General features: G+C 43.8%; 2 protein-coding genes across 8 annotated transcripts; both read left to right on the forward strand.

Annotated features, from left to right (window-relative positions):
* The first annotated feature begins 16,209 nt into the window (after nt 1-16,209).
* LOC144103902 (uncharacterized) lies at nt 16,210-50,030 on the forward strand. 7 transcript variants are annotated; one of them, XM_077636616.1, is made up of 6 exons: nt 16,210-16,436; nt 26,093-26,184; nt 40,198-40,276; nt 41,057-41,114; nt 41,922-42,097; nt 47,738-50,030. In XM_077636616.1, the coding sequence occupies exons 1-5, from the start codon at nt 16,422-16,424 to the stop codon at nt 41,996-41,998; spliced, it is 321 nt and encodes a 106-aa protein (XP_077492742.1). In that variant the 5' UTR covers nt 16,210-16,421; the 3' UTR covers nt 41,999-42,097; nt 47,738-50,030. The 7 variants fall into 7 exon arrangements, 3 of the variants coding, with proteins under 3 accessions (XP_077492742.1, XP_077492743.1, XP_077492744.1); XM_077636617.1 differs by having other exon boundaries at nt 26,108-26,184; XR_013308361.1 differs by lacking the exon at nt 47,738-50,030 and adding an exon at nt 20,664-20,794 and having other exon boundaries at nt 40,198-41,247; nt 41,922-42,093.
* A 15,185-nt stretch (nt 50,031-65,215) lies between these two features.
* Nucleotides 65,216-67,896, forward strand: LOC144103890 (uncharacterized). The gene has a single exon (XM_077636595.1). The coding sequence runs from the start codon at nt 65,446-65,448 to the stop codon at nt 67,894-67,896; it is 2,451 nt and encodes an 816-aa protein (XP_077492721.1). The 5' UTR covers nt 65,216-65,445.
* The last annotated feature ends 4,193 nt before the right edge of the window (nt 67,897-72,089 follow it).

Genomic DNA, 72,089 nt, shown 5'->3' on the forward strand with positions numbered 1-72,089 from the left:
CTGTCTACCACACCTCCAGCCTCACAAACCATGAAAAGACCACCTATGCTGCACCTGCCCACACATCTACACACCTGTCTTCATTTTTGTGCACACTGCGAAAGAATGGAATGACTTGCCCAGGCACGTTGTGCTCCATAGTGACCCTTGAGTATTCAAATCAATCATCAATTAAAGCAATGTTAGGCTCTGTAACCTGCTCTTTCATGTAATAGCCCTTCAAAGGGCCTTTGAGGTATTAAAAAAAAATAAATTGCAATCTAAAGGATTTTTGAAGTAAACCATAAGATACACCAAGTAAAACCTAGTTATAAAAGAATGGAAGTCATGGTCACACCAAAAATGATTAAGTCATTTTGTGTATATATAGAAAACAAAAGGTTTAAAGATCACAGTAAGTGCTGAAGTAAAATGAGACCGACTTTATTTTCACTGACAGGGATGTTATTTTGATCACGCAGAGAGAGGGAGAGTGTAAGGATTAAAACTTCAGTGCAGGACTTAGGTCATATGATTACTTAGTCATCACAAAGAAATAGAAGTTGAAATAAGCTGCTTATTATTCATTTTTCATGCTGAAAGTTCTTGACGTTTGTTGTTATTAAAGTTACTCAATCAACCAAGAAAACGAAAGCATATATTGAATCGCATTAAAGGTGAAGCATGGAGGAATATACTATCAGATGAACCTGTGATCACTACAAAAAGGATGCAGACAGCACAATAAGTGTCAGAAGCTCCTCTAGATTAACTTAAATGCCAGATTATAGCACAAATAAATCATAAATCAATAATATGTTTAGAAGATTGCTTGCAAAGTTTCAAATTGAATTAATAATTGAGCAGAACAAAATAAAACGTGCAGCACTTGTTCTGCGTATATGCTGATGAAAAGGCATGAATGCCTGACAATGTACATACAAGCGCTCTCTCCTATTGAAGTCATCCATTGAAGTATTTTTGTCACTTTTGCATACTGTATATGTGCATTTATATATATGGTCTTATTCTTGCAAAAAAAAGAGATGTCAACATTTGAGGGAAAAGTGCCACCACAAATCATGTTTTACGTTCATGTGCAAAACTGAACAAAATGACGAAAAAATTTTCACTGTTTTATTCTGAATGTCTTTTGTTTATGGTTTTAGTATTAGAATTCTGGACTAGCACTGCAGATGCAAAGCAATAAACTTACGTGAACTCAACTGCAGCTCAATTAACTGCTTTTTAAGAAGTCAAATTCCCTCTTCAGGGAAGCAGTGTGCTCTAGTTCGAGATGGTATCGTAGTTTCCAGTACTTCACCTCCTCCACTGCATTTTTCAATTCATGTGAAGACACAACAGACTCATCCTGCGATTCACTACTGTCGTCTAGAATTTTCTGCCTGCACTTTTTGCTGGCCTAAACATAAAAAGATTCCCAACATGCAGCGCAGATGTTTGAACTATACACAGCACATCCAAGAAATAGAAAGGGTCAAATTTTGCTAATCTTTCATAGCATTTTTGACAAATCCCCAATAAATAGGTTTTCTTCATAGTGCAACACAGTCACTGCCAAGTATGGTTACTTGTAAGGAACACATCCATTTAATCCTGAAATTATTATGATGCTTGCAACTGACACTAGTAAATAAGTTTGCTAGCATACTCATCAACCCATCAGTTGCACCAAAAAGCTGGAACACACATGCAACTTGAAAAGGGACTGCAGTTAGTGCAACACTTTGTCTAATGTCTACTGCGGAGTAAAAAAGCCAGGCATCTAAAATCATAACAACAATTCGCCTATTGCAGGATATGTAAAGCAATATGTGGTTAATTTACAATGGTGACTGCCACTGGTGAAATATTACGTTTCTGCCAATTGAAATAACGTGCACCAGGTACTGCATGTTCCCAAGCCTGTTATTCTGTTTGGCCTCCTATGGGCATATTGATGCTTCACCTTTGAGACAAGGATGGGCAGGTTGTTAAAACTAGTAACCTCTACTAATGGAGTGGCACTACAAACTGCCACACGGCTTCGGCTGCACAGCAGCCTTTTGTCTATAGGCAGGGTTAAAGAGCTATGCATTGTTACTGATTGGAAAAATGCAGGCAAAATAGACAAAAACAGTATTACAACCCTTGGCAAGCCAGAAGCAGCCAGGGGTCATTTTTCTGGCTACACATAATTATGTGGAAAAGAAGTAATTGAATTTAGAAGGTTGAAGGTTTGTAATGCTGTAATCCCATCAGAAAGGTGCAGCAGACGTGTCAGGATAAATAGCACACCTGCTATCTTGGCTGACAGAACATATGCTAGAGCCAAGAGGATCAGTTGCTCTTCAGAACCCATCTTGTAACCACGCGAAAAAAGACAAGCAACGTGGAAGAAACCAACAGGACAGAGCGCTTCAACTGGTTTATTACAATGGTTCATCACATTTATACAATCATCGCGATCACACTGTAACCTGACAAACGATCATCACGTAACACTGGTGCTGAGGCATGTACGGGACATCTTGCTATCGAGACATAAAAACTTCTTATAAGACAAGTTTATCGAGATTTTGCGGATGCACAAGCCGGATTCCCTCTTAATACAGTAGGCCTCATACACTTCTTTACTTAGTTTAGATGCTAACTTATTCAATATTGTGGTATCGCAGAACCGAGGCGTACAACCACGGCAGTGGCAACAATGGACGGCCTCATGCTCTCCCCCCGCCAATGTGCCTAATTTGGCACGGTGATCCTGAAGTCTAACATCCAGTTTGTCCAATGTAGCTTTTGCCACAGGACAAGGGTATTCGGCAAATGGCCCTTCTTTTGCACGGGACAAATCTGCCTGCGTGCTTGATAATACATTTTCTTGTGCCATCCCTGCACCTTATTGCACAGGCCGGCCAGTTTTTTGGGGTGCGGTAAAGACCACCAGCACAGCATAATTCAGAGCCACTTTTTTCAAGCGATACGAGATCTGGTGGTAATATGGGATGGCAATGGGTCTCTTGCGTTGTGCTCCTTCCCTGCAGCGGTGCTCAGGAATGCCCCGAGCTTCACTGGCAAGGGCCTCTTGCACAAAGGTGATTAACATTCAAGGAAAACCAGCACGCCATTTCGCCCAGTTTTTCGCGCGGCTTCAAGATGCATTCTACTACTAGTCACCAACTAGCCCCCTCTCTCTATTTTTCTTCAGAACCATCTGGAGAAAAGTGTTTTTACATCTTGTCCAATATACATACCGTGTTGACCCTCTGTTACCTTGAAAGCACATCAAGAGTGCACGCATGCTCTTGCAGTCAAGAGAAGCTGTTCAAAATCAACGAGCAGGTCCGTCCTTGCATACATTTTTCTTTTAGTGGCCAGGAGTTCTTTTGCGACTTAGTAAACCAATATGAATGGTTCTAGTATGATGCAACGTGTTTGTTACATTCATGTGAGCACTATTTTAGATTTTGCATTCATCATCATCATTATCAGCCTGACTACACCCACTGAAGTGCATAGGCCTCATCCATGTCTCTCCAATTAACCCTGTCCTTTGCCAGCTGCATCCACCCTATGCCTGCAAACTTCTTAATTTCATCCGCCCACCTAACCTTCTGCCACACCTGCTATGCTTGTCTTCTTTTGGAATCCACACCGTTACCCCTAACGACCAGCAGTTATCTTGCCTTGGCATTACATGGCCTGCCGAAGCCCAATTCTTCCCCTTGATTTCGATTAGGATGTTAATAATCCGCGTTTACTGGGAGTTTGAACTTTACAATACAATCTGCCTGAAAAGTTACTTTGCTATATATACAGGCTGCCTGAAATTGGAAATAGAATTAAACAAAGTGGCTGGAAATGAGAGGTGCAATCAACGGCCACTGAATATACATGGCACGCTAAGAGCCCCAGCTCTCTCACAATGATGTTCGAGAAACATTTTCGCTCTGTGTGCAACATGTGTTCAACGAGCAGCACTGGCTTATTTTTCTCCTGCTTTAAACCAAGCTTGTTGCACGAATTGGTCCAGATCTGAAGTGAACATGCTGGCATGAATATATTTCCAGCACACATACACTTGGGCTTAGATTTTAGGCGTCTTAAACGGGGAAGAGGCAAGTGCTGCCATGCCTGAGTTTGCTATGCTTTCAAACTTTTTTCTCCTTTTAGTTGACCTTAGGGCATTTATGAAAGATTTTGTTTATTTCAAAGCCAGTTCATTACTGCAAAGTGAGCTGTATCAGAGTCCCTGTTGACTTCATCTCTTCACCGAATTTCCGTCAGGCTTGGAACCATTCTACTTTTGCTGATTTCTACTGCTGCCCATTTATGTTTGCCATTCATTTTAGTCTGTCATCAGCAGTGTATGCTTTACATGCACATTTACTTGCACAGTCTGTTAATCTCAACTGTGGGCTGTGTTTTGATGGAGGTGAAATGCACATGGATTCTGTGGGCTGGGCAAAATAAATGTCCATTGAAGATCTCCAGACAGTCGAAACTTTTCTAGAGTCCTCCACTTCAGCCCCTCTCTCTGCCTGGTGTCACTCTGGGAGGCTAAAGCTAACATGCCAGTATCGAGCAACTGCTTGGGTTTCGAAGAGCAATGCCGTGCCCTTTCATACAACTTTTCAGATTCTTTTTTTACTGGTTTGGTGGATTGCTAGCAGCTGCTTTGATATTTTGTCTGCCCATTTCGTTGCCAGTTTCCTTGATGCACCTTCTTGATCATTTGAGTATTCTCACTTTGACACCGGTGTGGCATATATTCTCTCATTATTTATTAGTCACCTATTACTTATAGTGTGTTCATAGCTGGAGCACAGATGCAAGAGCTGCTGAGCATGCTGCAGTGTAAGAAATTAAAGATAAAAAATCTTTGTTTGTATTGTATCTCTTTGAGGAGCATAAAGTGAGTGTTTCATGTGTAATTAGTTTCTTTGTTTAAGTCTATCACTAGTCGTTTGACATATTTTGAGCAGCTGCTTTCAGATGGATGTTAATTGTAATGAGTCTTTCTTTTGACTTGCATGAAATTTGTGTGCCTGTTGATATATTGCAATAAAAGATATTGCATACCTCTAAGCAGAATTTGTTATGCTCTAATTCAAATGTGATTCACACTACAGAGAAGGCAGGCAGCTGGGATTTAGTCATCAAGAAGGTGCTGTAGAAGCTTAACGCAATTCATATACACCATTTCATTAATTTGAGGACATGACTGCTGCCTTGGAAATCTACAATTAAGGCAAAGTAATGTACAGCCTTGTCCAGCCATGGTTATGTTTCAGAAAATACAATTCTACACTGTCCTATTTGTAAAAAAAAGTAATTCTTGCAAGGAACAGGTTCTAAAATGCTCAAACACTAATTGTGCTTTTAAAAATACATTTTGTTTCTCTTGAAGAAGATGACTAATTACTAGCAGGTCCTTGCCTCACAGTTGCTTCTACATGTCCACTGGTGAGGAGAAGAGAGAGTGGGGGGTTTGTGCAATATTCATAGAAGCACCAAAATAGCTATTGCATATGCATGCACTACACACGTCTGGCAGCTATAAGTGAATTTATAATTGACTGCATTATAAGTACCTGGAAATTCAAACGTTTCTTTAGCTGCTAAAATATCTTTGTTTGTCTTGCTGGAAATCATAGTTTAGCAAATTGAAATATATATTCATCCATTGGCCAACTCAAGCCAGGTTGTATTTCGTGATGTTGGAAGAAGGCATTCTACATCTCGAAATTGCTTTTTCGAGCTGTTTCCTGTTCCAGTTGAAATGCTTACAGCAGGAGCAGTGAAATGTCCATCTGGAAACTGCTTGTTTTAGCGGTTTCCCAATTCAGCTGGAAAGCTTGCAGCTGGAGCAGTGGTGATGGTCCAGCTGGAAATGTCTTTTTCCAGCTGGAAGGCTTCCAGCTGGAACAGTCATTAGCCCAGCTGAAAAAAAGGACATTCCAGCTTGTCATTACCTGTTCCAGCTAGGGCTGGCCTCATTGCTTTTTACATTGTGGCAACTGATAGTATACGGTAAGGCATTTTATAACCCGTCTAAATTCAGCCTGTACTTAATCCCTGGTCTTACCATCTCTCATTGAAATTTAAATTTTCGTTTGCTTAGCGTAGTTATCAGGAAGCCTTGACCCTTTCTTGTCAACGCGCATTTCATATTTACATTCACGAGTCATTCACTCATCACTGTGCTGGTGCTTTGTTTTTCTTAGCTCCACAAAAAACATTTTATACGTTGATCGCATATCCATAGAACCATCCTCTAGAGCCTATACCGTGGAGCTTGTATAATTCCATTCTGCTGTTGTGTTTGTTATTAATAACCTTCCTTAATTCTATGCCCATTTTAATTTCTACACTGATTCTCTATCTCTGCTTTCTGCCCTGTCTTCAGTTACTTCATTTACCCCCAACAATAATTTCCATTTGGAAAGATCTCTATCGTTTCCTTCTCTTGCCCCATTTCTTTTATTTGATATCTGGGGTACCCTAGAATTTTTGCAAATGAGGTAGCCGGCCAGGCTGCTGGTAATGATGGGCAATATAGCGATTCACATACTTCTACCCTTTCACACCATTGCGTGCGTTACCCTTTACACCATTCTTCACTTCTTTTAAGGTGAACTTATTGGCAAAAGAATAATGGCGGCAAAGAATTATTTAACTGAATCCTTAATACACTCAATATTCCTTCCATCCATCTAACTAGGAACCCTCTAATTACTTTACTCACAGGGCATGGTAGATTCTCTTTCTACTTTCAAAAAGTTCGGCTATCTCCACCTTAAACTTGTTCATATGTGGTATGTTGAGCAAAGATGTCAGTCATTATTTACTTCCTATATTGTTCCCTTACTATTCCTTTTCTTTCCCATTTGAAGCCTCTCTACTCATCTTACATTACACTATCTACTCACCCCTCTCTTCTGAATAACCCTGCTGCTGGTGCTGTTCTGATTGAAATAATTCACCTCATGAGCAGCTCAAATCCTACACATTCCCGATGCATTCCTTCATAACTCTCATTTCTCCTGCACAAGCTCTGCACAGAGAAACGGTCTTTGTTCCATTGCTGGGCATGGATGCCTCTTTATCGCTATGTCCTGACACTGTGTTTGCACCAACTGTGCCTGTTTCTGGCTGTAAAATGCCAACTCCTGCTGAATTTTGGGAAACCAGCTGCAAATCCAACTGGAAAATTTGATTTCCAGCTGGAATGCCTGCTTCCATTTTCATCTGGAATGAGAAGGCTTACTTGTGGAAGGGGCTCCGTAAGCAAAGGGGGATGGTGTGTCACTGACAGTGCAGGCAGCAGCGTGAACATCCCACCTATTGCATGGTACATTGCAGACCGTGCACCTCTGACATGCATAGCTGAAGGCATGCCAATGATAGGAGGGCCCTTGTTGCTAGACTAAAATATAGCCTAGACCCATAATTATGGTTTCTGAGCTTTGCTACTATAGTCTGCGGCGACACCACTTTTAGACCCTTACTCGCTTGTCACTGATAAAGTTTGTTTTATATCCAGATACAACTTAAGTCTGCAGTGCAGCTCTGCCCACATTCAAGACCACCGTACAGAATTCTTACACGACAAAAAAGTAGTTCGTAGTTAATGTTTTTGTCGTTATCAAAACAAGAAACTGATCACCAGAAAAAAATAAGCTCTAGAATCTTGATACCAGGCTCATTAAAAAGTTAGATTAAAAAGCCGATTTCATTTACTGCTAATAGTTTGGCCATCAGAGTAGTACAATGTGCTGTGGATCATGGCTCAGTGTCAGCAACTGCTCTTTTTAAGGTGATTGCCTTTAATGACTCATACTTGCGTCCGTCCGCCACATATTAGTTCACGTGACCTTGTGATGTCACGTGATCTCTCTGCCATGCTCGCACCAGCTGTTCTTCTCCTCTGTCATAAAATTAAGTGTGGAGTACTACTCACCAAGATCTCCGTACTCAGGAGGCTGCCCTTCAATCTGCCTTGGATGTTACCTCTAATTACGCATCGTCCAACGGACTTCAGCTATCCGTGCATACAACAACATACACGTTGGTTGCGAACCGCAGGGGATGCCGTAAACTTGCTGCAAGTCCAATCCGTCTTTGATTATCAGGCACTCCACTACAGGAAAGTCCGAGTGTAAAAATCCTTAGCTTAATAGAATCAGCGACTGCATGGCTTTCTGAATTGCAAAAAGGCAAGCTATTCAGACTTTGGGTTTGGTTAGAAGAATTGCTCCTAAAACGGGTGGCGCAGGCTCGTTCGTTGCATGGCAATTGGTGAGGGCAATTCTGCAGCCACGTATTGTTTATCAAGCCCAATTTCAAAATCTTACAAGAGCCCAATGCATAGCATCACCTTGAAGCCGTCAACCTAGAGGCTATGAGGACATCACACCGGTCATAGCTTTACAAGAGAATGCGCAGCTCAATACCATTGATGAGCTGGTGAACCAGCGCCGTGATGCACAAAGCCTTAAGGCATACAGTCTATCGCACTCCACGCATGCACTGTGGACTTAATTATGCAACGTCACACTCCATTCTTCTGCCGCCAACGCCAGTTCTTCCCCCACTGGAAGTTTGTACAGCTCAGTGACAATAGCCAACAGATAATCGCCGACCAACATCTGTTAATTCGGCATCGTTGCTTCGCCAGAAATTTGAAGAACAAGATGCTAGCCTGCGTGAAGGATCCATTATTGTCTACGTAGACGCAAGCATACATGCCTGCGCAGCAACAACAGAAATATACTGCCCGTGCAGACCTACCCTAAATCAAACCTCTAGGTTTCAGCTTACGGAACTCCCTTCGTCCTCTTGTACTGAGCTTGTTGCAGTTCAAGAAGCACTCTGCTCTGTGGCCGCCATAACTATTTTCCCTGCGGCCCGCGTTGACATCCGCACTGATGCCCTTTAAGTTGTCCGGTTCCTGCGACATGTTAGCCGCTGTCCAAAGATATAAGTCAGGACATCCACCGGCTCGCGGCACGCATCCTGCAGGCAGTACGTATTGAGTGGGTCCCACAGGCCTAGATCTGCTGACCTCCAGCCACGCAGGCAGACTTAGCGACCCGCCTTGCGAATCCAGACTCATAACTGCCTCGGCTCCTTCATTTGGACAACTTTATCCTCCTTTCATCAAGAAAAGAACCGCAGTAACCCTCCCCCACGGTCTTACCCGTGCAGAGGAGGTTGCTCTTAGGAGGATACGGGTCGGGGTTGCCCTCACACCTGCCGTCACTTGGAAATGGCCTCAGTACCGAGATAAGTTTCCTCGGCCAGGGTGTGCAATATGAAAGACGAGGACATTGAAGCCGACATTCATCACTTGCTGTGAGACTGCCCAGCTCTCAAGCCTACAAGGATCCGGCACCTGAAGGTAGCGGGTCTTTCACCAAGCAACCCTGCTTCATACATTGCCTGGACGCGGGGACCGTACCGTCGTTCTCTACTGGACTTTACCAATTCAGCTAGCCTTTTTTTCATTCATTTAATCACTACTACATCTTTCATCACACCTTCACCATCATTGATACGCCCTGAGAAAATAAATTTTGCTTCAAAAAGTCCGGCAAATTCAAATAAGTGCAATGAATCGCAAACGGCTTTCGCCCTCCCGCTGTTAAGAGAAATCTAAGTGCCTCAAACGAATTTTTAAGTTGTATCCTACAACTAGAGTGAAAAGCTCTACTCCACCCATGCTGAATCTGAAGGTCAACTGGCTCTTATTGGACATCTAAAAGGAGGTGCTCCTCGTGGCTATACCATCGTGCCATGTGACTCGCCGACACCGCAGCAGCGCGCTTGGCAGTCACGTTCGCCACTTTGCTGGCTGCGGCTCGGCCGCTCCCCCTCGCCAGTGTTGGCATGTTATGTGTCACGTGATTTTCTCTTGCGCTTAGCGGAAGCTCGACCTTACACTTGTGGCACATGATGCATTACGGCCGGGATTTCCTCTCGCTAATACAATTGCAGTGCTTTCTGACAGATCTTTCGCTGTGTATATCCTATCTGAGTTGAGCCACAGTTGCTTCATACTGGCATTCTCACAGTTTTCATGCCAGGGTGTGTTTCCCTATTTTACGTCCACTTTGTTCTTTCAGCATGCCAAAACAGCATGCCAATCACTTGCTGTTTGATGTTTGGGACATGGAGTGTCCTCACAACCTGTCACCGCATTTTTGGCAGTTATTTTATTGAAAAAGGGAGGCGAGAGGGAAAGACAGCCTTTGATGTGGCGACCATAGTGTTGTTCTGGAATTTCTTCTGGTCTACTGAAATACGGGATAGGAAGGTTTTACTGCCCATCACGCTATTAATTAGTGGCCACTTAAGTGTCAGTTCGTGGATTTCAATTTTTCACTTATTGAGCATGATCACGTACATTACAGGTTGCATACTGTTATATGTTTCCTAATCAAGAAGTATAAATTGCTGCGCACGTTGCTTTGTTTTTTTTGCATGGTGCTGAGTTAGTCTGACTTTGTTTTCTTGAGTTGCGATGTCCATACATAGTTGATTCATTTCTGAAATTTTTTTTACTAAACAGATATGCAATATTTATGCAGATATATATATTCAAAGGAATTTTTTCTTGATGTTCATATTCAATCTGTAGTTTAAAATTTCACTATTTACACACCCCAATAATATATGACTATATGTCATGAAGACCCACTGCAAGTACATTTCTTTCTTATTTGATAACCTGATGACACTGCATAAGGGAGCCGGAAGTAAAAGCTTCTTCTGTTCAATTTTAAGAAGCTACAGTTGACAAGCACTAAAGAATATTACAAAGACAAATTGTGTGTTTTCCAGACATTTCTTCAAATTTCTGGGTCATACTACAAAAGGTTCTTATCCTGAATGAAGCGAAACGTACTAGTGGATGGCCATAAGTTTGGTTAGCTGAGGAGGTTATGTAGTTTGCCGGGATTGTGTGGCTCATGCTGACAAACCACAAGGTTGACTGGAGGTCAGCGGGAGAGGCCTTCGCTGTGCTGTGCATGTAGTTAGAATCATGAAAAGGAAGCAAAAATGTTCATAAATCCTTATACTAGTCACTATGCTTCCATGAAGTCACACTGAGGCCGAATCATTATTGTTCGCCTTACACAATGCAGCAGAGTGGCCCTAAACACTGCTATTTTATTCGGAGACCTTTGACCATACAAAATGCGCAGGCTAAGAGCACACCTTCTGATGCACTTAATTTATCCTTTGAGTCTTTCCGCCATGTCCAAAAAACACAAGAAAAGGGCAACATAAATAACAGCCCCAAATGGACAGTTAAAACAGCTGAAGTAAACGGACAATAAAGCAGCCAGTCTGCATCCACTGGGGCTCCAGGAAGACCTGAACGCTGGTTTAATTTTCAATGTACGTACATCTTCTAACGCACGGCTAACTCAACGAGCCTCCTGATGAGGAAGGCTCTACTTAAAGGACACGAAAACTATAAGCATGGGCGTGGTGCATAAATCTAAGCAACAATGAATGAGAAAAGCAGAACGTTGAGAATTGGGCTATGAATGCAGACTAATAGTATTATGCTGCTGTCAGCTTGTGCCTGCAAAGAAATCATAAAAGAACAAAGGATGAAAAGAAGGAACTCAAAATGCTTCCCACCATCAAGCCAACAATATTTGTGTTTCAAGAAGAGCATCCATCCTGTGAACGTTGCTTTCAAAACTGTAATGGCATCAAACAGAGAAAAGGCAGTTATTAGGGCTACACGGGAAACCCCCAGTTCATCTTCAACAGATGTGAGAAAGACTTGATGCGGCAGCCGAAAAAATTGCAGCAGTCTGCTAGATTTTATTTTCTGGCAAGCTAACAAAGATTACCGCATAAGTTTAGTAGACCGTAGGCAGAGTTTCCTGTGTTTACGGCTGGTAATTGTTTCCCCCCCCCCCCTGTTCTGTGCTATCTTCTGAACGTATCCTATTTTAAATTAAAAAGAGAACAAGAACTGCAGGGCAGCAGCAAGTTTTCATTATAAAACAATGATCATTGCGATGAAAAATGCTCACTAATTGGAATGTGTCTTTGATGAATTAGTGTAATGCATCAGAGCCAAAATATATGTTGTAACAAACTTCTACTGATCACATATGTAACTGATGTCAGTATCCACAGAGACTTCTGTATTTATTTATATGCTGGATTGAAAAAAATTCCTTCATGCAAGCTACTGACCTAATCATATACAAACATCTCCAACAAGGCAGCAATTAGTGTGGTCTATGTTCTTTGAGATATTAATAAACATTAGTAATTGTCTGCATTTTCTGAAATTAATAAGAAACTGCTGTTCGCTGTGAGTATAGTTTTTGAAGATGAGAGCCATCCATCTCATCCGACAGGCTGCTTCACCTGCTGGTGAGGAAGCGACCGAAAGTGTGGCTTGGTAAGTTGGTCATCAGTTTTGAAGGTTACTGTAACATTTGAACATGTTTTAGTTAGTGGAGTGGTGGCTCTCCCTTTGGCTTTAATTTTAGCAAAAAAACGAAATGGCATCTCAGAGAATCTGCACAACTCGCCCACCTGCCAAGCCAGCCCAGTGGTAGCTTCTCCAACTGTTCTGGCTGCTCACACAACCTTTCTGGAAACTGTATGTGCAAGTGGCACGTACCTCACAGTAACACATCTTCAGAAGAAATAAACAACGGTCGAACATATATTACAAGAATATTTCATCATCATCATCAGCCTGACCACTCCCACGGCAGGAAGAAAGACCTCTCCCATATTTGAGACTCTAATTAACCCTATCCTGTGCCAGCTGTCACCACGGTATCTTGGCAAAATTCTTAATGTCATCGTACACCTGTCCTTTTCCTGCCCATGCTACGCTTCCCTTCACTTGGAGTCCAGTCTGTTACCCTTAAAGGCCATTGGTTATCTTGCTTTTCCATTACATGTCTTGCCCAGTCTTATTCCTTCCTCTTGATTTCGACCAGGAAGAAGGGCAGCAATGGCATAGAGGCAGAGCATCGGCCTCACATGCAAAAGGACCAAGGTTAGAATCCCAGTGTCGTGAAATTCTCCACAGTGTTTAAAAAATTACAGAAAAAACTCTACATGTCGATAGAATTGCATAACCAGGTCTCATGTGCGGCCTGCGTGACTAGAACCGAGAGTGCACTTACTCACCAGAACAGAATAGTAAGCCTGGTGCTGTACTTGACCGCAACCTAGCTCCTATATTGAAAACTTAACTGTTGCAAGAATATTTAGGAAGCAAAAAATATGAGGAATACTCTGCATTTTATGCCGATACTTCAAAATTAGCAAGCTACATTGGAAGTGCTGTGGCACTTAACAATGAAAAAGGGCCGCAAATCGGCTTCTATCGCACAAGGCGGATTTAGGGTTGCTTGCTGGTGGAACTTATCTTTGATCCGTCAAGGCAACTGTAGTCAAGACCCTTTTCTCAAGCATCTCACCCCAGAATAGCCGAGCACCAGGCCAAGGGAAACCTTGTACCCATTAAAAAACCGCGATAGGTCCCCAGCAGCACTCTGGTCAATCTCCAGCACCTCCCGTATACGAGGCGGAGGCTCTACCACAAGGCCAATTTCCGAGTGACGTTGGAATCAGAGGCAGTGAGGAAGGTGATCCATGTGCTGCACAAGCTCAGCACAAATAAATCAAGAGTGAACGTTTTCTGCAAATGCTACTCTACAAATTAAGCTCTATACTCTATAAGCTTTCAACCACCATCGTTGAAGTTTTTAGCCTTTGCAGCAGCTGTACGGCCCGAACAAGTGTGCGTGCACTCTGTGAGACTCTAATCGAAATAATCTTTCCAATACACTAAAGCAACACAAAACTGTTCTGCTATAGTTAATCTTCTCTGCTTATTCTTATCATGAAGTGTCCCTGAATTAAAACGCAATGCTCATCTCACAAATTTAACTGACAGGTCACACTGAAATACTATGTCTGTACTGCAAATGCTATTATCATGCTCTGCATGAGTATATTATCATCCCTGCCTACAGCACCTTGAGCCGCATGATCCATGAAAAGACTGCACATATCCTCCGCCTGCCCCCACATGTGCACATCTGTCTTCATTTTTTGTGTGCACTGCGAAAGACTGGAATGACTTGCACAGCCACGTCTTGCTCCACATACTGGCCCCATCACTATTGAAATCATCAAATGAAATTAATGTACATTAGGCTGTGTAACCCATTCCCTCAAACATTGAAGTAAATCATAAGATACATCTAGCTATAACCTATTATAACTGAGCGGAAGTCATATAGTAACTCCAAACACGAATCATTGAAGTCATATATATATATATATATTTGGATCCCATCAGCGGCATGGTTGTTTTTTCTGCTGCATTATAAGTAACTCTCTTTAAGCGATAGATTAATCTAAGTATTATTATCCCACAGATAAGCACAACCCATCAAAAAATTAAACAGTCCCCTATGCAGCTTGGTTTCAGTGACTATTGGCTCCCTTCATATATATATATATATATATATATATATATATATATATATATATATATATATATATATATAGAGAGAGAGAGAGAGATAGGTTTAAACATCCTTCAAGTGAGAACTGAGGTAAAAGAGATGCCTTTGATCTAGCAGAAGGAGAGGGAGTGAGGAAAAGAACTGTAATTAACGCAGGATTTAGGTCATATGATTAATTGGGCATCAAACAGAAATAGAAGTAGAAACAATTTACTTCTTAAGTTTTCAGGTTGAAAGCTCTTGCTGTTTGTTGTTATTAAAGTTACTCAAGTAAGAAAACTGTGTAAAACATATATTGAATCCCATTAAAAGTGAAACATGGAGGAATGGAGGTGTGTTCACTATAAAAATGATGCAGATCTTCTTGAGCAGCTTTGGCACTTAATTATTGTGTCCTAGGACACAATAATTGGGCATTTCAATCTTCTTGAGCAGCTTTGGCACTTAATTATTGTGTCCTAGGACACAATAATTAAGTGCCAAAGCTGCTCAAGAAGATTGAAATGCCCAATTTACAAAATCTTTCATAAATAAATAACAAGTTCAGAGCAGTGCTTGCAAAGTTCCAATTCAGATGTTTATTGAGCAGAGTAAAATAAAAGGTACTGCACTTGTCTCTATGTATGTTATTGTTGAAAAGGCATGGATTCAATCTGAAGTGGCCTTGGTGGCGAGGTTTCTTTCTTTGGCGTGGGTGCCCGATTTGTAAATGCGAGGACATCGAAGCCGACATTCACCAGTTGCTGTGTTGGGATCAGGCACCTCAAGGTAGTGGGCCTTTAACCGAGCAACCCTGTTTCATATACAATAGGCCTGTATGAGGTGGTAAGAGGGATCTGGAAAGGGGTGATGGTCCCTAGCCTGACCTTCGGTAATGCGGTCCTGTGTATGAGGCTAGATGTTCAAGCAAGGCTGGAAATTAGGCAACGTGGAGTAGGGAGGTTAGCTTTGGGAGCACATGGCAATACACCAAATCAGGGGGTACAGGGTGATATGGGATGGACGTCTGTCGAGAGCAGAGAGGCTAGCAGTAAGATAGCATTTGAGGAACGATTGAGAAAGATGGAGGAAAAGCGGTGGGCTAGGAAAGTTTTCAGATACCTGTATATAAAGAATGTTGACACGAAATGGAGAAAGCGAACTAGAAAATTGACAAGCAAATATCTGGACAGCAGTAATGGGGCAATTAAATCAGCAATTATCGGTTAAGAAAAAGGTTAAAGAAACAGAGAGAGCTCTGTGGAAAACAGGGATGCTGACGAAATCGGCACTGGGAACATACCGGACCTTTAAACAGGAAATTGCCAAAGAAAATATCCATGATAATTGTAGGGGAAGCTGTTTGTTATTTGAGGCCAGGACTGGAGTTTTGCGGACTAAGACGTATAGAGTCAGGTACCACAAGATAGACACGTTGTGCATTGCGTGTGGAGAGGAGGAGGAAACGGCTGAACACTTGATACTTGCCTGTAAAAGGCTTCCCCTTACAGCGGAAAGCAGCGGGGCTGATTTACACAAGGCATTGGGGTTTAAGGATAGTGAAGGGAAAGTAGATTTTAAGTGGGTAGAAGTAACCAAGCGAAGGTTATACGATTGGTGGCTAAAAGCAAGACAGGAGTAAAATTTCACAAGACATGGCTAGGTGGCTTGAGCCACCGCCTGATTTAAAGGGTTCAGCCGTATTCATCCATCCATCTGTCCATGCACTGACGCGAGCCCGGCAAAGCCAGCTGCGGCACGCTGAATGAAATGGGTTGTAAACGAAGTTTGGCGTGCTATTGTTTGTGATTACTGTCCTTTTCGTGCTCCGCTGCGCCTGTCGTATGTTTTTTTATTTGCTTTCGATGCTAACGAACCATAAAATGGCCTTGCTCATACACATCGCTGCAGTGCCGACGAACCTTGCACGCAATGAGCATCATTTTGGTAAGTCCAGCAAGACGACTGGTAGTTTTGCGGAAGAAAAAGCTTGTGGGTGTTTAAAATGATTGATTTCTCGAATTTCAGCATACTTGAATGTCTTGGTGGGAAGTTCGGTACCTGCGCTAGAAGATGCCGGACCGCAGCACGCTTAAACACGAACGCTCGAGCGCGTCTTCGATTGAGATTAGCGCCGCTGGGTCTGTGACAATACTAGGCCGTTGGCAGGGCACGAGCTGCCTCCAACCTCCGCAAACGCACCGTGCAGCATCGTCTCGAACTCTGTGCCCATCGCTCAGGGGCCGTAATAACGGTTCAGGACGCGCAATCGAGCGTTCGTGTTCAGAGTGCTGTCGACGGTACTTGCCGTTCGCGTTTCCTCCGCAATTCGCTGTTCGAAATAGGCGGGAACGATTTATTTTGGAAGGTTAAATTGCACGCAACTTAGCGTCCTGCAGATGAGCTTGTTTGCGCAGAACTTATGCCAGAAATTCTCTTACTTGAATCTAGCATGGCCATGATGCACGAGGCTTTGACTAACAGTTCTCGGATCATCGAAACCAACGTCGGCATTACACACGCAACCGGCATTGGACGCAACATTTTGAGCTCCCATTGCAAGTGCGCGTATCGGCATCCTAATCTTTTATGCTTGATCAGCGTATGCTAGCAGTTTGCCGACTAAATGGAAATGTATGTTTTAAACGTGTCTGCTGCTTCTTTTCATTGTGAAGTGGAATGCTAATTCACTAGAAAGGAAGCTTTGTCGTTTTGCACAAATGGGAAACTTTGCTTGAATGGTGCACTGTCCAGCGAAAGGAAGCCGTAATGATTCGTTAACTGAAGGCATCGCATACTTGTTAGCATGATCTTTGAAACTGCAGTGCACTAATGTAGGTGTATTAGCTGTTGGTTTTTCCTTGTGTATTTTTTTTCACTGATGAACTGAGCAGTGGCACTGTGATGCCTCCTATGTTCCAAGTGTTTTGGGAAATCAGTCAACAGGCTTACTGAAGAAGTCTGCATAGGGCCTTCCCTTGTTCTTGCTCAAATCTAAAGGCAGTAGATTTCATTTAATTTATGCTTAATTCACTCAATTGGTCCAGAATATTGTGAGCAGCCATCTGGCTTTCCAGTGCTGATCCCTCTGCCTGTTAAGATCGCCATGTTGCTGGACTAGAACATGGAGAAAGCTTGTTTGTCCATCTAATCCACCGATAGCTGCCTGCCCTGTGGAATCTTTGCGTGGTTCAACATGATGGGCTCTGTGATGTCGTGTATGAGTCATCTTGTAGATCATAGGTGCATCGAGCGGATTTTATGTAGCCCAGCTTTGTGCACTTCAATGCATTTTTCTTTCATGTTTCTCAGAAAGGGCAGTGTTAATTCTGTTCTGACATCTTTTGTGCAGTTCACTCATGCATTTTTGCATTGTTCAAATGATAAACGTTGAAAAACCCTGAAGGACCTTCAAGATTCACCCAGAGCATTCAACCTTGGATGCAGCATGTGCATGCAGTCAGTAAAAGTACCGTTGTTTTTGTGTGGACAAAGTTACCTTCGGTCTTTTGCTTGTTGAGTTCTACTGTTCAGAACATATGAGTTGCGGTTAGGAAAGGCTGCATTTTGGCACAGGTTTTTAAAGAAATAGTGTTAAAGCTCTCTTTCTGCAGAAAATTCGGCAGGGTCAGCGGCATCATAAGCAAGAAAATCCTGGAGGTCACGTGACTTTTTCATTGAGAGCAAACTGACCACTGTGGCAGGTGGCAATTAAATGAATGAGTGGGAAGAACAACTTGGGTCGCACAAGCCCCACCAGTGGCAGCACCTGCCATCGTCTGGCAGTGGCGCATCGCTTAACCGCTGCACTTTTATGCCAGGAGAGGTATCAGAGTCCCATTGATCTATAAATGTAAAGCCAAGAATGACCAATTCCACATATATGGGGATTGACCCATTAACCCTATTGCATCATACCCTTAAGCGTCTTAAGTGCCCCCTTCAATTTTTTTTAATGCATTTTTGCGGTTTGATGTGCCCGGTTATTACTGTCCACCATGCTAAACATCGTCGTCCTGTGTGCAAAACACGAAAGCACCTGCACTTCTGTACGTTACTTATCGCTAAAAAGCTGTCTAACAACAAAAAACGTCTGCTTTGCTCTGCCAAAATGTAATTCTGTATACTTGTGCAAGACATTTAAGTGCTCTGATTCTTAATATAAAACTGCACTGAAAAAACTTAGGAATCATTTTCAGTCACACTCTTCCATTGATGCTACTTACTAACACTTGACAATTTGGGTACATTGTTAACAAACTGGACAACTCTACAATTAACCAAAAAACATCAAGTGGCCAGGTAATTGCCAGTGAAATATGCATGGATGTTCTTAATGTTAAAGGGTGCTTTTACAAACAATTTAGATATCACATATCCTCATTATTCATCCATATTTTTTTTAATGAACCCTAATGCTGTAGATCCTACCGCAATTAAAGAAGTAATTGAACAGCTCAAGATGTCATCTTGAGGTAGTTAGGGCAACATCGTCTAAACCTCTAAAAAATGTGACAGTTCATGGTGGTAATATTCTTTCTAAGCTACTTGAGCAATCTCTTGAATTTTGTTCTGTCCCCACTGATTGGAAGGTGGTCAAGGTAGTTCTATTGAACAGGTATGGAGACATTCTTCTACTGACTACCAACCCATTTCATTTATGAGCATCCTCTGTAAGATCATGGAACATGAAATCTGCTCTCACCTTGCAAGTTCCTTAGTCAACCAGCTCACTACTTCAGACAATTCACCGGTTTTGTGGTGTCCGCCAACACTGGTAATACTATATCGCAAAAGGCATATTTTTACCCCAAAAAGCCTATATTTTAAAATTTCTGAAAGTGTTCGCTGAAACACCCGGTATAGCCTTCATTGATCACGTGAAAGCATGCAACTCAGCTGGAAACCTCAGCAGTCATGCATGCATTGCGGAATCAGGGTGTAGAAGAGTCTCATGGGAAAATACTGGAAGATATATATAGCAACTGCCAAGCTACCATAGTCCTCCGTAAAGTCAGCAATAAAATTCAAATAAAGAAGGGCGTCAGACAGGGAAATTGATCTCGCCATTGCTATTCACAGCCTGTTTACAGGAGGTATTCAGAGGCCTACACTAGGAATATTTGGGAATAAGAGTTCTTGAACAATACCTTAGTAATCTGCAATTCGCTAACAACATTGCCTGGCCAATTAAGTCACTCATGGGATGACCTGCATAGCATGATCAATGACTTGGACAGGCAGAGCAGAACGGTTGGTCTAAAAGTTAATATGTGGAAAACCAAAGTAATGTGTGGAACAGTCTGAAAGGAACAGCAGTTTGCAGTCTCTGAAGGGAACAGCAGTTTGCAATTGGTAGTGAGGTGCTGGAAGTGGTAAGGGAATATTTGTACATAGGGCAGGCAGCGACTGCAAATCCAGATTACGGGAGAGAAATAACTAGAAGTATGAGACTGGGGTGAAGCGCATTTGGCTGTTTCTCTCAGGTCATGAATGGCAGCTTACCAATATCACTGAAGAGGAAAGTGCCTTACCGGTACTTGCCAATGGGGCTGAAACGCGGAGGCTTATGAAAAGGGTTCAAATTAAATTGAGGACAATGCAGTGCGCTATGGAAAGAAAATATGCTGGGTATAATGTTAAGAGACCGGAAGCGGGCAGAGTGGGCCAGGGAACAAATGCGGGCTAACGTCATCCTAGTTGACATCAAGAAGCATAAATGGGCTTGGGCAGTTCACGTAATATGAAGAAAAGATTAACCGATGGGAGTTGAGGGTAACACACTGGATGCCAAGAGAAGGTAAACCAGGCTAGCAGGGGGTGGCAGAGGGTTAGGTGTGTGGATGAGGTTGAGAAGTTTTTTGGGATAAGGTGGCCGCAGCTGGCAAAGGACAGGGATAATTGGAGAGATAAGGGAGAGGCCTTTGTCCTGCAGTGGGCATAATCGGGCTGCTGCTGCTGCTCTGCTGATGATGAAAAATACGTGTAAAAAACTGGAGGCACAGAAAGTTGTGGTTACATCTTCAATCGATTCTCAGTGGGTGGTTTAATTTATTCCTTGATGACTTTCAATCCTCTTTCAATGCTCGTTATTAATCCAGGATGAGGCTTTGAAAAGTGCCTTAGAGACTCAAGCCACGAAACCCTGGAACTGACCCGGTGTCTTATTTGCAGCACTGTATCGCATGATATGCACATTGACAGAATCCTGCGACAAGGCTGGCACACGTTTACGATGACCAACGAGACGTTGAAAACGAAATAGAGAGATAGAAAAGAAGGGGTACCCATGAGGAAAAGGAAAGGTAAGGATGTTAACCAGAATGATGTTCTGGTTGGCTAGCCTGCACACGTGAGAAGGGATGAGGAGATTGAAAAGAGGAATGGAGAAGGGATGCAAAGGTATTGTCACAGCGCATATACCCTTTGTCGAAATGTACAGGCCATTGATTTGCCGCATGGGCACTTGGCTTTGCACCATGACTTTGAAGACTGGTGGAGGAACCTTCATTCTCACTACTATACATAACTCAGGAGGAAAAAAAAATCTAGTTGTGGAGTGAATAGTCAAAAGCAAGCTTATTTGTACTTGAATTTCAGCTCAAGAATAGTACCTATTTTTTGACAGCTTGATTTTCAGAAAAAAGTAGTAGCAACAGAGTTTCTGTGCAAAAAGAGAGGAGTACATGCTTTCACAACTAATGGTTACAGAGCTGCTTGGGCTGCACACTAATGTGAGAAAGTATTATTAAGGCAGAAGAACACAGCTGAACTGCTAAAATTTCCTTGCTTGTTATGCATATGAACATACCTTAAAATCTGGAAACAGTTCAATCCACTTCAGGCTCAAAGTCGCATGGCACCCTTTCTTTTTGGTGCCTTGGAAATTCAGCCTCTTTTTTTTCAAAGGTCTCCTGCAACCAGTCAGTTGCAGTAGCTGGAGCCTAAATATAAGAATAAGTTACTGAAATCAGTATTGGATACCCAACGGCCTTTGTCAAAATTATACAGCTCAAGGCCTCTGAGCCCTGCAGCGCAGCTCCTCTTGTACACTCAGGAACCGTAATCTCACGGAAGCAGGAGGAACTTAAAACCTTGACCCTCCCAAGCTTACGACTGTCAGATGTGCTTAGGAGCCGCGCTACCAGGCTTGGAAGCAAACCTCTGGGGCTGTATATTTTTTGGAAAAGACTGTACAGTACATGCACCTAGAGCAGACCAGTGCTACAAATCATGCAAAAGTATAAATTTTACTGAAAGTAGAGATATTGTGTGTCCTTGACTGTTTCAACACTGTTGTGAGCTGCCAATTGATTAACAGCAATAAGAAATCAGACTTAGAAATTAGCTTGAATGGTACGGCCATGACTGACAGAAAAGTGATTAGAGGTTTGTGATTGGTCTCCACCCTGCGATGAACTGAGATTGGCTGTTCCAAATGATGACCAACAAAACACACTTTAGAAAGCACTGGTTCATTCTCCATACTCTCACAATTGTCGCATGTAGGCAAAATGATTCAGATAATTAACAATAAAACATAGCTGCATGCAACCTGCATTTGATAGATGTCACTGTGCTGGCTCCTTTTAAACATTTTTTCATCAGTTACATGGCTGCACCCTTCTGCATGCAGCCATATTAATTACCAAAGGGCTATGGCAGAAGTGCATCTGCTTGGTGGATATTTTAGAAAGGGCAGCTTACTGTAATATGGCATGCATGGCACAGTCCAAAATCTACATGCACTCAATCAAATTTTAAACAGTGGAAAGTATTTGTTTTATTATCTTATAGACCAGGCCCCTTTGGCATATTACATAAGGGGAATTAAATTTTGTATATTAGGATCAATGGAGCTCAATGATGATATCAAAAGCAGCCTGGAGATTACAGAGCTTCATACTTGATATTTTTAATATGTGTTGTTTTGTGTTGCAGTTTTTATATATATGATGCAAGGGCGGTTTCCCCCTAAGGAAATGCATGCAGTATGAACAGATGTGTTGGACATTATTTGACAGGCAATGGTTCTGATGCGCGGGCCACAATCGAGCCCTTCTTTGCTTTCCCTGCTCGATGCCTACGCTTTCTCAATAGCCCGTACCTCCTGCTTTCCATCCGTCACCGCCCTGCCTAGCTTTGCCGCAAGCATATCATGGGGAAAAAGATCGGTTTTTGGGGAAAGAAAATGGCGCAGTGATTGTCTCACTTATCTTGGCGGACACCTGAACCACGCCCTAAGGGAAGGGATAAAGTAGGGACTGACAGAAGAAAGAGGTGCTGTAGTGGAGGGCTCCAGAATAATTTCCACCACTCCTGGGGATCTTTAACGTACACCGACATCGCACAGCACACGGGCGCCTTTGCGTTTCACCTCCATTGAAACGCGGCTGTCACGGTCGGGTTCGAACCCGGGAACTCCGGATCAGTAGCCGAGCGTCCGGCCTAACCACTGAGCCACCGTAGCCCACGAGGCAATTGTTTAAGGTTTGGCTTCTCCTGGCGGCTTAAAAGCCTAGTGGCAAAGGTTGCCTTACCTACATTCTAACAGCTAACATTTACAGACAGCTAACAAAGATAGCACGAAATGCATTTTGAAGTATTCTTTAATATTTCCTTCAGAATACTGCAGATTCTTTGTTCTCAGTTCGCGGAATTGAAAATTTTTCGCCGCAGAAAGTAATCGCATAATGGGACCAGTCCAGCCTCTCTTATGTCCTTATACATGTGAAATAAAAATAAGTGGCACATATGTATGTTTCACAAGGCAGCAGTGGGGGCCAGTTGGTTGTACATGTTTGATATCAAAAATATATGTGACCAACTGGCCCTCATAACGCGCGAAGCGAAGGAGCGCACGGATGTGACAACTGCTGATGAGTTTGCTTGAATACACTGAACTGAACATGCATGGAAAGCATGTACCCCTTTCTCTGTAATCGCAGTTTTTAGTGCTGTGTATATACACCGTTTTGTCACGACAACTACTTGTGTAGAGCATTGATTTGATACAAAAAATATCCCACTGAGTGTAAATATAGGAGTATATATATTCGGTCTGACGTACGTATACAAGACTGCTGTTTTGCGATGGAGCCACATTAACAAGTTCTTGGAGCACGTTGGCCTCCTCAAATTTTTCAGCGCCGTTTTTTTTTCTTTTTTTGCCCTGTGAAGCTTCCCTTGTAGCAATACTATATAGCATGTCTTAGATAGAATAATGTAGTATATCGCATATTTTCATGCGCCACAGCATATCCTTGTACTCCGGTTATGTGGCTTTGCCGCAAAGCAGAACTGGCATGCGGCGAATGAGCACATCAGGACGAAGACGCACCATCAGTGAACCACTTCATGCACTGCGAGTATATTTCTAACATGCTAGTACAATAATATAATACAGGCATTACCCAAATATATCAAATTTCAAATCTCTTTTTCAGTCATCGCCAGCAAGGGTTTCATACAACATTTTCATGCAAGGCACTGCTTCTTTGTATTACACAAGGTCTGCATTTCATTCTTGACCAGGGTTCTTGGCAGAGTGCACATTCTTCAATTTCTCAAAAATTATTGACAGAGTTTCGCAACAATTACTTCTTTTCAAATTCAGTAATCTCAATCTCGAACGTGATGATATTTTGTGGCTCTAGTCTTTCCTTACTTATCGTTCTCAATTTGTGACTACAAATAAAACTACCTCTCATTCCTCGCCAGTGGGCTTGGGCATTTCTCAGGGTTCGGTTCTTGGGCCCTTACTTTTTCTTGGTTATTTAAATGATTTTCCAATTAAATTTGCTTTTCCTTTATGTCTTTCTTCTCTTAACTGTGTTATTTACCCTGACATTAGCAGTGACTGTTACGATTCTTTTTAGTGTGGTATTAACCATGTTTGGAAGGCTGTAACACATGCGACTTGAAAATTTTTTATTAAAAAATTAGCCTGGGTTTAACTCTGCTTCACGATCTGTGACGTGCGAAACCACGATGACGTAAATTGTGATGCCACAATCGATAACGTAGCAATAAGATGCCTGAAATCTTAAAGCTATGCAAAGCTTTTCTAGGGGTGGCCTGCACCAAATTTTTGGTAATGACCCGGGTCAAATTTGGAGGTTGCCATCGTGTCAGGCATGCTCAATTATGGTTGGACATCTCTTTTGGTCCGAATTGGCCAAGGTCAAATTTCGACAGTGGCTCTTTTGTTATTTATTAGTGGCTCTTTTTACAGAGGAAGGAAAAGGTGTTTCTAGCCACGGCATCTGCCATTGAAACCTGAAGCTCCTGAGCTGTGGCTAGCATTGGCCTGCCACATTTTGGCAGTGGCTTGGGCCAAATTTGGAGGTTGCCATTGTGTCAGGCATGCCCAATTTGGTTGGTCAGATTGGAGTTGGCCCAGGTCAAATTTTGGAAATGACCTGGGGCAAATTTGGAGGGCGCCATCTTGTTGGACATGCTCAATTATGATTGGACCTCTATATTGGTCTGAGTCGTCCAGTTAAGTCAAATTTTGGTGGTCACCTAGGCCAAATTTTGGCAATAGTACGGATCAGATTTGGAGGTTGTCATCATTTCGGGCACATCCATTTTTGGTTGGACATCTATTTTGGTCCGGATGGTCAAATTTTAGGAGTGCCCTAGGCAAAATTTTGGCAATGGCCAGGGCAAAATTTGGATGTCGTCATTGTGTCGGGAATACCCACGTATGGTTGGTCATGTTGGCCAAGGTCAAATTTCTGTGGTGGCAAGCCAAATTTTAGAAATGGCCCAGGGGAAATTTGCAGGTTGCCATTTTGCTGGGCACACTCAGTTATGATTGGACATCAGATTTGGTCCAGATTGGCCAAGGTAAAATTTTGGCGGTGGCCCAGCCCAAGTTCTTGGTGCTTGGCATCATAGTTGCTATGGCAACGAGCGATGCACAAGCAAGACGAGCAAGCAAGATTTTTGCTCAGCTCTGATGCGAGTGTTTGCACAGTAATAATAGTGAACACGTGTTTGAACACGTGTGTTTCTCCACATGGCACCATAACAGCCACTTACGAACTTAATAATACCCCCCTGGAACTGTCTTTTTACATATATTTCGGTGTGCATATAACTTCTCGCCTCTCTTTTTATTGCTAACAATGCCAACCATATGTTAGGATACCTGCGTAGAAATTTCGACCTCTTCTCTAATTCAGTAAATTTACTTCTTTATTATAAAGCTCTTGTTCGATTTAAATGGAATATGCAGCATCAGTTTGTGGCAGGTCAATAGAATCTGAATTTGCTTCTGTACAAAATGAAGTGTTCCTATTTATGCTTTCCAGTTATCGCTGTAGCTCTAGTGTTACCACTATGAAGACTACCTATCGTTGTCACTGCTTTCACACTGGAGAAAAATTTTTTCGTTTTGTCTATTTCACAAGGTCTGCCTACATGTACATTGCTAACTAGCCCTACTCATTTCAGGCTGCATCGATTATCTCCTCAACATAGGTGTTCTTTCAAGTCATACTTGACTTTTTTAAAATTTATTTGACTCCAATCAGTGAAAACTAATTGAAAACAGAAAATTTCATGTTTTGTTTGGATTTATTTTCACCATCTGACAGTTGTGCCTTTGCCAGGTGGCACGGTCTAGGTGGCACGGTCATCAACGCTCTGGACTTATAAGGACTTATAAGGAGGTCTGCTTCTCACGCAGGTCAGTGTCTTGTGTGCACTTTTTCCGTAGCTATAGTCCTGTCATCACTGCTGCCAAGTTTGACGTGTGGGTGTGTGCTTGTTGAGTGCTACCTCACTAGATAAGAATCTGGCAAAATTTAAAGAGGAAATAAAAGCAGATGTCATGAAGTTTAAAGACGAGCTCCGCCAGGAGCTTAAGTTACTACGTGAGGCATCCGAGTGAGACCTTCGCACTGAACTGCACGAGATACAAAATGAACAAAGAAATATCAAAGCATAGAATTTGCAGATTCCACAACTGAAGAACTAAAAATCAAGTTAGAGGCTGAAGTTGCAAAAAACACTGCCCTGCAAAACGAAAGCCAAGCACTTCGTGCAAAGTGCGATCTTGGAAGTAAGGCAGAGGAATACAAGAATAGAATTGTGAGCCTAGAGCAATACTTGAGAAACTTAAACATTGAAATCCAAGGCATCAAAAGAAAAGAAGATGAACATGTTCTAGACATCGTATCCAGAATAGGCACTGCCATCGAATTCCCAATCACGCCTGCTGATATTGAAGTCTGCCATCAAGTACCAACCTGCAACCCAGACAAGTCAAACATAATAGTGCAATTTAAATCACATGCAAAACATGACGTGGCACTCAAGAAAGCAAAGAAGGTTAGGTTCACCTACGCAGACATAGGTTTTAGCGGCAATGACCCAGACAATGGCTCAGCACCTGTGTATGTCGATGAACATTTTTGTCCTGTGCTTAACCAGCTGCTTGTTCTGGCCAGAAAGAGGAAAACAGAACATAAATGGAAATCAGTGTGGCCATTCAATGGCAAAGTATTTGCGAAGCAGACAGAAACCTCGAAGATAATACAGATTGCCGGAGAACACGACCTTCCAAAATACTTTTAAAAAGCGCAGTAGCGGTTCAGTATAGACTATCGAGCGTTTGCTCTACCACAATCCGTTTTTCCTCCCTTTCTGTCGAGCACATCTATCCTACATTTCAACACCCGGTCGGCAATAAACAAAGATGACACTATCAGTAGCCTTTTAAACCAGTTTAGCTTTAAATTTAATACAATTATGTTGACTGAAACATGGTACTACAAGGGCTGCAATACCCTTAACCTGTATGGGTACAAAGGTTTCTTTCCTAACCGTACAGATCGAAGAGGTGGTGGTACTGCAATCTATACTGATGCACCTAAAAATTGATATTTTGCCTGAATATACCAAAGTGACTTGACTGTGAAATGTTGGTGTTACAAAGCAAGGATGAAATCCTATCGGTTGTGTGCCGCCCTCCCAGTGGCAACTTGTCATGCTTTCTGGAGTTATTGGAAGAATTTTTGGAGTATGTCTCTGAAACCAAAATGCAACTAACGTGTTCTAGAGATTTTAACGTTGATATCTTAGAAAACAGCAACACAGCTTTCGATTTCACTACTAGATTATCCTCAACTGGTTTTAGCAACATTTCTACAGCCACTCATGTCGCTTGTCAAGTACATCGGCACTAGATCTAATTATCACCAACATTGAAACAACCATCCACCATGCCGGCACAATTGCATGTGATGTAAGCGACCACTGCCCTGTATTTATGTTTTTGTTCCAAGTACACAAACAGCAGTAATGTGACAGTTCGCGATTCTTTGTCATTTCAGTGTATTACACCTGATGCAATGGAATTGTTTAAAAATGAAATAAGTACTTGTGACTGGTCTTTTATTTTTAAAAAAACATGCACGGTTGAGGCATATTCTGCTTTTATTGAAACATTTGTGTGCTTATACGGACAATATTTTCCTTTTAAAACAGGCACACGCTCAAAGAAAATAAAAAAGCCCTTAATCACGCGATGCCACATGAGAATGATAACGCATAAAAACCGCTTGTACCATTCCTTCCTGTGCACGCGTGACCCAGAGGCTTTTCAGGAATTCAAAAAGACGCGAAATAAACTTAACGCCGAGATCAAGCGAGCAAAGCATGCGTATTATCACCTATTTGCAGATATATCTAGAAATCAGCCCAACTTAGCTTGGAAAGTAGTGAACAAAGTACTGGGCCGCAGCAGCTTCAACTCAGCCCCAGATAGGATTCTTGTTGACAACAAAGAACTCACCTGCAAGTCGCTCGCACATTACTTCAATAAGCATTTGTCAGCATTGGCGCAACAGCACACCTCTTGACACAGGATGAAAATATAATGTGCAGCCCCGTAAGCAGTCTTTTTATGGAACCCACTGACGAAACCAAAGTGTCCAGAACATTCAGAAGCCTAAATAACAATGTTGCTTTAGATTGTGATAGTCTACAAATCAAGCCAGTAAAATATGTACCGGAATTCCTTCTTCCAGTATTGGTGCACATGTTTAACTTAATTTTTGAATCTGGCATCTTTCCCACTGAAATGAAATGGTCTAGAGTTTCGGTCATTTTTAAAGGTGGTGATAAACATTGCGGCTAATTACAGGCCAATAAGTATCCTTCCCGTCTTTTCTAAAGGGCTGGAAAAGCTTATGTTCACGCGTGTCATGAAATATTTTGCAATAAAAAATGTTTTCAGCGATGACATACATGGTGTCAGAGCAGGGAAGTCAACCGAAACTGCTCTCCTAACTCTGAAAGAAACTGTTGGATAACATTGATAGAAAATTTGTTACCCTTGGCCTTTTCGTAGACTTCACGGAAGCTTTTGACTCCTTAAGCCATAGCATCCTTAAAACAAAACTGTCTTGGTACGGTGTCCAAGGCACACCCCTGGAATTAATTAGATCCTATTTAAGCATCAGAACACAAATGGTAAGCTTGGGTAACCATCGATCAAACTTTCTACTAGTCACTAACGGTGTTCCGCAAGGAAGCCTACTTGGATCGCTCTTGTTTAATGTCTTTGTCAATGATATTTTACGCATTGACAAATCAATTAAATTCATCATATACGCCGACGACTGTACAATACTTATGCCCAGTCCAGATGCAAATGTGCTGAGAGAGCAGTGACAAAACTTTCTTATAAAGTTGTCCTCATGGTCAAAGTTAAATGGACTGAAAGCCAACCCAACAAAGACGAAAGGAATGATTTTCAGAGCGAAAAATAAAGTACATCAATTAAACCATCCAGTCACCTATGAAGGCCTGAATATAGAAATAGTTAAGTCACACAAAATATTAGGAGTTATATTAAACAGTAATCTTAACTGGGACTTGCATGTTGTAGACATATGCAAGAAAATCTCCAAGACAGTTGGCACTGTCTCACATTGCCGGACAATCCTTCCAATTCAAATCAAGCTTCAACTATATCATGCATTATTTGTCTCACACATGCCATCTTGCTTGGGGAACCACTAATGCACAAAATCTTTGTCCTGCAAAAACGAATCCTCCGTTATTTTCTAAACCATGGATACCTCTTTCACGCCAGTCCCTTGTTCACGACCTATAATATCATCCCCGTGCCGTGTTTGTACGACTTTCATATTTTACGCTCATTTTATCTTTCGCGAGGCTTCTTTCATAACTTCTTAGTTGCCACCGCATTATTAAATCGTCGCGAAAGTATCGTTTCAACAAGAAACTCAGAAATTTGGTTCGTCTCGCACTTCCACACTAATTATAAAAACCAGTCACTAAAACATAATCTTCCATCACTACTAAACAGGTACAGTTATTATACTAAGCCCATGCTAAACCAGTTGAGGAAACAATTTCTTAACATATCAGAATAAAAATCGCATGAACAAAGCTGTGATTACTAGTCGTACACAACATATCCTTCGAATTAGTTGTGCTTTTCTCATAACCTAGTGCACTTGTTTGCTGTACTTTGTGCCAATTTTTTTTTAGATTACATATGGGCTGTGGTGTTTTAATTATTGTATAACTGGCAAGTATCTGCCATTTCAAGTAGTTTCCGGCCGTTTTCTATGAGAAATATGTTATGATACGCCTCAGGGCTTCATGTTTTGATTGCAATGTTTGATTACATGATTTATTTAGTGGAGCTACAATGTTTTGTATACTACATATCTTACTTTTTGAGCGCTTCTGTAACGCATGTGTGAACACGTCGGTTTCGTTGTTCTGCTCTATTTATTTCGAGGTGTTTACATTGTAATGTTTTCAGGTTCACCACGCCCTACCTTGTAATGTTCACCTGGGCCTTGTCAAGCTGCCTCGAGCAGCTTTTAGCCCAGGTGCTCCAACCAGTAAATATCTGGTGAAAATAAAACGATTTGATTTGATTTGTTCTTGCAGTTTTATTTTTATTTTTTGTTGCCTCTATCCTGGTAATAGATATATTTTTTTGCTGCACTGTATAGTATTCATTGTATGTTATCACACTCCCTTCTGTAGTGTCTTTAGGCCCTGAGGGTGAATATATAAATCATGTAAATTATGGTGGCACACAAGTTCCTGTTTTGGTAAGCTTTCACCAGCATTATACTTGATCTTTGGTTTTAGGTGAGGTGCAATCTAATTATCGGGCTGTGCCAGCATTGTTACTTCTACATGTTGTAAAGAGCTCGTATCCAAGGTTCGCATGACTTGGCTTGTGAACAGGGGTTATGTGGTGTCTGTTTTCAGCTAATGTATTCTATTTTAGCAGGACCATGGTATTGCTTTAAGAGTGGTGTCACGTTTATTGTCTTAGCAGTATTTTTTATCGCCACCAGCAGACAGCCCAATCTCGCTTTTTTTCACCGTTCGGGGCGAGTTGTCTGGCGTATGAGTGTGTAACAATACCGGGTGGTTGGTGAAGATTTGCGATCATGTGTGGCCAGTTCTTCACCATGTAGGCATTCCCGTGAAGATGTGTGCCGGTCATCAGAAATATTCCCAGTTGCGCTTAAATAAACTCTGACTGGCAGATTCTGTAATTTCAGTCCCGATAGCTGCTTAGAATACTGCTGTTTTAAATTTTTTGTGGGCAGTCTTCCCCACTTAGGAATTTGAGTTCTATGCCAGCCTGTTTGCACGTCATTAACGTTGGTCTCGCTACCTGTCGCAACGTGATGGCAAATCTCCCAAGTACATATGTACGCATTGTCAAGCTTTAAGAAACCATATACCATATTTTGCTGGAGAAAGAAAAGAAGAGCTTGGTCTTTTAAAAAAAATAGGCTGCTCTGAAGATCAGGATCTTCACTGTAATCTCTTTGACTTGATAAAAATTGAAGGGGTCCTAATCAACTAAAATTGGTTAATGCACTTTGTAGTTGTCGGAGCTAAGGCCCAGCTCCGACAGCATTGAGGTTCGAATTGTTTATTTGCGCTGCTCGCGCTGCGATGGCCTAGCCCAACTTCCTCTTTCTTGTCTGGCGCCGTGTGCCATGGCCTGCGAGCCGAGCACGGTGCGAGGGTCACTACAGGGCTCCCCCCCGTAGAGCGAAACCACAGGATTCGTCCAGAACATGTGCTTGGAGAAAGCTGCGCACAATTGTGGCACAGTCGAAGCGAGAGCGAGTGTAGGGCTGACAGGCAGAGTGGCAATGTAGGCTGGTTTGAGGCAGTCAGCAGCCAAGGCATCCTCATGGCCATTGACGTCTAACGTGAATGTCTTCTGCGCACGATGGAGGACACGGAACGGTCCATCATAGGCTGTCGTGAGGGGTGGACGGACGTGGCCATGGCGGATGACCAGACGGCAGGAGGCCAGGTCCTGGCTGACGAACACGGACTGAAGGTGACGGGCTGCAGGGGTGACGGGAGTAACGTGGCGGAATGTTTTGCATAGGTCTCGGATGTAGGTGGAAGTGTAATGGATTAAAGGAGGGGAGGAAGGAGAGAATTCTCCAGGGAGACGCAGGGGAACGCTGTAGACTAGCTCAGCAGATGAGCGGCCGAGGTCAGCCTTCAGTGCCAAGCGAATGCCCAAGAGGTCGAAGGGAAGGTGGTCTGACCAGCGTTCGCTTGGCTGATAAGGGGTAAGGGCAGCCTTCAGTTGTCGGTGGAGAAATTCCACCATGCCATTGGCCGAGGGATGGTAGGCGGTCGTATGGATGTGGCGACCACCCAGAATATTGGCAAGAGAAGTAAACAGGGCAAAAGAAGTAAACGATTGAAACTGGCGGCTGCGGTCGGTGGTGATGACAGACGGGCAGCCGAAATGAGAGACCCAGCCGGCCATGAAGGCTGAAGCAATGGTCTTGGCTGTAGTGTCTAGTGTCAGGAATAAGCAATGCCTCGAGCCAGCGGGTGAGATGGTCTGCACAGGTGAGCAGATGAGAGGCCCCCACGTGATAACGGGAGTGGTCCCACAATGTCTATGTGAACGTCGGAAAATCGTGCGTCAGGCAGCCGAAAAGGAGAGGCAGGCATGACGGTATACCGGTGAACTTTGACGCGCTGGCACTGAAGGCAGGTTTGTGCCCAATGGTGGACGTCGGCATTGATGCTGGCCAGAGAAAATGAGATGTGACCAGCTTCTGCATAGCATGAATACCAGCGTGGCTCAGGCAGTGCAGTTTTTCAAAAGTGGAACGACAGAAAGCCAAAGGTACATAGGGGCATGAGACGCCAGTGGATGTCTCGCACGTAATGAACTGGGAGGAAAACGGCAGTTGACATTTGGCGAAGGACAGGGACGTGGATGAGGAGCGAAGACATCACAGCTCTGGATCGTTGCGATGTGCAGCCGTTAGCTCTTTCATGTCCACTTTGTGATTCAGACGTCATGGCACAACAAGGGAATGTGCAGCATTCCCCGGGTCATGGACGTGATGGAGATCCACTGTGAACTTGGAGATAAAACGCAGTTGGCGGATCTCGCATGCAGTGTAGGTGCTGTGGTTCCTTTGGAAGGCGAACGTCAAGGGCTTGTGGTCCGTGATGATGTAAATGTCCCGGCCCTCCAGGAAGTGGCGAAAGTGCTTGATAGCGAGGTACACAGCGAGCAATTCTCGACCGAAGGTGCTGTATTTAGTCTCAAGTGACTTGAGCTTCTGGGAGAAAAAACCGAGAGGCTGCCAACTAGAGACGTGCTGCTCGAGAACTGTGCCGACGGCAATGCTCGAGGCGTTAGTGACGAGGTGCAGTACAGCATCAGGAACTAGATGTATGAGCAAAGTGGCATCTGCAAGCACCTTGACAGCAGCAAATGCAGCGGCAGCATCCTTGGTCTACTCAAGAGGCGCAGAAGAATCTTTTTTGTAGCCAAAAGATCCGTCAGAGGCGCACTTCGGGAGAAAGCGGCGATGAAAGTTCAGGAAGCCCAAAAATTCTTAGCTTTTTGAGTGAAGTGGAGGCGGGATAATTTTGAATGGCTTTGACTTTGCTGTCAAGAGGCCGCATGCCCTGTGGAGTGACAAGGTGGCCAAGGAACTCTATTGTAGCTACGCCAAGGAGGCACTTGTTCAGGTTGATGACGAGCCCATTTTCATCCAGTCGGTGGAAGACGGCAGGCAGATGAGCTTTATGCTCAGTACCGGATGAACTTGCTACGAGGAGCCCAAGCAACCACAGATATCCACTGGACGGCCGACGGAGGTCCACTTCGGATGTTCCGGACGTCCGCTGAACATCCGCAAACAGCCGGTGGACGTCCGTCAGAAGTCCGATGGGAGTCCAAAGGTATACTTGTCTCGCCGTCGGACGTCCGTTTGAGGACGTCCGTTGACGGATATTTCTCAGATATTTGCATATATGGTGCATGCGTTTTTTTTTTCACTCCCGCGAGACAACAAAATGGAAAACAGTTCAAAGTACAGCAGGTATATTTTATTGCCATTGATGTACATAAGCACAGGAATGGCTTATATTCGTACAATATCTGACTTCAGGTATGACGAGCTTGGAAAGCACATCCAAATCTTCCCACCTGCAGAATTTCTGAAAAGACAAAGCAACAAACATCAGTCTTGTCAAACTCGTGCAAAAATGCAGTATTCTAAGGAAACATCAACCAATTAACAGAAGTGTTTACAGAGCACTCCTATTACCTATCAAATGTCAAGCAAGCATTTTACATCAAAATTTATAGCCTTTAAATGAATGTGGAAAGAATAAGTATACTGACTATAAAATTTAGGTGTGTAGTATAACTTTTATATCATGCATGTTTTCTTACTGATACTGCTATCACTAGACAATGACACCGTTTTACCAGACACTTTTACCAAAGGAAGCTGAATGGCACTTCATGTACTGAATGTCAACTTTTTCAAATCCAGTTTGACAGAAGTGCAAATGCACTTATGTATCCAGCAAGTCTCGGAGCACAGCCAGTACCAACAATGCTATCTTCATGTCGCCGCGGAAAAACAGATCACACAGGAAATAGTGAAATAGCACTCATATTTTTAACACATAAAGCATGACATGAAAAGTAGTATATGAATGAGGTGTAAAAAACTCATACTGATTATGTGAAAACATTTTGAGCAAAAAGTGCACCTAAATCAGATTATAGCGATGGTAGAAAGTGAACTGGCACAGTATATCACACATTTTGCGCAGAAAGAATGTGATGTTCGTGGCTAACCCCAGTCTCTTACGAACAAATGCTATATGATCCTGCTGCATTGCCAAAAAGTAATTTTCAAGCAGTGTACTACTCACCTTCATAGGCAGCCACCTATGGCATTCACACGCTTACCCAGTGCATAGAAATAGCTAAGGCGGAAAACAGACCTCTGTATTTAGCCTTCCTCAATATAAGCGGTGCATATGACAACGTGAACAGGGAACTCCTGTGGAACATATTAAAAGATGAAGGTATCGGTTATGAGATAATTGATTTTTTACAGGAAATATAGCGAGAAAATATAAAGTTGAAATAACATGGGAAGGAATTAGGAGTACAACTGTCGAGGTACACAAAGGATTAAGGCAAGGTTGTCCTCTATCACCGCTGCTGTTCATGCTTTATATGATAAGTATGGAAAGAAGGCTACAAGGAAGCAGTCTAGGTTATAATCTGTCCTACAGATTAGGCGGAAAGGTTGTTGAGCAACGAATACCGGGTTTAATGTATGCCGACGATATTGTACTGTTAGCGGATAGCCAAGAAGGTTTCGTTTGTGGTTTATGGGGGTTTAACGTCCCAAAGCGACTCAGGCTATGAGAGACACCGTAGTGAAGGGCTCCGGGAATGAAGCCTTCTTTCATCCAAAGTCGGTGCAGTACGGTATTCCAGCGTTCCAGAAGAGCTTCAGGCGCTTCCTGCATCTTTCGAATTGCTCAAGTGCCACACCACTTTTGTCCGCAGACAAAACAAAACCACGCTTTGGTAATAACAAAGATCTAAAGCAGCACCATGCTACACAACAAAATGACAATGGCGCAACGGCGCTGCAATGTTGGCTGTTGGATTGGATTGGACTGACCGCAAACTGACATACATGATGACGATGACAGGAGTATTTGGCGGGAGTTTTGAATTTACGAATGCTTTCAATTGCACGTTTAACGAACAAAGTGGACATGATGTCGCACAATTTTGATAATTTGTAGAGGTATTATAAACTTAGAATTAGTAACTGAGATGCTTCAAAATTGTGCAACACCTGCTTCCACCCTTAAATTATTTTGGGTCATTGGCGGCCCTTGCACTACAGAAAGGATTGTGGAATTGGTCAAATTTACAAACGTATTCCCGTCAAACCCTGTATCTGATGCAAAAAATTTAATGGAAGCAGATATGCAGTTTGAATTAATGCAATTTCGAGCCAACTTGCCCATAAAATTCACAAAATTTATTTCCTGGATAAGCCTTTCTTGATAAAAAGAATACAAAATATACATACACGAAAGGCGAAAATTTTCTGTGCAAAAAGTAAAAAACGTCCATACTCATGTCCTGGGAAAATACTCAGCCGTACAAACCTCGGACGTACGCTTAGTCTTTCATGCGGATATACAAAACCAGACACTGTTCGTACGTCCGATGAACGTACGGTCAAGTATATCCGAAACTCGATTCTGTTCGTACATCCGACGGATGTCCAATCATGCACAGGACTTTCGGATCTAGTTCGGACGTCCACTGGATATCTGGTTGCTTGGGAGATCATCAATGTAAGTGAACACGAAGTCGAGGCCTCGCGTAACCTCGTTGATAGCTCGCTGAAAAGTCTGCAACGTTGCGCAAGCCAAAAGGCATCCGCATGTACTCAAAGAGGCCGAACGGTGTGGTAATGGCCATCTTCGGAATATCAGCGGGCTCTCAGGAATTCGATAAGCCTTCACTAAGTCAGTTTTAGAGAAGACCGTGCACCCAGCCAGATTTGATGTGAAGTGTTGTATATGAGGAAGTGGATAGCGGTCTGGTAAAGTGTGAGCGTTGAGGGCGCGGTAATCTCCACATGGTCTCCAGTCGCCTGGATCTTTCTTTGGCACCATGTGAAGTGGCAATGCCCAGTTGCTGGAGGAAGGGCATACTATGCTAAGTTCAAGCATGTGTTGGAACACACGGCGAGCGATAGCAACGCGTTCTCCTGACAAACGGCGAGGGTGAGCAAACACCGGAGGTCCTGAAGTCACGATGTGGTGAGTGATCGAGCGCTTCACCGGTGACTCTGGTATGCGGCTTTGTGAGGTTGGGAAAATCAGCCAGAACCTTCGCATACGGCGGAACAAGGACGAGAGCGCAAAGCCCCATCGCCGCAGTAGTGGAGAGTATACCATTGACGAAGAGGTGCATGGTGAGGTCTATGAGGTGATGAGCTTGCAGGACGACGGCTAGGTTGAAGAAACTGACGAAGTCCGCGGTGAGAACAGCTTGCAAGACATCAGCGATAATGAAATTCCAGTGAAACGTGCGGTTCAATCCGAGGTGGGTTCCCGAGAGAAGTTTTGAGTGACCGGGGCTCAAACTTCACATCGGAACTAATGATGGAGGTTAACCGCCTTTTGTCAGTAAGGCAGTTACTGGCGACGCTTTACGATCCCATGTGTAATGGGCTTGTAGAGTGGTTCAACGGCACCCTCAAAAATATGATCAAGAAAATGTGCCAGGAGAGACCTACTGATTGAGATAGATATCTCCCAGCTCTTTTGTTCGCTTGCCGCGAAGTACTGCAAACAAGTCTTGATTTCTTGCCCTTCGAGATGTTGTATGAGAGAACAGTTAGAGGTCCACTTACAGAACTCAAGGAGCTGTGGGCTTATAAGGAGATTGCATCAGATCTCAAGACAACATACACATACGTTCTTGAGTTGCGGGACAAGTTGGAAGAAACATGTAGGCTTGCACATCAAGGCCTGGAAAGGGCGCGCGAATGCTATAAGGGCTACTATGACAAGAAAGCCACTCACAGGAATCTGAATCCGGGCGACAAGGTTCTTATCTTCCTACCCACGCATCATAATAAGTTACTGATGCAGTGGAAGGGCCCTTACCTTGTGACTCAGAAGAAAAATGATGTGGATTATGAGTTATCGATAAATAACACCAAGAAGGTTTTTCATGCAAACATGTTGGAAAAGTGCGAAGAAAGAGTTCCCGTGCAGTCCACCCCCAAGGTAGCATGCTCGGTAGTAGCCGAGGAGATAGATGTTGTCAAGGTGCCCACGTGCAGTGGGAAGAAAACTCTAGGATGGGATAAGGTGCTAATAAGCCCCAATTTGAATGAAAACCGAAGATCACAGATAAAGGCCCTACTCCAAAGCAAAAGGGATGTGTTTTCGGATGTGCCAAGGAAAACGGATGTCATATGTTACAAATTAGAGCTCTCTACAGATAGAGCCAACTGAGCAGCTCTAGGTATCTCTGGGATGTATCATGCTGTTGCTGTTCTAATATATCTCTAAGATTTATCTTGTTGCTGTTGTTGGTGTTATGTGATTATACAAGGGAGTGTGTTGCGGACACCAACATGTTTATTAAGGACTCTGTACAGACAACGGCAGTGGTGTGTTAGTGTTCTGAAAACACCATTTGGTGTGCTATGTTAGTGGTGCGCTCTTGGTGTGTGCTGGACATCTGCGGTGTGTTGTGTGCTGGGTCCAGAATCGCCACAGAAGTTAGTCGGTTGGCTGGATGGCTTGAAGATGAGTATGACGTGAGCAGTTTTTCATGGAAAAACTTGAGAGGGGGTCCTTGTCATAGATAATAAGGCCAAAATGTAATTATGAAGGAAAGAGGGTGAAGAAGACATCGTGGGTTAACCGAAGAATAAAGAAGATGAAGCATTCAGTGAGGTGGAGAGAGATGATTGGTGGAGAAGAGAAGAAGACAAGGCTTACGTGGACTTACGCTAAGGCTATAAAAAGGCGAGGGAGAGCGAGGCACGGGAGGAACAGCAGAGAAGCGGAGGCTCCGGTGGGTCAGGGACACATCGGCTGGAAGGAAGCGACGCCGGCTACTGCTCTGGTGAGCTCGCATTCTACGGCTTCGCATCATGGACTTCCTGCCGTGCCTGAGCCTGTTACGGGGACTCAACGGAGGACGCTACCACCTGCTACAGCCAGGGGTGTCTCCAGTGCTGTTGCCACCCATCCGGGTGGTGCCCCCAACGCAAACAACACCGGCATCACCTCCACGGGTGCTTGGACCGGGAGCTTGTACGACGCCAGCCCAAGCACGTAGAACGCCACCTCGATGCCGGCTACTGCATCCATACAACGCCGCAGCCACACCGAACCAACCGTGAGCACAAACGCCCACCACTAATAGTAGAACGCTAGTAGTAGATGCTGGTTGCAGTGTTCCTGGGTCGTGTGTATTTATACTCTGTGTTTTGTGTTAATTTTGTTAGTTTTGTGTTCTAGTGTGTGTGTCACGTAGGGGGCATTAAATGTGCATCTGTGTGTGTACACCTGCCGCCTAGTCCATTCTTTCGGTCCGAATGTTCTCCGGTGAGATCCGTGACAGCTGGTGATACGTCACAGCTGGAATTGCACCTTAACCTGCAAGAGCCAGGCGCGGGGACTATTAGGCCAAAATGGCGGCTGGCTGACTAGCTGGAACACGGCAATTGAAGCACCAAGAGGCTGAGCGTTCTGTGGCGTGTCGCCGCCAGTAGGCAGGGCGGAAGAGCCAGTGGAATCCATGTAGGAGGATGAGGTTGCGTGTTCGAAGCTGGGTCACCAAATCTGTCGTAGTTAAGGCATGCAAGAACCAGCTCCAACAGCGTTGAGGTTCGAACTGTTTATTTGAGCTGCTCGCGCTGCGCCAGCATAATCCAACTTCCTCTTTCTTGTCTGGCGCCGCATGCCATGGCCTGCAAGCCGAGCTTGACGCGAGGGGTGCTACATAGTTACTGGTTTTAAAACTAATTTTGCAATGGTAGGTACAAATGAGGTTAACCTGGCTGCTTTTCACGATATTTAACTATTTGAGGAAGAATTCTCAAATGTCTTCAAAAGCATTTTTGTCTGCCATTCATAAAAGACAAGGACGGGAAGAAGGACAGATACCACGTATGTCAGACCGGTCACCAACGAGCGCTTTAGTATGCGTTATATGCCAACACTGAATTTCAAGGACCCAATTTTTTTTTGGCACGGTGCAAAGTTTACTATCTAATGTGCTGGTTTCCGCAATGGTTTTGTTGGAAACAATGTAGAAAATTTTTACCACGAATTGTTAAGTCGGAGCATGGGCCGGTTTTTATGCACAGTGGCGATTGCATTTCGGCAATAGTGCTGTGACAAAAAATAGACACTACTTAAATTATCTTAATAGTGTCTATTTTAGTTTCCACACCCAAAACTGTTATGGCACAGTGATGTACCCCTTGTCGACAAAAGTTGTAGTAGACCATGATTGCCGCTTCAGCCATGAAATTCAAAACACTGTATTGCCATCTAGTTACAAAAGATAAAAGCACATGCTCGACAATGCAAAGGGAGCATTGCTTTTAGTTGAAGGGCACACTGGAGAGTGTACAAACTATAATAAAACATGAACACTCGAAAAAAAACGTGCAATAAAAACAAATAAACAGATAAGCGGTATATTACTGAGATGTGGTCACTTGATAGGCTACATTGGTAATGTCAGCTACTGCATTAAACTTTGGTTTGTGTAATTCAGGCTTTTCCTTATGCATATTCTGGTTTTCTGTGTGTTATTTTGCAGGCAAATAAGGTCTTCTTGTTGCTGGAGGAACAACCTATATGGACAACTGCTGCCAAACTATGCAGATATCCTCATGCCTATATCCTTTTGAACCGTGTATCTCGTGCTCTTAATTTCTGATGACTGTATCCTAAATTGGGCACATCACAATCCTCCTGAGTAATTTCTGATAAGAACACAAAGGGTCTTGATTTGGCAAGCACCTCTATATGGGCTGCTAACCATTTTGGCACCTACATTTATGACTTTTTGTTGCATTTCAGTCCAGTTCATTGATTTCGCTTTTGACTTTGTCGAGCTACATGGATTGAGAGTTTTTTGCTGCCAAGATCATCTGCTGTGCCACAATAAATAGGGCTCTCAGGCATAAAGGGCTGAGAAAAGCAAATTGTTTCCATATTCCCCTGAATAGTCGGTGAATTGCGTTTCCTGGGAGAATTGTGGCCCAATCATCTTGGGCGCGGGCAAAGGACTGTGATTTATTCTCACGTACATATATATTTTATGATCCTAATCACAGACCCAATGAAGGAGTGAGTTCACTGCACCATTCGATGTAAGCAGGGGCATGAAATGCATGAAAAGGCACTGGTTGCAGTATCTGCCGCGCCATTTTGGGTCCGCACTGCCAGCTTATGGAACTATTAATAGAGCTACTACAACAGGCTTTCAAGCATAGAAATTTTACCTGTCACCTGCATCTCATTTCACATTGTGATAAAATTTATCCCTTCTCCTGTAAGGAAATCATTCTCTTGTACCCATTGCACATCCCTATCTTATAAGCACTGCTGCTCCATGAATAACCACTGTTACCCAAGGCTCTTGAACTTAACCAATTGTCTCTTGAAACCAACACTGGGATGCCAATTTGTTTGTTGAATCTACAGAACTCATAAGCACATCCGCTATTGACAGTTGAGTTTTTTTTCCTTACTTTTTCTAAAAAAGTTTTTGCTCTGCTTTGCAGATCAGTGTGAGTGTGTTGGCCACGAAATACAAGCTCCCAAGAATGGACCTTTCAAACTGCTTCCAGCCCTTACTTTCTAGGTGTCTTACTGTTTAAATGCTGTAAATTCACATACCCTGTTGTATCTAAAAATGCATGCATATTAAGGTATAAACATAAAGACATGCCTTTCAAATACTCAAGTTCCTGCTGCATAGTACGTGCTGAATGCACAAGGCAAATATACAATGTTATTGTGTGTTTCGAGAAACCTGCTCATGCTACGGGGCTGTGTTTCAATTTGCAGGCATGAGGACGAGTATTATGAGAACAAAGAGTACCTACATGCCTAAGGAAGAACCTTAGAAAGCAACCTATTACTGCGAAATTATGCAGGACCTTACCTTCACTCATTTAAATGTGCAAAGTTAGCTGCATAAGAATCCATCTGGTTGTGTTAGAACTATCCAGGCTAGCTATGCTATAAATATCAGAATCGACATTGCAATTTTGCTGTTAGAAAATGTCAGTTTCACAGGTTCATTCTGATATTTTAATACAGGATGCCATTTGCACTTCTTTTTTTTCCTGTGCAGATCCTTTCACATTTTATCCCTGCAGAAGTAAGAAAATGACAGAATGTGCAGTCAGATGTGGTTTTTGTGAATTCTCATTTATGCTCTGAGCGTTGTCATTTATACAGAAGCGCGCAGTCACCGCTGCTTGTGGGATTTTTTTTTGTTGTGACTCTCTTTTGTTCTCTGTTATTTTGCAGGCCATTATTTAAGAACCAATGCATACAAGGTTCCACTGGAAGAAACCTTAAATACCACATCTGGCAACTTACCATGACTCCATTGCTTCATGCTCACAACCTAGAAAATTACATGTGCAGTGATCTCAGTTCAATACAGCTGCTGGCTATGATGACATTTCATGTGGACCGATAAAGTATGTCGCTGATTTAATATCTATTCCTTTGGCTCATATCATGAATTGCATGTTCGAGATCGGTGTGTTTCCAGATCGCTTCAAGATAGCACATGTACATCCGATTTTTAAGGGTGGGAACAGCTATGCTTTGACTAACTACCGACCAATTTCAGTCCTGCCGATCCTGTCCAAGCTTTTTGAACATGCCATAAACATCAGGATACAAAACTTTTTCGATAAATATTATGTAATCAGTAATATGCAGTATGGATTTCAAAAAAACAAATCTACAGAATCAGCCCTGCTTAACATAAAAAATGAGATAACAAATTTTGAACAAAGACAATATATGCTTGGACTATTTCTAGATCTGCGTAAAGCATTTGATTCTGTGTGTCACGATGTCCTCCTAGTTAAACTGAATAGGTATGGGATCCACGGAATACCACTAGAATTAATAAAAAGCTATCTGTCAAACCACTATCAATATGTCAGTTTTAACAAATATTCATCTTCAGTTCTGCCAGTTAAAAAAGGTGTTCCACAGGGATCTATTCTGTCGAACCACTATCAATATGTCAGTTTTAACAAATATTCATCTTCAGTTCTGCCAGTTAAAAAAGGCATTCCACAGGGATCTATTCTCGGGCCTTTGCTGTTCAAAACATACGTAAATGATTTATGCTCTATTCCTAATACCCCAATCATGTATGCAGATGACGCAAACGTATTTTTCTCTAGCCATTCACTCCCGGATATCGAACATGCTGTCAATAACTATTTGTTCCACCTGTCTACTTGGTTAAACACACATAAATTATGCTTGAACATTGAGAAACCGAAATACATATTATTTGCACCGCTAAACAAGCCCAGGAAATCTCCCATAGAAATTTTGTTTGATGGAAATGAAATAGCTCGAGTCAAGGCCCAAAAATTTTTAGGCATGTGGTTTGAAGAAAGCTTATCGTGGAATTCTCATGTTAATTGCCTCATAGCTGACCTAAGTACAACAATTGGCTGCCTCTTTAAGATTTGTCCACTCACCCCTCAATGGTTACAAACTGTACTTTATTACTCTTTTACTCCAAGCTCTCCTACTGTGCTTTAGTCTGGGGTACCACTACAAGTCACAGTTACAAAAGATTAATTAGCCTGCAAAAAAGGTGTTAAGAATATTTGAGCAATATCACGGCCCACAGGAACTACTGCAGACAAGGCCGCTTTTCCTGAAATGCAAAATGCTAAAGGCCAATCAAATTTATTATTTCAAATTGTTTCAGTACATAAAAAAGCGAAGCTTTACAGTGTACAAAAATCCAATGCAGCTCCAGCATACAGACTCCGTAAAGAAACTTTACGGCCGCCAAAAATAAGAACGAATTATGGATGACAACATATTGAATACCAAACAGCTAACCTTCTAAGTAAAATACAAGAATTAACAGATCTGAGTGCTAATGTCTCCAAAAACACACTTAGAGCTCTGCTGCTGGAAAATAACTTGGAACTCACATAATCTGTCATGTTTCTATTCCTAATTGCTATTGTTTTAGGAGTGCATTATCATTTTGTATCTTGCTGTTGTTTTGTTTTTATGATGTTGCAATTTTGTTGTTTCAAAGCTTGCAACAACCATGTTCAGAATTTTGATATATTTGCAATCTTTGTACCAAGTATTTTGTGTCGGCATGTACGAATTATTGTTTGTTGTATACTGTTATTTCTTTCGTTACATGATATCTTTACCTTTTTTTTCCCCTTCTTATTTCCCCCAGAAGATTTTGGTATGAAACTTTTTTAAAGCTATGTTTAACATTTGTGTCAAACTGTATGCGGGGCAAGAGCCATGGTCAGGCGTTTCGCCTTTTGCTCTTGCTCCTCTTTCTGCATCAGAAATAAATAAATAAATCAAATCAAATCATGTGTACAAAGTGGGATCAAAATGGCTTTGATGTAGTTTGATCTGAATGAGAAGGGAAAAGGGCACTGTCCTCAAAGCAGAAATTTTGTTTGATTGAACTTGTTTTGTCAGCAATATAAATCTTTCCACAGGAATGACAGCAAGTTTTGGAAAAGAGAGGGAATGGTGGATGACTGCATAGTTGTGCCTTCAGCGGTTGCTGATGCTTAAGGGGCACCAAGTTCTTTTTTCTTTGTGGCTGAGGAGTATTTGAGCAGAAATTGTTGTACATTGGGTGAACAGTTTTCATTGAGCTCTCAGTGAGGTTCCCATTCCAGTTGTGGTACATACAGAACACCTGACATGCACAGCCATCAAGCAGAGCTTCCGCCTTGTGCATTTTTGTGATGTGCACTTAGTATTAGCATTAGAAATGCATTAATTGGTCGCTAAAAATTAAGTGTTAGGAACGTAGGCCTGGCGCGCAATCGTCAGCTGGCATTCCGGCTATCCAAGGCAAGCCAGCCGCTCCATAAAAAAAGTGGAAAGGGGAGGCGATGAGGTTTAATGGTTTGGTTTTATAGGGTTTAACACCCCAAAGCGACTCGGGCTATATGGGACGCTTTATTGAAGGGCTGCGGAAATTTCTACCACCTGGAGTTCTTTAACATGCTCCGACATTGCACAGTATACGCTCTTCTAGCCATGGGGCATTACAGATGGCAACGGGTGAAATTGGCGCATGTTTCAGGGCAGTTATAACATTCAGGAGATGTTGCGTAGTGTTGGAAGAAAGTCTGTGACGGTGTCAGAGTCAATTTTAATTGAATTTTTTGACTTGTAGAATAGAAAAAGTAGGCAGCTGGAAATCAGCCTTGTGCTTTAGCAGTGTGCAAATTGATTCTTTCACTTATACCATGTTATTTTGTATTTTTCACCGAAAGCAGAATTATGAAGGATGAAAATTGCATGCTTTGAAATAATTACCTTTTTGGTACATCAGTGTTTGACACATCAATTCTTGATTCTTGTGCTGTACAGCCTTGAATGGGCAAATTCTTGCTTACGTTATTTAATGTGACTCCATTACTTCGCACTCTTGCTTTATCTGCAAGTTAGGGCTTTGTGAAAAAAGTAGCTCTGCAAGTATTGTGCTCTATGTATTGTATGGGGAATTATACATGGTATGTTATTTGTTGCTGTTCACAGGTTTATGAGAATTTTCTTTCCATTGCTAAAGAGTGCTCTGGTATTGCTCTTGGTTGCTCATAAACAACACCTTCTTCATGCGCATAGCATTACTGACTGTGTCAGAACAGTATTCGTTCCTTTGTGCATTCAGCCCACACTGACATCTTCCATTGTTTTGAGCCGTTTTTAATAGGTGGCAGTATTTATCTGATGGGATGTACTGCGACAGTTTTTTTAGGTTTCTTATACTCAGTGCTGTTCTGCACCTCTATATTTCATTATGTATGAACTTCAGTTCATAGTGGTGGCATCCCTGTGGGCATTGAAACTCTTTTGGCTGTCCTGTGGACAACCCCAGGACGTCGAAGGCTGTTTCATTGCCCATCGGGATAAACTTTTAATGAACTTTGTGCTGGAATTTTTGCATATAATATGAAGCTGTTTGAAAAAAATTGCTTTCCCAATGTTTCTGTAGAACTCTATGCTTTATTGATGCTGCACACTGTTGCACAAGGCAGGTCCAGTTTTACCAGACTCACCTGCAGAGTCATTTTTTGGTTTTGTCCGACTGGGTCCCTCTCTCAAATCAGGTCTTTATGAATTATAAAATGCCTTTAAAAGAAATGTATTGCTGCAATTCTGCTTTTAATAATGCATCAAATGGTGACAAGTTGCACTTATATTCACTGTATCTTGCCACATTCACTCTCTGCAATGGAGGCCTACTCATATGAGCTTCTGCATCATATGGGGATGTGCAAGTTAGAATCCCAGTCCCACTGAGCACTCACTAGTGATACAATGTAGTCTTTCCCCCTGGCTTATACTGGATGTAATGCTTGGAAATGAGTCTTTCACCCCACTATATGTAAATGAAAGTGCTTGTGCCATGGTGCCCTTTTGGCCAAAGCTGCCCTTGCGCTATTAATATTTATTGTCATCATCAACTTCCAGTCATTGCTGTCTGACGAGCTCTCCTAGTCAGCATGTTCCCAGATATTGGGTTCCTTGGTGCCGTCCATGGTTTTAAAAAAACCTGTCACCTTAAACCCTTCCAAGCAGCACAGTTTTACAGATTACCATCAAGTAGTGCATTGTAAAACTTGGTCATCAGAGTTTCTTCTTTTCTGTTCCCCAGATTTCTTATCCCAGAATTATAGATTAGGGCATACACGAGTAAATGCGGTATACTATAACTATACTCGATACATGGTAGTGTGCTTTTTCAGATGTGCTTCTACTGACTTGGTAATATCACTTTTGGAGACACTGCAGAGGAAGTATTTTGTTAGGGCAAATGGGCAAAATTCCTGGGCAGCTGTATTCAGGGCTTTTCTACCAGTAGCCATGTAGCCATTATCTAAAATATTTTCCCATGTACAGTGCAAAGAGTATAAGATGTTCAATAAAGAAAAGGAATGCTGTGCCAGTGTGTTTTGCCATTAAGCATAAATTACACTCTTGAGTTTTGAGCCTGCACAGGCAGACTTGTACTGCCCTTCCTATGATGCCAGTAATTGTGCAAGTGAACAGGTCAGTGACGTGGCCGTTGACTTGAATCTATTATGTCCGAATTTGTAGCCAATCGTCAGTTTTTTGTGAGCGTAAGTGTAGTTCTCTGCACATAGAATTAGAAGTCAGGAATGTTTGCTTTGGAACTCACTTTTCTTTAAGCTCGCCCTCTTGAATTTGCACAACCTGGCACAGCTGTAGAACGAGATTGTATTGCATATTCATAGTCTCATGCACGTAACAGGAAATGAGCTGTGGCTTGTGTAGACTTGTGTCTCAGTGGATATAATCTGGCTTTCACGTGCAGGCTTGAGCACCAGGGACCACAAACGTGGTGAACTTCGTGGGCAGAACTCGGCAGCTAGAATCTAGTTTTTCTCCATTAGTGCTTTCATGAATGTTGTCTTTCAACTACTATGAGCAGCGTGAAGGACATGAAAGCTGTTGTTCAATGAACTGTGGTGAATGACAATGATATGTGCCTTTGATATTCTGGAAAATATTTTGTATGGTATGCAGACTCCTGACTGAACTATCACCACTGTGAGTTCTCTTCTTTGATGCAAAAATTTTACAGGAGTCAAGGCACTGTCAGACTTTTCGCCTTTGGTCTTTTTCTCCCCTTAGGCTCTGCCTAAGGACCAAATAAAGCAAAAACCATGGGGACATGCTAAACATAGCTGACTGCCACTGGTTTAGTTATTAAGCTCACCTGGGTGGACTTCAGACAGTGTCTCTTGTGATGCCAGTAATGCAAGTGCAAGGGTAAAAGGAAATTACTCTGCAGGAATTAAAATGGGTGCCCTATTTTGTTGGTAGTGATGATTTTATGGCAGCCTAAATGTTCTCGCCAACGGCGTGTAGAATTCATTGTAGGCACGTCTTGCTACTGGCCTGAATTCTTAAGGCCAATCTACTGAATAAAACTTGGTAAACATCCACAGCTTTTGATCAGTGTGTCCTCCACATTCATCTCGTATCCCTAGCTCTGAATGAAGTGTGAACTTTTGGCTCTCGTATTTTACTGAAAGTATTCTACCCTTAAAATGCAGGTTCAGTTGTCATGCGGAGAGGACGCTGTGCATCTAACCAAGATTCTTCCCATCAAATGCACCCTCTCAGCCGCTGCGTGGAACCTACTACTGGCATGGGTAACCACCTGAACAAACCCACAAGAAAGAACCTACATGAATGCACCCACTGCAAGAAGGGATTCAAATGCAGATCTAAACTAGTGAGGCATATCAGAGTCCATACCAACGACCACCCATATCATTGTTACCAGTGTGGTAGCAGCTTTACACAAAAAAGTAACCTGGTAGCACACCTGCGCATCCACACCGGTGAACGTCCTTATCAATGTGACTACTGTGGTCGCAGCTTTTCAGGGAGGAATAGCCTGGTGGCACACATCCGGGCCCACACAGGTGAAAGGCCATATAATTGCCAGCTGTGCCCCATGGCCTTTCCAGATAGTTCAGGCCTTACGAGGCATTTGAGAATCCATAAGGCTGAAAAGCCCTTTCAATGTGACTTGTGCAAAAAGGCATTCAGTACGAAGCAATATTTGAAGCATCACAACGAGAGGATGCACAAGGAATAGCAGTGGTCCATGATGCACCTTATCAATATGTTTTGCTAGCTTCTGTTCTGTGTTCATGCTAACGAGATTTTAGCTGAATACCCCATAAAAGATGTTGGTAGCTAACCTTTGTGTTTTGCTGCATTTCTAATTTTGTGTTCATTTTGACAGACTTGTCAGATAACATTTGTTGTGCCTTTAGACAACACACAAAGTCACTGTCTTTCCTGAACATTGAGTGCAAGCCTGCTAAGCTCGTAAACATGCATGAGAGTATATAAAATCATGGCATACGTGGATGGCATCACTACCTGTTGAAAAGAGACCTTGAAAAATTAATACCCAATATGGCTGGTGCTATTGTCAGCCTGGCTCATTGAAGAGATTTGCTGGAGTCAAAGGGTGCACAACACTTCATTTTAATCTTGCAGTCTGAGTGAGGTATATTAAGTGATGTTCATTTTAAATTTGCTAATTAATATCACTGCCTCTATAATTGGCAGCACAGGAAAATCTCCGGTAAAAATCATTGTGTGTTTATTCCAGCAGTGTTAGTAGCAGGAGCGAGTGGGGACAAATAGGTGTCCAGCCTCAAAATGATCCGTCTTGTTTTAGTGTGCAGGTTTCATGTGTTCTGTGTTTGTAGCGAAAACTAACAAAAAATTTCACCAACATCTGCCTCAATATTCTTTAGAGCACTGTCTCTGCTGGATATAAATGGCATATGTGTAGACTATTAGATCCACGCCATTTTGAATATCTTTTGGTTGTCATAAAATCATCTGTTTGTGATCATTTCAGTTTGAGCCGACTACTCTGTTGTATTGGTGTTACTGAAAAAAGGCATCTATTCATGTAAGGTGTGCATGGTAATAAGCTGCCATGGTCTTTGGGTATTGAAATAAAAAATACTCTTCGTACTGCAAATGACAAATATTGTGATCTTGTAGGGTATTGTAATGCTCCTAATTTAGGTTAGTGTTGTGAAATTGCCTAGTGCACAAGAGCATTTGCTTCATTTGCCATTACAAAGTGTTGAATGTATTCTGGCTGTTTGTAAAATTCACTTGCTCGGCATGTTGTCGAGTATAACTCAAAAGCAGTTCATTTCTTTGGTCAGCCTGCTTCTTCATAAAGGTGGTCCATTTTTTTTACTATTATACTTCGAGCACCCACAGACAACATTGTGCCTTGCATCCAGGACAGGATTTTTTGCTCTCTTCAGGTCTCAGTGCTGTTCCTCACAACAATTCCATTCTGTCTGATATTGCTTTAACAGTGGCGCACCAACTTATGGTAATAAACGAGTAATTGCTCCTTGCATCCACCCAAGTGGAGCCTTCAGCTACAAAGGAAAGCTATGCAGCCTCCGCAGAAACCTTTCAGTTTAAGAAAAATTCGTTCTGGTCCAAGCTTCGAATCTGGAAGCATCTGGAACAGTCGCTCTACCAATAAATTTTTCCTTAACTATGAGGCATCTGTAGAAGCCGTACAGCTTTCCTTTGTAGCCTTAAGGCTGATCTGGTGTAGATGCCAATGACTAATTTCTTGCTCATTACAATCTACTTCAGCTTGGGGGATTCTCCTCAATCATTTGACCAATGTGTGGCAGTTTTGTTGGTTGCTTTGGAGAAAATTTTTGAATATTTTGGTCTCCCAACAACCGCCCTTTTGCAAAGACATGCCCTTGCATACATCCAATTTATTAACTAACTGCATAACCTTCTCGGTAATATAAAAAGAATATAACCTCCACTTTTCTATTTCTTGCACATTGTGCAGTTGTCTCAATGTCTTGCACTGTTATTCTTTGAAGCTCACACACAGTTGCGCTGCATGTGCTGCTTGCACCTTTGCGTGTGCATCTGCATGTGCTGCCTGCGCCTACCGTATTTACACGATTGTAAATCGACCCCCCACATCACATTTCTGAAAAAAAAATTTGGGGGTCGTTTACGCATGGCCTTTAATAATAGAACGTGATAGCACTATCCTGCGGCCTTTGCCTCTCGCCAGCCGTACCCGTCGGCACATTCCAAACTTAAAATGTTTTGGTCACTGAACTACTCGTCCACACTTGCGCCATCGTCCTGAATAGCGCTGCCGCGGGGGTCCCACAGCTCGTCGTTCTAACATCGTGCAACGAAATACCGCACTTCGCAAACAGCCACATCACGACATCGCATGGAACAGCTGAAAATGTTGCCTCGCTGCAGCTGCCCCACCTGTATCGCCCGTTTAATGTCAAACTTGCGGCCCGGCGTGCAGTTCGTTTTGTCGGCGTAAATAACGACAGCCATCTTGATTGTAGCCGTGAACGAGCGCCGGTCGCTTAGCGGACCCTGGGCACAAATGATGAAGCACTACATTAAAAACTTGCGAAACGCGTCCGGCAGTAGTCAAATGCGTCACAGCCAAAGATAAACTACATATGAGCGGCGTCGGAGCTTCCGTCGGCTACCGACACAGCCTGGCGCTGCTGTGGTTCCGAGCTGCGGTGCCGCCGCGATTGGAACAGCGGCCCTCCCATCAACTATCGACCCTCCCTTGAGCGCCGTGAGCGCGGTTGAAAGTAAACAAAAAAAACTTGTTGACGCCTATTAAAATGGAATGCGAATGCATTATCGGCCCCCCATTGCTTATCAGCAGACGCAATCTGCAGCCACGTGTGGGGAGTGGGATTGTCCATGTTTGCTGCTTATCGACTGCCACCATCGGCTACCAAGAGCGAGGTGGAGATGCTGCTTCTGCGAGTTGACATATTAGCTGCTCAAGGTCAGCACCAAGAGCAATGCGACAGCTGCGCAGCAAAAATGCAATTACGCTGTAGCATGCCTGATATCTCGCTTGTCTCGCCTTTATTTATGGTGCGATGCTTTGGTTTCGAATTTAAGGTGACTGCCCACATCTGATTTTCAAATTTTAAAAATAGGTCGACTTACAATCGTGTTAATAGAGCAATTCTTTGTGGGCAGCACTATGGGGCATACACACAGGTGTCGGTCAGATCGATTTCAATCGGAGACTATAAAACGCATGCTCATGATGCCGTCTTCCATACTTCCAAGGTGGACTGCCTGACTGGAATGTTAACGGCTGTTGATTCAGGTTCAAGTAAATGATGTATATATTTAGCTATGTTTGAGTAAGGGAAATTGGTGTCCTACAATGTAGACCAGCTCTGTACACACGACGCCCTTTCTATGACTGCCTAAAAGGCAGTTTACGTGTTTTTCATTTCTGCTGGCACATGATTTCATGATAAAAGAAGGGGCTGATAAGCAGCAGCAGGAAGGCCATGGTTGCCACGCAGGGTTTTAAAATCGAATCGACAAAAGATAAAGTGGTTCTGACTCTGTGCAATGCAAGACTGATAGTTTCCAGCCTACACCCAACAACCTTGAAATGTTTCATCCTCACATGGGATTTTAATGAGTGCTCACACACCAGCATACTTCTCCATTCACACACTTACCAGAACATAAAATTAAGTGTGATCCACTTACACCACAGAACAAGTGGAGAGGGATCTCGCTATCATCCATGGACCACCATATTAGTTGCGTGCTGAAATATACACTGCAGTGTAACTGCTTACAAAGCTTGCAGTTTAGCATGTTTGCAACATCACTTTCTGGGACATTATTGACCTTGCTAACTCAGCAGCCAGAAGACAGATGAGTATGGGCAGAGTATTGGAGTGGATGTGCATTCTTGTATGTGTAAGTCACGTGTATCACAGTTCACTGTTTACCTGCATTTGAGTGAGCTGGCATTGCTCTGTGTAGTACACTACTCTGCAGTTCAGTGTTTTGTTTAATGGGGGTCTAACGTCCCAAAGCGACTCAGGCCATTAGGGACGGCGTAGTGAACGGCTCCGGAAATTTCGACCACCTGGGGTTCTTTAACACACACATCACATACTACACGGGCCTCTAGAATTTCGCGTCCGTCCAAAATACGATCATCGAGGATGGGATCGAACCCGCATCTTTCGGGTCACCAGTCGAGTGCAATAACCACTGAGCCACTGCAGCGGCCGCAGTTCAGAGTTGTATTGTTGCCATGAATCACGCAACTGCTGACAGGGACTGGAAGGCTTTCTCTTGGTTGATCATGCCAATGCAGACAAAGAATGGATAGTCGTTTCTTTATTCATATTACAGGGTTGGCAAAACTACAATATCTGAACTAGTATAATCAGTGAATGAATTAATTAATATAAAAATAAAAAAATAGTAGTAAATAACAGTAAGGACATTCTTGCAGATATTGTTCAGCAAGAGGTGCCAATGCAAGGCATGTGTAGGGACCTCTGAAGATGGACCCTGTGTCATGAAAGAGTAGAGGCATCCTCTGCATCATTTATAGTCAGGGCTGGTTAGCTTTGGACTGTGCGAGGCATGGACTTGTGTGGAATTTTGTTCGTGGATTTGCCTACGTATCGTATGTGATGAAAACGAGATGGCAAATCACCCTTTTTAACAGTTAATACGTCAAAGCCTGCATTCTTTTTTGTTTAATCCGTAACGTGATACATGCTTAGCACCCACGCACATGGCACTTGTCCGGGAATCTTCACAACTGTTGTAGCATGAGCTGCGCCATCTCTGGAGAAACTAAGACCTGCGGGAAAGCCCACTAGTGGAATTTAGCATGGGGTTTCTGATAAAGGAGAGGGGTCATGTTATTGGCAGCGCAAGCAATAGTGTGAAAATCTTGCCTATTGCATGGTGCATTGTAGTCCGTGCACGTCTGACGTGTCCATAGGAGAAGGCATATATTATGTCTAAGCTTACACTGCTTTTGGATGCCAACTTGTCACAGGTCATATCCTGTTGTTTTTACTAGCAGTGTCACAATTTCAATACCAATGTGCGTTCCCCTTGTTTATGTTCGCATTGTTCTTCTAGCAAGCCGAAATTTGTGCTCGTCATGGGCTGTTTGCTGTTTAGGCACTGGAGCCTCCTGATAAGCTGTCACCGCATTTTCCACATTTTTTTTACAACGGCGTTGGGGGGTGAGGGCACCCAGCACTTGAACCACTTAGCCACTGCGGTGGGTAAACCCTATTTTAGAGGGCTCCAAAATAGTTTCGATCACCTGGGGCATCTTTAACGTGCACTGAGATTGCACAGCACACGGGCGCCTTCTGCACTTCGCCTCATTCGAAACACGGCCGCAGCGATCGGGTTCACACCTAAGGTCTTGGTTCAGCTGCCCAGGTCACCGCGGTGGGTAGACCCATAGTGGAGTACTTCGGAACAATTTCGACAACCTGGGGGTCTTTTATATGTACTGACATTGCACTGCACACGGGTGCTATTTGCACTTATCTTCGAACTTTGGACACTTCAAGCATTTCTTCTGGTCGCTTGAAATCCTGATTATGAAAATTTTACTGCCTATCATGGTATTATAATTAATGGCCCAATATGTGTCAGTTCACGAATTTCAAATCGTCACTCATTTCATGCTCGCGTTGGATGGTCACATCTCACAGGGAGTTTTCAATCAACAATACGTTATGCACAGATAAAACTTTGCTGCTTCATATGATATATACTTAATTCAGGTTTTCCATATATGGTCTTCATAGGGTTTATTTGTATTTAAACATGCCCATGCCAACCATGCTCGGGAACTGTATGATGAGACAAGCTGCATCGACATTGGCACAAAATTCGTGCGTTATTGGTTGTTCCAGTTTCGCAGTTTGGTGCTTTACCTGTTCGTTTTTGTGTGTTAGTGGGAAGTAGGCGAAACTTTGCAGAAAGAAATCCTGTCCACAGAGAATAGGGAACTGCACACGACTTGGGGAATGTTACTTTTGCATTGTGTGCCATTAAAAACGTGGTTCATGTTTGTGCACCACCGCACAGCCACAACAGATTCGGGCTTGTTCATGCCTTTACCTCTATATTGAAAGCTTCAGAAATGTATAGCCACAGTAGGGGATATTCAAAATTCCGCAAGCGCGCTTTTCCTACATGTCCATAGTGCAAAAGACAAAATGGCCATGCAGTGCATTTGTGTGTGAGACCGTATGCAGTGCAGGAAGATTCGTAGCAGTCCTGTGACTGATATGCAGATTCTTCACAAAGGCAGTGCTGATGCCTGCACGCACATCACCTCGTTCGCGTGCTCCACTTCCCTGAGGTGCTGGCTATTACTGGCTGTGCGCTTTTAAGGGGCCGTCCCAACAAACATAAAACCTCGAAATCTCCCAGAAATATCCCGTCAGGACATTTGGAATGTCCCCAGGAGGTCCTCATTTTTCCCAAAGACATCAAAAAAACGTCCCCACAACTAGCCATGTCCAAAAAGTTGTGCGTCCCAGGGACGGCCCCAAAAGGTTAATTCTAGATTTCTCGGCTCTAGGTCAATAAAATTTCTTTTTCATGCAGACTTCAGGCATCTAAGCGCACATATGTGCCAAATTTCAGGCACATGCTTACGTTACAGGTGGTGTAAAACATCAGTCCACTCGCCTGAATGATTGCTGGCTAGGCCATTCAGACTTACCTGTTTACATGAAATGCGCTTTAACAAGGGGAAAATTTGGGCTGGTTGGTGCATGATCTTGTCACGGGAGCAGCGCAGCACGAAACAAAAAAGAGAGGCGGGACACGACGGTGAATAACAACCATATTTTAATGCACGTTCGTCGAATATATACATCTCGCTCGTATAAGAAGGAAAAGAAAAAAGCATGAAAAACGCACAAGATGTACACGTGTTGAAATATTAAGACATCGCACGCAGATAATCAATTTCTCTGTCACGAAGCGCTATTGAAGGTATGCAGACACATACGTTGCTCTTTGGTTGGATGTTGAAGGCTTCTTCAATCTCCCTGATTCGTTGATCGAAATATGACGGGATGACCATTGTGTTGATAAGCTGCAGAGCGCATTCATGCTCTCTGCAATTTTTTGCTAATTCACTGCTGATGGCGCCCTTTAGAGATCTTTTGTGCTGTCGAAGCCGTTTATTCAAAGAGCGCCCTGTTTGACCAATGTACGTCGTCCGCATGACAGAGGTATTTCATAAACCTCGCTTTTCACACATTTCACATGTTTTTTCCAGTGTTTTTTTGCATTGTTTTTTCCTTTGCTCGCCGTTGACTTTGGCGCACAGGCTTCTGAACTTGTTGGGTGCTGACATAAGCAGTTTTACACCAGCTTTTGCTCCTACCCTTTTGAGCCTGTGGGAAATGCTATTAATGCAAGGAATGACCGCGTACGGCTTCCTTTATTCTGATGTGGTTGTGACATAATTTCTGCCTCTAAGTGCTTGCAGAATCCCTTCTGCGACACTGGATAGCAGTCCCGTCGGGCAACCTGCTGCTTTCAGCCGACGGTTCTGGGTGTCAAAACTGCCTTGAGCTTCATGATGACAGGATCTCGTCAATGCGGCTCTCACTGCTGTTTTTTCTGCCCCACTTGATGATCTTGGAGTGCTCAGATGTGTAGGGGAGCAGTCCCTTCTAGCTTCGTGGTCCGCACCGTCAGCATATGTGAGCGCCTAGAAAGGCTAGCGTCAAGTCAAGAAATTGCATAACGTTGTTTTCTGGCAGTTCACTTGTTATCTCTAGTCCTTAGCAAAAGTAGCAATGAGAGCCGCATTGACGATATCCTCTAATCATGAAGTTCAAGGCAGTTCTGACGCCGAGAACAGCCGGCTGAAAGCAGCAGGTTACCCGACGAGACTGCTATCCAGTGTCGCAGAAGGGATTCTGCAAGCACTTAGAGGCAGAAAATGTCACAACCACTTCAGAAGAAAGGAAGCCGTACGCGGTCATTCCATACATTAAAGACATTTCCCTCAGTCTCAAAAGGGCAGGTGCAAGAGCTGGTGCAAACGTGCTCATATCAGCACCCAACCAATTAAGAAGACATGTGCGCCAAAGTCAACAGCGAGAAAAGAAAAATTAATGAAAGAAAAAGCACCGGAAAAGACATGTGAAATGTGTGAAATGAGGGTTTGTAAAATACCTCTGTCATACGGACGCACCTACATTAGTCAAACAGGACGCTGTTTGAATGAACGGCTTCGAGAGCGCAAAAGATCTCTAAAGGGCGCCACCAGCAGTGATTTAGCAAAACATTGCAGAGAGCATGAATGTCACCGGCAGCTTAGCAACACAATGGCCATGACGTCATATTTTGATCAACGGACTAGGCAGATTGAAGAAGCCTTCAACAATCGACAAAAGAGCGACGTATATGCGTCAGCATACTTTTGATAGCGTTTCGTGACAAGATATTGATTATCTACGTGTGTTGTCCTAATCTTTTACCACGTGTACATCTTATGCGTTTGTCATGCTTCTGTTCTTTCCTTATTGCACGAGCAAGGTGTATATATTCGATCGAACATGGATTTAAAATCTGGTTGTTATAGTCAGCTTTGATTCCCGCCTCTATATTCTTTGTTTCGTGCTGCGCTGCTCCCGCCACAAGAACATGAAATGTGCCGAGATTTTACACACAAAGGAAATATGAATTCAAAAAGTCGCCCGATCCCGCCCATATAACAGGAAATAGCAGCGCAATACAGATGTAATTTCAGTTTATTAGATGTGTTCTTTGCATTTAAATGAATACAAACAGGAGACGCATATGTATGCACCATTTAACACACAATGTCAGAGTACTACGACACCAGCATATAATAATGGCCAAATTTTTCTCTAGCTCTGAGAAATCTGAAAAATAAAGCAATAAAAACATAATACAGGTTGAAAGTTGATGCACCGCAAGCAAACATTCTAAAAGGTACAAAAGCATATATGCACACGCAAAAACAAACGCATGTAAAGAGCAACCTGGGTACCAAAAGAAAAGACGATATGGGCGTACGATACAGAGACGCAGTTTCAGGTCACGATATCCTGCAGGGTGAAACCTCCCTCTCGCATTGCCTCTCGCACGAGCCTCGGAGTAAGCATGAGCGTGTTATCAAAACACGAAAAAAATTAATTCTACGAAGCGAAAATAAAAACGAGCATAAACTAACACCTAATTACGACGTTGCCAACGGAAACCCGGGGATGAAATAAAATGCTGCAATGATATATATATATATATATATATATATATATATATATATATATATATATATATATATATATATATATATATAATGCTGCAATGATATATATATATATATATATATCATTGCAGCATTTTATTTCATCCCCGGGTTTCCGTTGGCAACGTCGTAATTAGGTGTTAGTTTATGCTCGTTTATATATATATATATATATATATATATAATTCAACGAAGCCTTCTGTCCTGCGCCTTCTCACGGCACAGCGAGTGCTCAAACATACGCCTTACATCCTCGTTACACCCCCGTTTTATTTTCTTGTGACTAAGTGTGGAGATAAGACTGCTTGGAGCCGGATGGAAAGGTTTGAGGTACGAGCCCTGGCGCGCCGCACCCATTGTATAGCAGACCGCGCATGCGGCACAATAAGGCGTGGGAGGCGAGATCAAGGGGATCAAGGCACAAGTAATCCGGTGGGGGTGGGTTGAATGTCAGCGACGCGAACACAACACAAACTATACCGCTGCGAGAGGATGGCAATATAGGTAAAGCAGGTTAATCCATGGGCACCCACAGCAAGAGTCTGGTGGGCTTCCGAAGATCTCTCCCGCCTATGACCGCAGTGGACGGCCACGCTGCCACCAACAACACGCCACAGTCGTCTGAGGCGCTGAGGGATGCAGAGTGTGCGCTAGGAGTCGCCCATTGCCTTGAAATCCGCTGCCGCGAATGACGCCTGTCAGAGCGCCATTGTGGTGTAGGGCCGTGAAGCTGCGCAAAACACTTGCGATGCGCCGCGCGCCGCTGCATCAGTTCCAGAAGGAATTATGTGGGCACGCCGAGGTGCACGGGAAAGCTGCCGTGAATCCGTAGCTACGAAGTTCACGACAGCCCAGTGATGAGAGCAAGAGCTGCCGTGCGCTGGGGCTTGCGCCGCTCGCTGCGCGAATACGTGTGCGCAAGATGGCTTCCGTCCAGCGAGGAAGCCGGGCGAGCGCAGCGAGGAAGCCGGACGAGCGATGGGGGGCCATTACTGCGCCTCTGCTAGACAGCGGCGCAACGAGGACTGCTGGTAGTTGGAGATGCCTGCAGGGACCGCCTCACCGTGCTGAAGTTGGAAACACTGTAGAAGACTGGCACGTTGGTGACCGCCGCTCCCGGCGGTGCGATGAAAAGGCAGACCGCCGTCGCCTGCCTGCAGCATGGAGCCGACGGCCCACGAGAGAGATGCGGGGTGAACTGCGCTTCCTTCGGCTGTTCGAACAAAATTGCTTGATCTCTCAAAGCGGCGAGTGCAAGAGCAAAACCTTCTCTCCCTGTAGCTTTTGGCGCGAGGGAGAGAGAAAAGGGAGTGAGGAATCAATTTGTATTTTTTGTTGAAAAGCATTGGTCCCAAAAACGTGCTCCCGGTTACCTTTCTGGGACCAAAATGCTATGATTTGTTTTTGTTTCTGCTTAACACCCTCGAAAAAACGTTTCTAGGACATTAGTGGGCGCACTTCCCTTTTGCTTGTGTTTCTGTGTCCTGCCTCTACGTCCTTTCTGGGCGCACCTGGAGAGGTACGTTGTTTGCTGGGATGACATGGTCGTTCTTCATATTGCAGTTTTGTGCTTCAGTAACTAATAGAAAAAGCTTATGATTCAATTTCCGAAACTTGGCTGCCCTGGACGTACTGTATATTAAAAAAAATGCGATCGAGATTGAGACCGGGAGACTCCTTCCACCGGCAGCGACCGCCATATTGAATGCTCTCGTGACGTCACTGGGGCATGCACGGAGCAACGTCATCTGCTCTCGTTGTTGCAATATGCACAGCGAGGTCTCATTCCGCCCTGTATTTTCGCGGGCGATCCAAGTAGCAGTTGTCCCCTATTCATATATGAGGGACTGGTGCCGCAAAAGCGATAATAACAGTAACGCAGTTTTTCTACGGTATAGGCAGGGTCCGGTCACACTACAGGCCAATGCGACGGCGATCGAGGTCGGTGGGCTGGTCAGTATGCAAATGCCGTCGCTGACGCACTGGTCTATCACGCTAGACCGACGACGCCGCCAGCATGATCAACGGCCGCGCATCGTAGTAGTGTTAAGAGTCAGCTTAGTGGGAACCAGAAGAGTGTGGCAGGGGACTGATTGGTATGACATTCTATAAACTTAAGAATTTTAAAACTTATTGGACCTCATGCTATCCACGGCGACATACGCGATGTGCATGCATCAGCGAAGATGTGCTTTCAGTCAGTGCCTACGCATAGAACCAAGCGGCGAGGCAAGCGACACGGGCAGAAAACGCTGCACGACGGTGCCGCTTGTTGCTCGCTGCCGTCGCCTGGGCTTGTGCGGCCGAGCGAAAGCTTCACGCCCGGTGAGGCGACGGCCGGAAAAACTGCGCTTGTGTACCTTATTCGTATCGAAAGAAACGAAACGAGCGGCTACATATATCTTCACACTTTCCTACTAATCAGTAATTAACTTTTGCCATATTCTTGAATTTCAGTCGATGGTGGACCGCCGGCCCCTTTCATGAAGAGGCCTAGCGAGTACGCAGGATTCGTGTGTGTGATTTCAGCAATTGCTGAAAGGAGAGCGAATTCACAAGTTCTAGTGCCTGCAAATAGCTGGTAAGCGTAGTTTTGGCTACAGTGCCCTCAAAGCGACGAATGCCTACTTCGCAGGACGCGAGTACAATAAGGGGGAAGTGCAGATATGTGATGTTGTAAACTATAGGAAGCGCAAAATACCGGACGACGGACAGGGTAAATTAAGGGACACAAAAAACAGGCTTACTCTGTCCGTCGTCCGTTTTTTGCGCTTCGCAAAATACCGGACGACGGACAGGGTAAGGGACACAAAAAACAAGCTTACTCTGTCCGTCGTCCGGTTTTTTGCGCTTCCCATAGTTTACAACATGCATCACCAACTAGCCCGGCAGCTTGCTCTCCCGATATGTGACCCGGTCTGCATAGCATGTGCAGAAGGCAGCCGGAAGCAGCCATCAGCGTCGACTGTTGACAACAAATCTGGTTGTTTTCATTAATTAAAGTAATGTCCAAACATATTTTTAGCCAAAGCGATCTAAAATTCCCCGCAGAGGGGCGCCTGCAGCTTGCAGTCGTTGGTGAGTGGCGACACCACGGGTTCCCGAGCATCCGCAGGGACATCCCAGCAGGGGGATGATGGTGAACAGTGCACCACCACGGACCCGAGCACCCGCGCGCTTCGCCGTGCGTGGCATCGCCGTGTCTGGGGAAAAGGTGATCCTGGTGGTTGAGCCGATGCCGAGCGTTTGGACCTTTAAGGCCCCTCGGCGGAGGCAACACACCACTTTGGCCCCAGCTTCCTGTAGACGGCACCTCCAACCTGACGCGACCGGGGGAAATCGGCAGTCGCCTTTTCCTGTCCTCCCCGCCATCTTTCACTTTCCTATCTCTTTCTCACAACTCTCCTGTATCCTACTCACTTCATGGCTTTTCCTTTTTTCCTGGCGGCGAGGGTTAACCTTGTGTGACCAACTACCCTGAGTTGCGTCATATTTGGTTGTAGTTGAGGTGTAGTTGTAGCTTGTGTAGGTAGGACTTGCTTTCAAGTTCCTGTCCCTTCCCCTTGTTGGACTCCGTGGTGGGTGGCTGGCACCATGACCGAATAACTACATTTTTTATGGCTTCCCGTCTTTCAAAACCAGATAGCTCTCTCAAGAGAGGGCGGAACGAAGCAGCAGATTTGTTTGCCAAAAAGAAGCCGACATTCACGAGGTTTTATGTCATACACAGTAAATGTGAAGAAAAGCAAGCGCGTATAATATCCCCATTTCTCGTGTCCAAATGCTTAACCGACACCTTGGGCCCCGGCTACAAGGTCTCAAAAATGGCCAGCGGTGACTTACTGCTTGAATTACGTGACAGCATACAATGTCCCAAACTCTCAAGCATTGCGTCTATAGGGGACATCTCTGTCTCCGTGACTCCCCACCGATCTCCAACACAGTCCGGGGCGTAATCTCTGAAACTGACTTTATCCATCCGACAGAAGCCGAAATGCTTCAAGGACTATCTGACCAACATGTAATTGACGTTCACAGAATCAAAATCCGCAAGGACAATAAGGAAATAAATACTAAGCACATGGTCCTTACATTTAACACCAGCACCTTGCCCGAAGCTATCGAAGTTGGATATACAGTATTGTGCGTTTTTATCGTGAATACTTTCAAAAATTTCCCCGCCTCAACCGCTGGGTCTTTTGCGGTGAAACTGCACACAGAGCTTGCGTATTATGGTAACTTTTGTATCGTAGTAAGTTTGACAACAGCACTTACTGAGTTGAGCCGTGCATGATGCGAAAACGTAATCGTCTACGTAGAGATCGGCGAACCAAAACCCGCAGACGACGTTTTATCGCTGAAGGGCGGCACTGGCGCCGTCTGTTCTCGGTAGTGGAAAGCGTGACGACAAGGCCGCCGAGGCGAGCGTTGCAAACAATATTCTTTGAAAGGTAAAGCCTTGTTAAATCAGTTCTTCTGATAATTTTTCCGCTTAAATTAGCCGAAAATGTTGTAAGCGGTTTAATTGAAGCAGACGAAATGGCCGGAACGGCATATTCAAAGGACCCGCGCTTCTTGCAACGCTCGCCTTGGTGGCCTTGTCGTGACGCTTTCGCCTGCCGAAAACAGATGGCGCCACTGCTGCCATTCAGCGAAAAACGTCATTTTCGGGTTTTGGTTCGCCGATCTCTACGTAGACGATTACGTTTTCGCATTATGCACGTCTCTACTATGTAAGTACCGTTGTCAAACTTGCTACAATACAAAAGTTACCATAATACGCTAGCTCTGTGCGCAGTTTCATCGCAGATGAGCCAGCGGTTGAGGCGGGGAAACTTTTGAAAGTCTTCACGATAAAAACGCACAATGCTGTATGAACGTCAACGTCAGACACTACATACCAAATTCCCGCCGATGTTTCAATTGCCAGAAGTTTGGCCACGGCTCACAAAGTTGCCGCGGCCGAAAAACCTGCGCGAAATGCGCTTCGAAGGACCCCCATTCTGAGGAACGTGACGCAGCACTGCGCTGCGCCAACTGTGAAGTAGATCATGCTGCATACTCCAGGGCGCGTCCATCCTGGAAAAAGGAAAAGGAGATAATCACTTTAAAGACCAAAGAAAACATTTCATTTTGATCAGCGAGAAGGCGATTTGACCTCACCAACCAATTCTCTTTCAAAGCGAAATCCAGCTTCGCTGATGTGGTGCGCTGGGGCGTATACCAGCACACAGCACTCTGCCACCTACCGAGTCAGCTTCTACCGAGCCGATGGCAGGGCATAGCCTCCTCTATTTTTCTGTGCCTGCTCAAAGAAGTTTTTCCAGTGACTCTAGCTCAAAGGCTGCTGAAGCGCCGTCTGACGGGAACGCCCCTCTGCAGAATTCTTCCGCGGGTGGCGCTGCCAGCCCTGGATAAGGGGGGAACCAAAACCCGAAGTAGACAGAAAATGGGATACCTTCATAAAGTGTAGAAGGGACGCATCCTATTTGATTAATGAGAAAATTAGAAGAAAGGGTGCCCAATGGATGTCAAAAGTAAATAAAAAGGATAGAAAAGCAGCCCAAAAATTCTGGAAACATCTAAATGCAATGAGTAATAAAACTAGGCTAGAACAAAGGTTTATTGTTACAGATGAGGGTATTCGACTAGAAGGGGATGAAGCAATAAAACACATAGGAACAAGGATGACGGAAAAATTTTCAGCAAAGCACGTGGTACATAATTTATCGAAGGAGGATAGACCGGTTACAGCAATAGCTTCACTTGAGCAAGGAGAGTGGGAAAGGGCAGAGAAGAAGGTTCCTAGTGGCACATCAACAGGACCAGATGGTATCCCGATTATGTTGATAAAGAAGTTAGGACCAAAATCCAAGCAAACATTAATACAGGTAGTGAATAAAATGATAGTGGATGAGAAAGTTCCCGATGAATGGCGATTAAGTAGAATGAACATGATATATAAGGGAAAGGGGGACAAAGCAGACGTAAGTAACTATCGCCCCATAACAGTGACATCTGTGGTTTACAGGGTGGTGATGCAAATTATAAAGGATAGACTGCAGGCTTGGGTGGAGAACGAGGGGGTGTTAGGGGAACTACAGAATGGGTTCCGGAAACAAAGGAGGTTGGAGGACAATCTATTTTCATTGACACAGTGTATAGAAATTGCGGAAAAGGAACATAGGCCCTTATTGCTAGCATTTCTGGATATTAGGGGAGCCTATGACAACGTTACTCAGGAGCATTTGTGGGACATATTGAGCACATTGGATGTGGAAAATGGAGTAATTAATCTTTTAAAAGATTTATATAGAGGTAACAGAGTGCTCATAAAATGGGAAAAAAATGTATCAGGGCCTGTAGAGATACAGCGGGGGCTTAGACAAGGATGTCCTCTGTCCCCTTTGTTGTTCATGTTGTACCTGCAAGGTTTGGAGGTCAAGCTAGAGGGGAGCGGACTAGGTTTCAACCTATCTTTTTTCAAGCAAGAGGAATTGATTAAACAGACATTACCGGGACTAATATATGCGGACGATATAGTGATAATGGCTGACAACAAGGAAGACCTGCAGAAGTTGTTAGACATATGCAGTACAGAGGGAGATAGATTAGGCTTCACGTATAGTAAGGAAAAATCTGCAGTCATGACATTTAATGAAGAGGACGGCGAGCATAGAATACAGGAGTTCGTGCTAAAAGTAGTGAATGAGTACAAGTATCTTGGGGTGTGGATAAATAACAGTGTTGAGTATCTGACAGAGCATGAAAAATATGTAATGAATAAAGCTAGTAGGAATGCAGCTGTCATGAAAAATAGGGCACTGTGGAATTACAATAGGTATGAGGTGGTAAGAGGAATCTGGAAAAGGGTGATGGTCCCTAGCCTGACCTTCGGGAATGCGGTCCTGTGTATGAGGCCAGATGTTCAAGCAAGGCTGGAAATTAGGCAACGGGGAGTAGGGAGGTTAGCTTTGGGAGCACATGGCAATACACCAAATCAGGGGGTACAGGGTGATATGGGATGGGCGTCTTTCGAGAGCAGAGAGGCTAGCAGTAAGATAGCATTTGAGGAACGATTGAGAAGGATGGAGGAAAAGCGGTGGGCTAGGAAAGTTTTCAGATACCTGTATATAAAGAATGTTGACACGAAATGGAGAAAGTGAACTAGAAAATTGACAAGCAAATATCTGGACAGCAGTAAGGGGGCAAATCAGCAATTATCGGTTAAGAAAAAGGTTAAAGGAACAGAGAGAGCTTTGTGGAAAACAGGGATGCTGACGAAATCGGCACTAGAAACATACCGGACCTTTAAACAGGAAATTGTCAAAGAAAATATCTATGATAATTGTAGGGAAAGTTCTTTGTTGTTTGAGGCCAGGACTGGAGGTTTGCGGACTAAGACGTATAGAGTCAGGTACCAGGAGATAGACACTTTGTGCATTGCGTGCGGAGAGAAGGAGGAAACAGCTGAACACTTGATAATTTTCTGTAAAGGGCTTCACCCTACAGTGGAAGGCAGCGGGGCTGACTTACCCAAGGCATTGGGGTTTAGGGATAGTGAAGGGAAAGTGGATTTTAAGAGGTTAGAAGTAACCAAGCGAAGGTTATCTGATTGGTGGCTAAAAGCAAGACAGGAGTAAAATTTCACAAGACATGGCTAGGTGGCTTGAGCCACCGCCCGATGTAAAGGGTTCAGCCGTATCCATCCATCCATCCAAGGCACGTGCGGGTGTGCGGGCTGCGGCGACCGTAGGTATCAGTTGGCGTTTTGTTTGCGCTGTGTCTACTCATCGTTTCGCGTGTGCGTGAGCTATGGCATACTGCTGTGTACCGGGATGCAGATCAAACGCGAAGCGGAAAGTACCAGGGATTTCATTTCATGAAATTCCTAGTGACAACGATTTGAGAGTGAAGTGGCTGCAAGTAATATCCAGGAAGGAATGGGTGCCGAACACCACGTCACGCTATTCGGTCATTTGCAGCAAACATTTCCTGCCTGACGACTACAAGGTAGGATGCAAGTCTAGGAAGCTTAAAAGAGGTGCGACCTCGAGCGTGTTTCCGCACTATCCGGAGTATATGCAACCGCCTGCTAAGAAGCCGCGGAGCGATGCCGTTTTGAGAAAACGGGAGGCTGCCGTTCTGCATTGCACGTCCGTTGTCCGTGCGAGTACAAGTTGCCTGCCTCGCGATGTCATTGCCGTCTCTCCGCTACCGACTGCATCGTCCCCCGTGTTTGACTCCTCGAACATGGATGTTGCAAGTGGTGATGATCGGCTCCACGTCAAGCCCTGCTGCACTACGAAAGAGGAGGCGACCCAGGTAGATGTTCGCATCTCGATTTCTGTCGTGGAACGCCAGAAGTGGCGACGAAAAGAGCGCGACATGAAAACTCAAATAGAGCAACTCAAACGAACTGTGGACAGGTATAAGGAGGAGCTCAGGCGAGTGAGAGAGGAGTGCAATATCGCCGCGTTTACCGGTGTTGTCAAAGCGGCGAGCGAGCAGCACATGGGTGCAAGCATTCTCGTCGATCAAATCAAGAATTTCGGCAAGACCAGACCCAGCTGGTCAGAGCTAGTAGTGCGTCACTGCATTATTCTTAGAAATCTATCAACCCGGGCCTATGAGCATATCCGCAAAGAAGGCATCCTGAAGCTGCCAAGCCGGTCTACTCTACAGAGATTCCTAGGAGTAAATTCTGGCGAGGTAGGGTTCACTTCCCTGGTGAAAGAACGGCTTCAGGTGGAGGCAAGCAACCTAAAAGCCGAACAAGCTAAAGTGTGCTCCTTAGTTGTGGACGAGATGCGAATTCAACAGAGACTGCAGTACAACAAGCAAAGAGATGCGTTTGTGGGAGAAGTTGATCTGGGAAATAGCGTTCAAAAAAGAGCTACTGGTGAACCTGTTTTGGCCAATTCACTTCTGTGCTTTGTACTAACAGGGTTGTCGGTGCATGTTCGAATACCTGTTGGGTATTTCCTTACAAGGAATTGCACTGGACAGGAGCTCTTTCCATTGATAAAGCATGTGATAAAGGAAGTTGAAGATATAGGCTTTAAGATTTTGCGTATTGTGTCTGACAATCACAAGATTAATGTCCTCGCATTTCAACTTCTGTGTGGTGGAAGCTTAAGTCATTGCACGCAGCACCCTGAGGATCCAACACGAAAATTGTTCCTCGCGTTCGACCAATGCCACATCATCAAGAATGTGCGGTCCCAATTCCTTGCCAGGGACCTTGGAAAAGATGGCGAAGTGTCTTCCTCCCACCTGAAAGAACTGTACCGGATGCAGCAAGACAGCATTGTTAAACCGGTTCGCTTTTTAACAAGGAAGCATGTTTTCCCGTCTAATATTGAAAAAATGAATGTGTCAAGAGCTGTGCAGGTTTTTTCACCGCCGGTCACTGCTGCACTTAAGCTCCTGCAAGAGCAAGCTGGACACACATGCGACATGAGTTTCGCTGCTGTGGGGCCTACAATCAAGTTTATGGACATAATGCACCGTTGGTTCCTGCTGATGGATGTGAGCAACTGTGCACAACACATTCAGCAAAAACTGCCAGACAGTAGGCAGTACGACAGTTCTGGAGACTCACGTCTAAGCTGGCTAATGACATCGTTCCAAAGCTACCTTCAAAACATGCAGCGTCATTGCCAAGCAAAACAGTTCCTTAGTAAGGAAACTTATCAAGCCCTTGTTATGACAACAATATCAAATGTGGAATGCATCAAGCACCTCCTTGCTGTTGAAAGCTTCAAGTTTGTTCTGACTAGAAAATTTTCATCGGACCCGATTGAGTCATTCTTTGGATGGCTAAGGCGATCTGCTGGGAGCAACGACCAGACAGATGCTCGAGCAGTCCTCTCTGGTGTGGAGAAGGTCCTGAAGACAGGCTTAGTTTCAGCTTCGCTAAACAGCAATGTTGTTGACACTTCAAACCACTCACTTGGACCACTGAGCACTAAGCCTGCAGTGACGCAGCATGTGGATTTATTTCCACAAGAGACAAGAAGGCTCCTTGGTGACCTCCTCAAGAACCCAAAAAGTTTGCTGCCTACGCCAGACACTGCGGCACTTTCAATGTTAGGAGGCTACTTGGCCCGTGTTGTACAAGAGAAGTTGGACTGCAGCTCCTGCACTGCTTTTCTCACAAGACCTGCCTCATCTGCGCCCAGCGACAGCCTGATACATCAGGACAGGGGAGGGCTTTTTTATCCGTCTACTGAGTTCGTCTATGTGCTTTACGCACTGCGAAAGTACATTGAAGTGATGTTAGAGAAAAGGAGGTTCATGGAAAAGCCCCTTCAAGCTGCAGTCTCAACTGCCGTGGATGTCCTTGCAGAATATGGGGCATTAAAATGTGCACGTCCATGCAGTGACCATAACAAAGAACTTTTGAAACTTGTCTGTACAAAGTTCTTCAGACCAGTATTCACGAACTATGCCTTGTCTGTGACAGACAGAAGGGACATATTCAAGCCACTTACATCCAAGCCAGTTTCTAGGAAGTTGTTGAAGCTGTGACATGCGTTTGCCCTTATGATTTCTTGCTTATGACAGTAAAGTTCTTGTATGTCGACAAGATGTGCCTTGTCTTGGTTCAATTGCATCATTACCAGGCAAAAGTTGGTAGCAAACACACAGAAGGAACGCTGACGGATTAGTCTGTAAAAAACATCTTCAGAACGTGAAATGGTGTTCACAGGCAGGCTCTGTAGCCATGGAGAAATATTCTCATGTAATGTTTTTAATAAGGTAATTTAAGGGGGAGTCGCAACTATGCCGCAGCCGCGTGCTATCAGTATGCCCCGGCTGTCGTGTTCCCAATTTTCTTGGTAATCCAACTCCTCATTTACGTATACAAATTCCGTCGCGATCCTTCATGTTCCGACTAATCTGCCCCTTTATGCCAACCTCTCCCATTGTCTAATCTTCTGCCCTGTTGCTCTATAATCGGGTATCTTTCTCACACCCTCCCATACTAGCTGGACTGGCTTGGAACTGAAGGTGAACAGCGCCTGCTCGTGCAGCAGGCCATCGACATACTAGGCGCCTAACGTTTTGTGCCTGAAAAAAGTTTTATGCTACTACTATACTCATTTACGCACGCTTGTATATGTATGAAAACAATGTATAGGTAGCCAACAACGTGACCATTCTCCCACGTTGTGTATTCTTGGAGACAATGGAAGCTGCGCTGTAGCAAAGCGCGACGTTTTCTACGCTACGTATTACTTCTGCGTCGTCTGCTCAATCCAGGGCTGCGCGCGCCACCTGGGAGAGGCTTCGCGTACTTGCGTGAACGGCGCCTGGCAACGGCCCCAGCCGCCATTGACCAGGCACAGAAAAATAGAGGAGGCTATGGCAGGGCCATCCACGCCCCAGGCAGAGACAGCGAAGGCTGCTTTGTCACCCCGGAAGCAGGGAGCGCCGGCCCTTGAGTCGACATCCCATGCGACTTCCTCCCGTCAGGGGAGGTCTGAAACGCAGACACCCGCCGCGGTCCTCCAGCACCTCTCGTGAGGTGATGGACACAACTCCTCCCTCGCCCCCACTGCAGCGGCGGCAAAGCTCTCTTGGGCGCAAAAAAAGGCATAAAGTCCCTATAACAGGTCCAAAAGACCCAAAAACTTAGTTTCTAAAACTTATCTTTAACTAGTCTACAATCATGGCTTTTCTAGTTCACTGGAACTGTCGTGGACATTTAAACAACTACACTGATGTAGCAGATATTTTTAATTCATTCTCCCCGGTAGCGCTGTGTCTCCAGGAAACTAACCTAGGACCACAGAAAAAACATTCTTAAAAAGTATCAAGTCTTTCGATGTGACCGAGAGACCACAAGCAGGCTCACTGGAGGCACTGCCATAGTTGTCCAGGTTGGTGTTGCTACACGAAAAATTGACCTAAAAACCTCATATGAGGCAGTTGTCACTGTCCTCGATTTTCAGGCAATAACAATATGTTCCATATACATTGAACCTCACCAAACAGTCACACTTCACGATTTAGAAAGTCTTAATACAACTTCCGGAACCATATCTTTTAGTTGGGGATTTTAATGCTCACTCCCCTTTTTGGGGAAGCGAACAAACGGATTTCAGAGGCCGGGTTTTAGAAGATTTTATCCTCTGCAACAATGTCTGCCTCCTGAACACAGGAAAACAGACTTACTGTTCTCCAAGTAGTGGGAAAATGAGCTGCCTAGATTTGTATTTTTGTTCACCAACCGAATTTAAATGGGATGTTCTTGACAACCTGTATGGGAGCGATCACCTTCCTGTCATAATAAGCCTGTCATCCTCACCAACAATCATCCCGACAAAACCACGCCGTTGGATGTTACATTTAGCTTAACTGGCAATTGTTTAGAGAACAAGCTAGTTTAGAGAATATTGCTTTAAAAAATCTCGGCATAGACGAAATAAATGACGCATTCACATCATGCATCCTTACTGCCGCACGCTTATCTATGCCAAAATCATCAGGAGTGGTCCGTTAGAACCACAAAGTGTGGTGCACACGTTAATGCAAGGAAGCAAAACAAACGGCAAAATAAAGTGTGGGGAGTCTTTCGCAGATGCCCAAAACACGAAAACCTTATCCTTTTCAAAAAGGCCAGAGCCCAAGCACGGTATATTCGGCACAATGCAAAAAAAAAACAACGTCCTGGAGAGCTCATGTGTCTACTATAAATAGTTCAACCCCCTCGAAGAAAATGTGGGAACAAGTTCGAAAATTAAACAGTAGCTACTCACCCTTCCCAGTTCCTTTTTTGACAACACCCGGTGCACAAACAAATATAAGAGAACAGGCAGACATATTGGAGGAGCACATTGCTGCAGTTTCAAGTTCATCACACTATAGCCAGTCATTTTTGAAACACAAAATCACGGCTGAAAAATACAGGCTCCCAACAAGTGGAGGGGTGAATGAAAAATACAGTTGTCTAATTACCTTCCAAGAAATAACTAAAGCACTGTATGCCGGCAAAAAAACTGCTCCAGGACACGACCAGATACACTACGAAATGCTTGCCCATCTTTCCAAGCCTGCCATAGAGGCACTCTTGAATTTTTTTAACAAAATATTCACAGAAGGAAAAATACCTCAGGAGTGGAAGAAAGCTGTCATAGTGCCATTCCTCAAACGTGGTAAACCACCAACTTCCCCAAGTAGCTATAGGCCGATAGCCCTCACAACCTGTCTCGCGAAATCTTTTGAAGGTGTCCTTAATATCAGACTAACATTTGTCCTTAAATCCCGCGAATTACTTGATGTCAATCAGTGCGGTTATAAAGAGGGATGCTCAACGACAGACCATTTAGGTCGTCTCGAAAACACAATAAGAGAAGCTTTTATACACAAACAGCACTGTTTTGCCGTTTTATTCGACATATGGAGAAGGCGTATGATACAACCTGAAGGTTTGGGATCCTCCGCGACCTATCGGACCTGCGTATCTGCGGCAGGATGTTGAACTGCCTAAGTGACTTCCTTTCCGACCGCTCATTTCAAGTACGCTTGGGATCAACCTTTTCCAGGAACTTCGTTCAAGAGAACGGTGTTCCTTAGGGGTGTATTTTAAGCACAACACTGTTTATTGCAAAGATGAATTCCATAAGGAAAATAATCCCAAAGTCCATGATGTACTCAGTCTATGTCGACGACCTTCAAATAGCTTGTACATCATCCAATCTAGCAACATGCGAAAAACTAACACAGCTAACAGTAAACAAACTAGACATGGGCAGACAAAAATGGATTACAGTTCTCCACACAGAAAACAGTGGGCGTGCTGTTCTCACTAAAACGAGGTCTACTATCTAACCCCCGCTTACATCTAAACAAAATTGAACTGCCTATAAAACAATGAAGTAGAATTTATGGGCATTATCTTTGACAAAAAGCTGACGTTGCTACCACATATTAATGCTCTAAAAAAGAAAGCCTCCTAGTCTTTGAACATACTTAAAGTACTTTCCCGGAAACACTGGGGTTCTGATAGGATGTGCCTTTAACAAATTTATCGGTCTGTTGTTCGTTCTACCTTAGACTACGGAAGTATAGTTTACGGGTCCGCGAGACCTTCGTACCTTAAATGACTAGATCCAATACATCATTTAGGTTTGCGTATTTCTTCTGGTGCTTACAGGATGTCGCCGATAAACAGTCTTTATGTAGAAATAAACGAACCTCCACTTACAGATAGAAGAACCATGCTCACCTGCTCATACATTTTAAAAATTCGTTCACTGCCCAAACACTTACGTTACCCAATAGTCACAAAGTACCCATCTAGCAACTTTGTTTAACAATAAACCGCTCGCAATCAGGCCACTCCTCCTGCGTTTTGAAGAGATGTGCCAAAACCTTGGCGTACTAGATACCTTACCTGACATTGCTCGAAGACGAGACCCACTACCTCCTTGGTACAATTTTCCTGCAATCTGTGATCACACTCTTACTCAGTTCCATAAAAACAAACTCCGCAAGAACATATACTACAAGAATTCCTTGCACTCGAAGAAAAATACAGTAGTTTTACGCAGTTTTATACCGATGGTTCAAAAACACGTTTACATAGGAAGTGCAGTGGTCCGAGGGAAGTCGGAGAAAACAGTACGACTTCCCCATTGCTCATCCATCTTCACTGCAGAATGTTACGCAGTCTGTGTGGCCGTAGAAAGAAATAGAAAACAAAAACCTCACCAATA

The sequence above is a fragment of the Amblyomma americanum genome, chromosome 9, assembly GCF_052857255.1.
Source record: "Amblyomma americanum isolate KBUSLIRL-KWMA chromosome 9, ASM5285725v1, whole genome shotgun sequence".
Lineage (NCBI taxonomy): Eukaryota > Metazoa > Arthropoda > Arachnida > Ixodida > Ixodidae > Amblyomma > Amblyomma americanum.

What these genes read in the sequence shown, in the direction of transcription:
- LOC144103902 (XM_077636616.1), top strand. An exon ending in GAGGTCTGCTTCTCACGCAG is followed by an intron (nt 26,185 to 40,197) that starts GTCAGTGTCTTG and finishes GTTATTTTGCAG; the next exon opens with GCAAATAAGGTCTTCTTGTT. An exon ending in AAGCACATCCGCTATTGACA is followed by an intron (nt 41,115 to 41,921) that starts GTTGAGTTTTTT and finishes GTTATTTTGCAG; the next exon opens with GCCATTATTTAAGAACCAAT.
- LOC144103890 (XM_077636595.1), top strand. Translation starts at nt 65,446, where the DNA reads ATGCAACCGCCTGCTAAGAAGCCGCGGAGCGATGCCGTTTTGAGAAAA.